Here is a 62617-nt window from a genome sequence, read left to right as displayed (position 1 = left end):
ACACTGCATGTAATTAGCCAATTAAGGGTGCGGTTAGAAACTGCAATAAGAGGAAGCAGGAGAAAGCTTGCTGCCGACTGCCTACTGTTTTACTGTTTACCGTTTGCTGTTTACTGTTGTTTACTGCTGGATACAACTGTTTATTATTGTTTTACTGCGACTGTCTACTGTTTGATCGTTCTACTGAATATCCAGCGTTATCCTCTGGAGAAAGGCATCGGAGGAGGAGAAGATATCTTTATCGGCTGATAAAGATATAGTAAGGACTATTATCTGGACTGAGTTAGTGAGTCTTACTGAATGGATATATTGTGAATGACATACAGACTGATTGACAATGCTTAAACTCTAACTGGATTAAAAACTATTTAAACTACAAACAGTGTTTGTGTTCAGTGTGTGTATACTCTAAAACCCTTCCTCTCTCATTTGGCTGCCTGGCTTGACTGCTGCTGCATACTCTGCTAGGGGTTTATCCCCAAACACTAACACTGGTTATGGGCCCAGCTGCACAATCTAACTAACCAGGATATAGCAGTGAGAGTTGGTGTGAGTTGCACATTACTGTAAAAACAAACTGTTTTTATTAGTTTAAAATAGTCATATATCTGAAGAGTAATGGCACAAGTAAATCTACCACATCTGTCCCTTATATCCAGGCTGGATGGAACAAACTATGTTTCATGGTCAATGAAATGTAGTTTACTTCTACGTAAAGAAGGTTTGTGGGACATAATAACAAACCCACCAGATGTGAGTAGCTGGGATCCTGATGATGAAGAGGATAACCAAATGTTACAAGACTATAAACGGAAGAATGAGCAGGCTTTATGCATCATAGGACTGACTCTCTGTGACCAGCAGCTTGTCCATATTCGTGGAGAAGAAAATGCTGCAAACTGCTGGGAGAACCTCAGGAAGATATATGTTCGGGACAGTGTAGGAGCACATATAAATCTTACACGGAAGCTGTTTCGAACACATCTTCAAAGGAATGGAGATATGTTAGCTCATTTAAACTGTATGAAGAGCATTTTTCAAGAATTACAAGAAAAAGAGCTTATCTTTAATGAGCTGCAACAAGTATACATTATATTATCTTCATTAGATCAAAGCTATGATGACTATGTGACTTCGTTGGAAGTATTGCCCTAAGGATAGCCTCTCATTAACCGAGATTACAGGCAGGCTACTAGAAGAAGCCAGAAGAAGGTGTGAACGTAACCAGCTGAGAGAAGATAAATCTAAGAAAGAAGAGAAATTATCTTCAAAGCTTGATAGAAACCAGCTTAGTAAAGGAAAGCACCCGGAAGAAGAGAATTTATCTTCGACGGCATACACAATTAAAAAGTGTTTTAATTGTGGAGGAAGAGGACATTTGGCAAGTTTTTGCAAAAAGGGAAAAAGCCAGAATGTAAAAAAGCCCAAGAAAGCCTTTGAACTAACCATGTTTAGCAACTGTGATGTGAAGAATGATTTATGGGTGGTGGACAGTGGTGCATCCCACTGCATCACGAGAGATAAGACAAAATTTGTAAAAATGTCTACAAGCTCTCAACATATATCACTTGCTAATGGCTGGAACCTGAAAGCGAAAGGAGAAGGTACTGCACATTGTCCGTGCATAAATCAGGATATAAAAATGTTGTATGTACCACAACTAAAGTTCAACTTGCTTTCTGTAAGGGTATTAGTCAAACTAGGTTATGTAATTACATTTAAAAATAATAATTGCATAATTGAGAAGGATAAAAAAAGGGTAACTGCAGCTTTAAATGGAACGTTATACGTCTTAGATCAGGGATCCCCAACCTTTTCGACGCCGCGGCCCGGTTCCGGCGTCAGCTGGGCGCCGCGGCCCGGTTCCGGCGTCAGCTGGGCGCCGCCATCTTTTTGACGAAAAATCACTTCCGGTGGCGTCACGGAAGTGATTTTTCGTCAAAATAGGCGCAGCGCTCGGTGAGCTTTTCGGGTAGAAATGGCTTTCTACCCGGAAAAGCTCACCGAACGCTGGCGCCGCCATCTTTTTGATGAAAAATTGCTTTTTTTACCAAAAAAAGATGGCGGCGCCCAGCAACCAGCGGCCCGGTAAGGCTTGTTCCGCGGCCCGGTACCGGTCCGTGGACCGGCGGTTGGGGACCCCTGTCTTAGATGATAGTAAGAAAGGGGAGGCACAGACTGTATTTAACAATATAAAGCCTCATAATGAATGTATCCATTTATTGCATAGGCGTTTGGGGCATGTAAATTTTAAAATGCTAAAACGTACAGTAGAGTTATCTGATGGAATAAGGTTAAAACCTTGTGATAAATATTTGCGTTGTAATGTTTGCTGTGAAGATAAGAGCAAAGTATTGCCTGCAAATAAGTTAAATGGTTTCAAAACCAAAGAACCTTTAGAAGTGATATTTGCAGACATCATAGGTCCAAAGAAACCCAGTATGGGGGGTGCTCGATATATACTGAGCATTATGGACCACCATTCTAGATATGGGTTTTGCTACTTAATGAAGAGCAAAACTGAAACATATAAACATTTTTTCAACTGGCTTAAATTTGCAGAAAGAAAGACTAAACGGCAACTGATAACCCTGGTGACAGATAATGGTACGAATTTGTTAACAACAAATTCCAGAACAGACTAAAGGTAGCTGGAATAGAGCACAAAAAGTCTGCACCATACAGGCCAGAACACAACGCATTCATAGAGAGAAGAGGCCAAACACTACAGGCAATGGTTAGAACAATGTTAACTGATTCTGGATTACCTGATTCTTTGTGGGGGGAGGCTACAATGTGTGCTAATAACATATTGAACAACGTTGTTAACACAACGACTGGTGAAATACCATTCACCAAGTGGCACGGCAGGAAACCTGACCTAAGTTACCTGCACACATTTGGTGCACCAGCATGGGTGCATATCCCTACACAACTCAGGCATAAAGGGCAACACAGAGCTAAACGATTTTTCTTCGTTGGTTACCAGGCAAACCATAGGGCATATAGATTTTGGGAGAAAGGCACATCTAAGGTGTTATGTAGTGCTAGTGCCCAATTTCTAGAGCACGTAGGATGGGAGAAGTTAGAACAGGATACCAATAAAGAAGTAATTATTGAATCCTATAGAAATCCCATTAGTTATCCCTGTAACTTTAAGAATAAAGTAAAGAGAGAAATACAGGAAGAAATAGAGCCCATAAAGGAAGAAATAGATCCAATAGCTGAGCAGGATGAGGAAGATGAACAGGTAGTAGTTAAAAAAAGTCCTCCTGCAAGCCCTGTAATTCCCAGAAGAACTACACGAATATCTAGACCGCCTGATAGGTACCAGGCTAACACAGTGTGCCAGATTAATAGAGTTCCATGTACTGTAGATGAAATAAAAATGTATCCTACTAAGGATAAGGAAAGTTGGTATGCAGCAATGAATAAGGAACTGAACTCATTAAAGAATATGAAAGTATATGAGAATGCGAGATTACCTGTAGATATGAAGTCCATTGGCTGCAAATGGATCTTTAAGGTAAAATCTGATAAAGATGGAAATATAATCCATAAGGCACGATTAGTAGCCCAAGGTTTTAGACAGAATGCCAATGACTATGATGAGGTGTTTGCACCTAGTCTTAAGGCAGCAACCTTGAGGGCAGCTTTAGTGTGGGCAGCTAGCAAAAAATATATAATTAACCACCTAGATGTGGAAACCACTTACTTGCACGCCCCATTAAGACACACTATATATATGAAAAACCTGTTGGAATTAAAAGTGAAATAATAGATAATAATGATTGTTGGTTGTTAAAAAAAAGCCTCTATGGTCTTAAACAATCAGGCTATGAATGGAACCAGTATATTGTAAAGGAATTAAACAATATAGGATTCAGAGCTGGGTTAGCCGATCCATGTCTATTTAAGAGGGAGACAAATGGGAAAATATCATTATTATTGTTGTTCACTGATGATATTGCATTGATTACTGAAACTAATGATGAGGCCAATAAAATAATAGCATCATTAGGAAAGAAAATAAAGATTAAGCAATTAGGGGAGATAAAAAAAATATCTCGGTTTAAATATACAGAAAACACAGAAGGGCTTTAAGAAATCTCAGGAAGATAAGATATGCAAATTGCTAATAGATTATAAAATGGAGCTTTGTAAGCCGGCTAAGACTCCAATGAGTCAGGAGTTTAGCAACACTGATGCACAAAGCCCGGGGTTTGATAAGGTAATTTATCAATCATTAATTGGTAGTTTGTCTTATATTAGCAATTGGTCTAGACCAGACATATCGTACAGTGTGAATCAGTTAGCTCTTTTCAATTCTGCACCAAGTGAAAGACACTGGATTGCAGCTAAAAGAATATTAAGATATCTTAAAAAGACAATGAATTATTCATTGTATCTAGAGCCAAAAGGTGATCTCATTCTGAGTGCTTATGCTGATGCTAGTTTTGCATCAGAAAGAGACACAAGAAAGTCGACTTCAGGAACAGCCATAATGCTGGGTAAGACATTAATAGGTTGGAAGTCAATAAGACAACAGCATATAAGTTTGTCAACTATGGAGGCAGAATTCTCCTGTTTATCGCTATTATGTACAGAATTGATTATGTATAAGCAAATGATGAATGATATAGGCATAACTGTGAATTATCCTATAATTATACATGAAGATAATCAGGCAGCAATTCAAATGGCCACAAATATTGCAGTCAAAAGTAGGAGCAAGCATACAGATTTAAGGTACCTAAACGTTAGACAATCTGTGAGAAGTAAAATGATACAGCTGGAGTACTGCATGTCGGAGGACAATGTAGCTGATAATTTTACAAAAGCCCAAGGTGCCAGGAAGCACCAGGAGTGTTGTGAAAACTATGGGGTTAGATTGTAAAGGTATTATATATTTATATCACCCAAAAGGGGAGAATGTTAGGTATAACATTGATACCCAACAAGGTTTGGGTGGATAAATATATAAACTAAGGTATCATAGTTTAAGTGTTTGTAACTTTAAGCACCCCACTGCATGTAATTAGCCAATTAAGGGTGCGGTTAGAAACTGCAATAAGAGGAAGCAGGAGAAAGCTTGCTGCCGACTGCCTACTGTTTTACTGTTTACCGTTTGCTGTTTACTGCTGTTTACTGCTGGATACAACTGTTTACTACTGTTTTACTGAGACTGTCTACTGTTTGATCGTTCTACTGAATATCCAGCGTTATCCTCTGGAGAAAGGCATCGGAGGAGGAGAAGATATCTTTATCGGCTGATAAAGATATAGTAAGGACTATTATCTGGACTGTTAGTGAGTCTTACTGAATGGATATATTGTGAATGACATACGGACTGATTGACAATGCTTAAACTCTAACTGGATTAAAAACTATTTAAACTACAAACAGTGTTTGTGTTCAGTGTGTGTATACTCTAAAACCCTTCCTCTCTCATTTGGCTGCCTGGCTTGACTGCTGCTGCATACTCTGCTAGGGGTTTATCCCCAAACACTAACAAAGTCCTTTGCTTTACCAGTATCATAAACAAAGTTCAGTAAACGGAGTTTGCGAATAGTTGCAAGACTCACAGCAATTCAAGCAGAATGACGATCAGGCAAAAGGCAAAAGGAAAGCAAAGGAAATGCAAAAAAGAACAAACCAGGTTTCTGGCTCCATCTTATGGCCGTTGGAGGAACCTCAGCCAATCACAATTACAACATTCTCTTCAAGATACAACAGTATTAAATGACTATCCTGGTTTATATATTGCCAACCCAACTGTTAGGTGACTATCATTCCTAACAGTACCCAAATACAGAAAAATGGATTCCATTCACTGCTGGAAGATAGAATGTGCTGGTGGTGCAGGACAACTGCTGGTGGCTAATAGCATTCTACGTGGCACAGTCTTGCCCCCCCTCCCCACATCCTATTATTGTCCAAAGGAAGTAAACTCTGCAAAGGATACTTCCTTCTCTGTGTGATTACATTAGGTTGTATTCTAGTAGAAAGGCAATTGTGATAGATTACTAAAACATCATGAATGTTTATCTTAACAAGAAAAAAGTTCTTTTAGAATGCAAATAATTTTATTCAAAATATTTCCTATTAGTTTTGCAAGTTGGAATTGGATTAAAAGAATATTTCCAGTTTGGACTGATCAACCCACATTACTTTTCCAAAAATAGGCCTTTCTAAATTCATTCATGCTTTAGTTATCTCCAGATTGTAAATTGTACTATGTTCAATATAAAGATGGCTACCCAAAGACCCAGAAATTGCAACTGGAACTGGAACCAAATGCAGCAGCTTTTCCCCAGGTTGCACCAGGTTATTTGAATACTAAATGCAATGGCTGCCACCATATCTCTAATAATCTACATCAGGGGTGTCAAACTCACGTTGTCATGGCAATGTTACGTGATGTATCAGAGTCCCCCCCCCCTTTGCTAAACCAGGCGTGGGCATGGCCAGAATGTGACACATCTGGCTGGCTGGCCCGGAGTTTGACAGCCCTGATCTGCATGGTGCTTATTCTGCATTCCCCAATTCCATGAAGTTTGACCCATAAAGTCTAATTCTTCAGTCATTTTTGCCACTATGTAGAATAGTCTACTAACTAATAATTAATATTCTATTGTATTTAGACAGTATACATAAATCTGGCACTTCAAGAAACTGGTTCAAATTGAATAGTCTTACTTTTAATCTATATTAATCTGTTATGATCAAGATTGTTTGTCTAGACTAGGAGTGTCAAACTGGCAGCCCGCAGGCCGGATTCATCACGCAAAGTCCATGCCCACCCCAGCTCCGCAAAGGCAAGAAATGTTACCATATGTAATGTGATACGAATGAGTTTGACACCCATGGTCTCTCTAGACTATTAAAGACTGTCACAATATTTTACTTACTGTGTGAGTTTAAATATATTTAAATATTGGTAGTCCCCTCTAGGAACAGAGGCATACATTTTAAAATAAATAAATATTTATGCATAGAAGAAAACATCATGCCACCGAAATATGTAAAAAATGGGTTTTATTATGTTTATTATCAAGCTTCAATTTGACTATAATATGCAAAAACAACCTGTCACAGATTATAACTTTAAGAAATGCACATTCTACTGGGAAAGCCAAAAAGAAATAATATCCTTTATTATGTAAATTGAATTAGAGTTGAAATAATATCTCAAATGAAATGCGTTTCAAGTTTTGTCTGCAGAAAAAATGACATCTATATTTGCATATTAAAATAGATATATTTGGTTTTTTTTAAAAAAAGCATTCGTTTCATTCAAGCAGACTGAAGCATACATATTGTTATGAAACATATAAAGAATTCAGATAATAATGAAATATTTAACAATATGGTTTTAAATCACGAGCATCTATTTCTTCATGAAAAATTGGCACTCAAATATGGTATCAAAGTACCGTACATATGAAAGTGATCATGATAATTCTTCTAAGGATCCTATAGGGTTATTATTGTTAGTTGTATCCATCCCGCAAGATGGGTCATTCATTATAACACCAGCTATCTGCGATGTTCCATTGTAATGTAATTTCTTGTAACTATACTGATTGTTATTTCTTCATCTGTTTGCTATTTCCAAGGCTCATTTTTTAAAAGAGCTTTGGCACAAAAGTACTGCTCCTCTAGCTTCCAGCTATTTTTTTTTTAACAGGAGGATCTTCAGGCATGCTATTTAATTAGCATTTTAACATTGGACTTAAGTAGATTTTGATTTTTCTGCTACTGGTTGCACACTCATTATTAATACAGAAGGTAAAAAATGTAAGTCAGCCCCAAGTTAAAAAAAAATCAGAATATGACATCTTAGATAAAGTCATACTTGGAAAAATAAAAAAGAACTTTTCAAATAAACCTGTATTTACTGAATAGTTTTACAAAATTTTATAGGATATGGTTGAAAAGAAAGAAGTCTGATTTACGAGGTCTTATCAGCGGCAGAAGAAAACTTAACAGTGGCAGAAGAAAACCTTTTAAAATCAGACTTTCTTTTAAATCATTCCAATGCAAATAATTTAAGAAGACAAAGATATGAAATCCAATTAGGAATGCTCATTCAAAATTACTATGATGTAAAAAGAATTTACATAGTATATAAAACTGACATGCATCAAATCCACAGTAGTTGAAATATTGTGCTTGGTTTCCTGTAGTTACTGCGGATGATCTTGAATGCTTCTGTTTCATTAGTCAGGTTTTTCTCTGTTTATATAAAAGTATGGTAGGCTGCTTTGGAACCCAACTTAAATATTCCCTTTTATTTATCTTGCCAAGGAAAGCAAGTTTTTAAACATCACAAAGGAAATGCATTTTACAAGCTTAAAAACAAATTAAAATATACTTATAATTTAAATAGCATTAACCCGTATATAGAGGCTTAAAATAAATACATTTTTACTATTTACAAGCACCATTTACAATTTAGTAGCTGCAACTAATGGTGCCAAGCTCATTGATTGATACTGAGACTGAATTGATAAGCTATTTGCATGGCTGTTTGCAACTTTGAAAACATTTGCTTAAAGGAATCTTTCCAAATCTTCACCTAGAATGCCTATTTAAGGGGGGAAAGCCCTTATTTTTGATTCATTGATAAAGCTACCTGAATTGTTTACATCCAGTCCATTTAGTATTTCTGAATGCACCATATGATGTCTTTAATAGCCTTATAAAACCCACAGGTAAATCATATAGTCATTTTCTGTGCTTAATTTTCAAACTATTCAACTTTTATCTTCATTATCTCCTGCTTGATCTATGGCAAGAAGGCTATATTTGTTCATCATAACCATAAATCAAGCAGCTTAGTGCGGTCATGACATTCTTTGCAAGTATTTTTTGATTAGCAATTAATTGAGCAAATGAGATGTGCATATTTTAAAAATCTCTTGCTTGGGTTATCCAAGTATAAAAGAAAAATCTGAGCCACTTGTGCCTTTTCTCCTTCCTGTTTCTGCTTCACATTCACAACTATCCCACTGTGCTCATTTTGTGAAACACAAAATTCTGCCATTCCAAAATTGCTTCAGAAACATTAAGCTTGGAATTTATCTTAGACTTAATTATGAATGGCAATTCTTTGTCTACTGCAGCTTCAATAGCTGTCATTCTGTTTCACATTAATACAATTAGCTGTGCCTATTATTTTGTAAATATCACGAAGTTTCTCCCTGAAAGCTGGCCCTTAGCTTTCCAAGAATCAGAAAATTGTCAGTTTTATAATGTATTTTAAAGAGATAATTTTTATTAACTACTGATTGTGTTTCAAATGTATGGAATTTTCTCCAAGATTATTCCAACATTAATATGCCAAACATCTTCCAAATACAGCTACAAATAGAATAACAAATACTTTCTTGCTTGCCAAATATATCCTTCCCAAATGTATATAGAACTTCCACAAAGCACATAAACTTGACCCCTTTTTTAAATGTTGAGGTTTTTGTTTGTGCAACATAGTACATAGTAATTTTGCACTCCTAGATTTCTCCTAATGTGTAAGATTGCTTAAGTAAAAGAATATTTCACCTGATCTTTCTACATTACAATAAATCTGATTTCACCTCTATAAACAGATTGCACCTGTTATTTGAAGAATGTACTTCCTTACAATCATATATAATTTTAGATGGTCTATTTTTGCATACAGATCTCTTGGATGACATCCAATAAAACATTTTAAAATAAAGTTGCATAGACATTTGCTTGTTCTTTTAATATCAATGATAGAAAATATCTTTGTTTGCATTATTTCCTTTTAATAATGACAAAGTTTTTTTCAATCGTCTCAAGACTGAATTTTATTTTCTCTATTTTTTTTGCTTTCTTAATTTTTACGATTTCTTATGCTGAGCCTCTCACATCCCATTTAGCACATACCTTTATCATCCGACAACCTTGTATTTAATGCTTCCATTTTTATTATCTTTCCATTTCAAAGCCTTTGTTTCCCAACTAAGAGTGTCTGGTGCTAAATAGCTTAATCTTCTTTCAAGACCCCCATTGTTGTGGAGGATGTGCTGACTGGTCCTGCAAGTGCTCCAATCAAGACCGGAAGACTATGGTTTCTTCTCAAGCCCCCCATCAAATTGCTGCCTGCACTAACATACACTCCCGAGCCTTGTCTTTGGAGACAGCCACTTTCCCTTTGACTTTTTCTATCACCCACTGCCTCAGGCTGTTTGACAGCTCTAGCAATCCCCAGTTTTTTTAGCCTCTCTACTAGATTCATCTTCAGCTGTCCTGCATCAGAAGGATTTGAGGGTTTTTGTCCATACAGCTCATGTAATAATGTTTCAGCTGGTCGAGAGGCCAAGAAATTTTCAGACACACATGCTCGAGACTCAAAAGGGTGAGGAGAAGAACAAGGGGAATGCAAAGGAGAATTTGGAGGTGTTGAGGGTACAGCAGGTATCTTGGAATGATGAAACGGTGGTGCTTCAAGTTGGACTGGACTATTGTAAACTGTGGCTGAGATGCCTCGTTCTTGCAAAAGCTTTGCTAAACTTCTAGTACTGCTGAAGGTGGTAGTTGAATCTCTTCTGGTAGTAAGGAATTCTCCAGTACTAAGCTTATACAACATGGGTGGAGAGCTTATAATTACACTGCTTGTACTGCTACAACTTCCCGAGCACAAGGGAGAATACAAAGTACTGGAAAACAAAGCAAGAAGATAAAACACATTAAATACGGTTATTAATAACTTCTGTAGTAAGTGCAAAGTAAGAAGAGAAGGAGATATTCAGGATTTAAGATCAGAACCTCTGTGTCATGCCAATTTTAGTTCTGCATTACATTGTACACATTCTTACTTTAGCTCCTTTTCTTTATTTTCATTATTTTCTAAAAATTGAAATGGAAATGCTGCTAATTTAATTAGTACATCAGGTAGATAATCAGAGTTGGAAGGGACCTTGTAGGTCATCTAGTCCAACCCCCCGCCCAAGCATGAGACCCTACACCATTTCTGACAAATGGCAGTCCAATCTCTTCCTGAAAGTCTCAACTGATGGCGCTCCCACAACTTCCGAGGGCAAGCTGTTCCATTGGTTGATTGTTCTCACTGTCAGAAAGTTTCTCCTTGTTTCCAGGTTAAATCTCTCCGTGTTCAGTTTCCATCCATTATTCCTTGTCTGGCCTATAGGAACTTTAGAAAATAGCTTGACCCCTTCCTCCCTGTGGCAGCCCCTCAAATATTGGAAGACCTCTATCATGTCTCCCCTGGTCCTTCTCTTTACTAGACTAGCTAAGCCCAGTTCCTGCAACCGTTCGTTGTATGTTTTAGCCTCTAGTCCCCTAACCATCCTGGATGCTCTTCTCTGTACTATTTCTAGAGTCTCAACATCTTTTTTATAATGTGGTGACCAAAACTGGATGCAGTACTCTAGGTGTGGTCTTACTAAGGCTTTATAGAGTGGTATTAGTACTTCCCTTGATCTTGACTGTATCCCTCTGTTAATACAACTTAGGATATCAAGTGTATCAAGTAGATGTTCAATTCCATATTGCCTGAATATAACCAATTTTTAAGAGTAATGGTAAACCTCCTTACCTGGGTGTAACTTGTGTAATATCAGATGGGTGAAGTATTCTACAAGTAGTAAAAGTAAATGTAGAGTTTGTAGATGAAAGACATTTTCCTGGATTGGAAGCTACAATGCAAATGATAACATATATGATGAAAAGGAGATGGGAAACTTACTAGAAGGCTAATGAAAATCTGAATTAATGCGTAATTAAGGTAGTAATTCAATGCAAATAGATGAAGGAAAACATGATCTGCATTGCTTTAAGTCATCTTTCTAAGATAATGCCTAAGGCAGATAAATTATGACTTTTAAACACATTTTGCACATTTTAGAATGGGCTACTGTGAATATGGCAACTAGGAAACAGTTGAAATATTCTTCCCCATTTGTTAATCATAGTTAAAAATGTGGCACATGTTCAAGCATTCTACAGCTCTTCTTTGATCCAAAGTCCACTTTTGCAATTAATAGTATTTAAGGATTCTATTCAAATTAACATCAAGAATTAGATTAATTCTATTTGTTAATGTTAAACGATGGGTAAGTACCATGCCAAGATAAGCCCTAGCTGTAATTAAATCAAGTACAGCCTATGACAGTAGAGCCCCAAAATTTATGTTGCAAGACAGTTGTTAAGTGAGTATTGCCCCATTTTATGACCTTTGTGGCCAGTTAAATGAATCACTGCAGTAACATGTTTGTTAAGTGAATCTGGCTTCCCATTGATTTTGCTTATCAGAGGATCGCAAAAGGAGGTCACATAACCCCGGGACACTGCAATAGTTATAAATATGAGACAATTGCCAAGCTCCTGAATTTTGATCACACAACCACAGGGGTACTGTAATGGTTGCAAGTGTGAAAAATGATCGTAAGTCACCTAAACAAATATTTATAAGTCGATAACTACTGTACTTGAGTGGTGTGATGGGCTAGAGGTGGAGTTCTCACCTCACAGTCAGTAGGCTGTGAGTTCGATTCTAGGTAAAGGCAGATATTTCTCTCTCTGGGCACGATGAGAATTTATCTGCTGAATATAACTCCGCATTGGCAACAGGAAGGGCATCTGGTCAGTAAACATTCAATTGCCCGGACTCCACCCCGCAAGAGATTATGGGGTCATTCAAAGATGATGAATAACTACTGTACTTGTAGAAAGAAATCAAGGGAGGAAGTAGTCAATCCCATGGCCACACTATACAATTACTATTATTTGAGCACTAGCTCAAAAATGTCTTTGTCAACATCTACTTTACTGTATTAGTCATTATCCTTGACTGAATATAATTTAATCTTTTACTGTTTCTACGAAAGTATATATAAAATCACTTTTTCAATAAAATAGTGAATAAAACATGATTCAAACTTTAAAACTATCAAGTGTAATTATACATAAGCCTTGTTATATTAATGGAAGAGAGTTACTACAATAAGCTTGTTCATTGATAGTATCTGCCTAATTTGGAAGGAATCCTTCCAAGCTCCTCCTCACACAACAGTGTATCCTGAATTTTCTGAATTTTCTCTCTCTCTCTCCCTCCCTCTCTGTATCTTAAGAGAGTGGGAAGTATGTTTCTAGAGCCACCCTTTTGCAAGTGGGATAGAATTCTACAGATTTCTCAAGAATATATAGCTTCCTGTGAGAACTGAACTGCTTTAATAGGTCTGATCACACACCATAATAGAATGAGTAAACAATTGATCTTCAGCAGATCTATAACAGGTGGTACTTAGAATATTCAACAAAAATTGTAATGGTCATGCCACAAATCCTTACCTGTATGAGGAACTGTCACTAATTTAACAGGTGGGAGGAAAATTCCTGGCACTGACTTTGGCACTGCCTGTTTACTTTCCTCCTGTGAAAAGGGCTGTGCTTGGAAGGTTATACCTTCATCCCTTTCTTCTTCATCTTCTTCCAAATCGGAAAGGTAATAAACATCCTCCTGAGACAGTGGTGCAAAATCTTTTGTGAGAACACCAGGGCGAGGGTCAAGAATTGTACCTAGGTTGGGCTGAGCCAGCTGTTGCCAATGAAATAGGGTCTGAGAACCTGGAGAAGTACAAATCACAAAAGGCCTTCAAACACTGCATACACCTTAATACTTAGCAGCCAACTAAAGAAGTATTAACTGAAAGCTTGAGGCTGCTGCATATAATGCAAATTGATAGGATTTTGTAAAATAGTAGTAAATTTAGAAATGATTTTTCCACTTGTGGTTCCTTCAAATTTTAAATTCAAGAAGTTTTACTTTGAAGCAGAAAATTATGATTTGGGTTAAACAAACACTCATTTATTTTCCTTCAGTGAATATTTAGATAACATTTTCATGGACTAAACAAGAAGCCTAGTAGTGGTGAAAACCTTCGTCTCTGACTCAGTAGGTTGAAAGTTCAATTCTAGGTAGCAGCACATGTTTCTTTCTCAAGATACAAAGAAAAAATATATGTTGCAAACTCCATGTAGGTGTCAGGAAGAACATCCAGCCAGTAAACACTCAACTCCATTCAGTCACCCTGATTCTATCCCAAATTAGAGGATTACAGGGTCATATAAAGAAAAAAATGGACTAAGAAGCAGGAATTTATTTGCTTCCAAACAGTTTTTGTTCCATTGTAAAAACTTGCTTGGATATGGATTATTTTCAGTAATATAGAGTTGGGGTGTGAGACACAGAGATCTGTAAGAAGGCTTAATAGCTGAGGTAAGTCAGGCAGAGAAACCAAAATGTGTACAATTGCATTCAATGGTTTTCCTCTAATATATAATTTGGTTGCAAAATAACAAGAAACAGAACCAAACACCCCTTTGTGGGACAACACAAACATATCTGAAAGTAATCTGTGAGATAATGATCAGGCAACTGATCCTGAGGCCAGATCATTGACTGGATATAAAATAGCCAATGAAAGACAACCTTATTAGGTTCACAGTGAACTGTAATTGAAAACAGAACTTCAATCACCTTACCTTCAAGGGGTTTGACAATTTGCAATTTATCTGGGAGAAGAGACCGCATGCTGCCAGAAGATCCAGAGAAATCAACACGTTCTGAACTGCTATTCAATGAAAGACAGTTCTCTAACGGTGTGGCGCAGCCAGTGAGTTCTTCCTTTTGGTCAGCCAGCAAAAGTATCTTACGCTTCCATTCTTCTTCGAAAAACCATTTTTCACTTAGGTAATTCTGACAACGGAGATTAAGTTTATGTAATGCAGTAGCTACATCATCTTCTGAAGAGATATCTGGATGGCTCACCTTCTGAATTTCCCTATCAAAACAGAATTAAATATTGCATCAATAGGATATATACATTACTCCCTTTCCCAAAGGCGGTTGCAGCGGTGGTCAGAAATGGCCACCTCAAAGAAGAACCCGACCGGAAAAGATTGTGCAGGAGGAAGATGAGAAAGTTTTGACTGACCGGGTTGAAGTGAAAAAGCAACAACATAAGGTACCCTGGAATTTGAACTATAAAGAATAACTTGTTCCCAAAGAAGATTTTTGAAGCAGCGAAGGAGAGAGGGAAGGGGAAAGATTTGGGTTTGTTTTTTTCTTCCCCATATTGACAGCTAAGAGACTTAAGTAAGAAATTGATAAAAACTCACTTTGACATTAATAGGGATTTAAGCTGAAAATAAAACGTCAAAGAGATAATAAAGATTTTTGGATATTTAAAAACTTTTAAAAGAAAAAATAAAAGGGTGGAAAAATGGAGGAGACCACCTGGAAGTGAAAGGAATTAACAGTGAAACTTTAACTAGATTCCTAAAAGATACATTCTAACTGAAACTTTGTAACAAGATAAATAGAACCCCAGGAAGAGAAAGTGGAAAAAAGAAGCAAGAAGAAACAGCTTTGGATTATTTGGATTATTTGGTGATTTTTGGATTTTTGGTTATTGGATTTAAATGACTAAAATCTATCGGGTGGTTGTTTAAAAGTGTTTAAAATGGCATCACTCTTGGAAGAATTGAAAATGGAACTTAAAAAACAGAAAGAAGATGCACAAGAAGGAAGAGGTTTTTTTGGCTTTGTATTTCAATTCTTAGAAATGGAGATCTTCAACTATGAGAAACAACAAGAAATGCTTCCAAGAAGAAATGCTTCCAAGAAGGGCGTGACAAAGAAGAAGCCATCTTTAATGACCAAGTAATTCTATGGGGGGGGGGGGAAGGAAAGTGGGGAAAGAGAGTGAAAAATTTAAGATCTGAAAAAACAACTAAAAAAAAGAATAGTTTGAAAAGCAATTACAATATTAGGGAGAAACAGAAGACAGGATTACAAAAGAGAGAATTAGAATTAAAGAGATAAGGGGTCAAAAAGTGGAGGGAGAAAAGAGGGGGAAGAAGGAAAGGAAAAGAAGTTATAAAGGACAAAAACAAAATATAGAGAAACGGAAAACGTACAAGGATTAAAGGTATAAGCCTATTTAGAAGACATAGAGACAATGGGTGAAAATTTAATTGAAAGAGAGGATTCTGCAAAGATACATAAGATAACATTATTATATCAGAAATAGAAATGAATATAGAAAATATGAAACAAGTGTGATTAAAGTGATAGATAAAATACTTATTGTAATGTAATGGAATGTTTGTTAATAAATGAATGAAATAAAGAGAATGAGAGAATGAAATTAGGAAAGGATGGGAACATTTTAATTATTAATGATTTATAAAAAATTAAGTGAAGAGAAACATGAAAGAAATATGAAAAAAATATGGAAATATTATAAGTGTTCCTAAGGAAGTATATTTAATTGAAAAGAAATGTTAAAGATGTTAATTAATATTAATGGAAGATTGTAATTAACAATGGTTGAGCTGAATTGGAATAGAATAAGTATTTTATGTACTATTGTTATACATATATTTCTCTTTAAGAACTTAATGCCTATTTCAAGAATGTACCAAGCAGAATTCGATTGGCAAAAGTTATGTGTTATAAAATAGAGGTTAGATATTGAATGTTATAATTGTAAAGGCATAAATTGAAGTTTTAAATAAGATTTGAATGGACAAAAATTAAAAGATACAAAGGTGTCATACTCCAATCAGTAACTACAGGGGAAAACTTGTTTATTGAGAAAAGAAAATATGAAATTGAAACAGGACAGACAAAAATATAAATATAATGATTTGAAAGATATTGAAACTTAGAAAAAGATATATAATTGAATTTAGAAAGGAATGAGATAACTAAAAACAAGGTTGAGAAAACTAAGGGAAGGGAAAAATCACTGAGAAAATGCTAAAATAGTAATAAGATATGGAATAGAATACAAAGATGAATATGAAATTGAGTTTGTGTCTGTATGGGCAAATGAAAGAAGGGAGAGGGATGAGCAACCGGGCTCATTCTCTGCTCTCAGCCCTGCTCCAACAGATATTTTATTTGTATTATGCTTCAGAAGAAACCTCCAAGCGCCCGCTTTGTTACAACAAATGGACTATACTGGCATTGCCTACTTTTTATGGTTAATGAACTTTCCCTTAGTAAAGGAATCAGAACGGTTATGTCAGCGGGGCTGGGGGGGGGGGGGGGGGGGGGGGGGGGGGGGGAACCGCGGGGGGGGGGGGGGGGGGGGAACGCGCACAAGCCCCCCCCCCTCCTGGCTTTGTGAACCGGGCCCTGTAAAAAAAGGTGGGGACCACGAATAAAGAGGGGGGGGGGGGGGGGGGGGGGGGGGGGGGGTGGGGGGGGGGGGGGGGGGGGATTTTTTAAAAAAAAATATTTTATTTGTATTATGGTTTGTACTAAGAATCCATTTTTACAAAAAATGGAACATATACTGGCATTGTCTAATTTTTAGCACAATTTTTATTTTTATAAATGATTCAGAATCATTTATAATGTTACATGTTACTGGAGGCAATAACAAGAACAAGAAACAAAAACAACAATGTACTCCTCTGGTAGTTACTGTAAATGATTTGTACTAAGCTCCATTCTGTTACAGTTGTCGCCTAATTGTTTGTGTTGTCTCTACCCACAGTGAACAGAGTTGGGTGAAAACTCCATGAAGGAAATCTATACAACAGAAGTAAAGCTACCTTTTCTTTATTGCTTGTTCATATTCTAAATTGATGTTACTATACTACTTGAATGATACAAAAAAGTTTTCCGTGGCATGTGTAACATTAAGTTACTGATAGGAATAATGGTTATATGCAGCTTTCTATTTGATATTACTCAACCTATATGTTGAATAAAGCCTACAAGAAAAATGCAGAATTTGGCTTAAAAACTGCTGTCAATCCCCACTCCCCCCCATGGAAAGGCAGTTGTACAGAATATAACATAGCCAATTAAGGCTCAAACACTGCTGTTTCCTTACTTGGAAACATCCTCTGTGCTAGCCTTTAGAGCTTGAGGTCCTTTTCCTTCCACATATTGCAAGCCAGAATGAAAAGGCTTTGCTGTCATGACAACACTTGAACGATTGGATCCTGGAATGGACAGTGAAACAGGACACGAAGCAGAACGGCCACGCATATCATTAGCAAGTTTGACAGTATCAAATATACGTTTCTGTTGAACCCTAGGAGGAAAAAAGGGAAAGGGACAATGTATACATAAAGGTTTTGCAAACCTCTTCTGCATGATAAAAACCTCTCCCCAGTTGCTAAAACAACACCCATATCAGAAGAGATGGATGAGTAACTGACTGGGTGGTGCCAAATATCCTGCATGCTTTTGAAAGCAGAACAGGAGCAATGCATACAAAATAATGCATGTATTTCTCCTTTCACTGTTTCATTTTGATAGACAGGCTTTATATCACCCGTTTGTTTACACTAGGGGAGTTACAGAAACAAGTTCACTTTGTGCACTGAGAGATAAAGGGTTCTATGTGGAAGGGATTTATGTTGGAGCTCCTTCCACTTGACCTTTTTAACCTGTGAACTGAGAAGTTATTGGGTAATATATAATATAATATAATAAAATAATATAACTAGTAATATAACTAGACACAAGAACAGTTTTCCCCCTGAAAGCCATCACTCTGCTAAACAAATAATTCCCTCAACCCTGTTCAACTATTACAAAGTCTGCACTACTATTACTGTTAAATCTTGTCATGACTCCTTACCACCCATCCCTTCCCACTTGTGACTGTATGACTGTAACTTTGTCACTTGTATACTTACGATTTATATTGACTGTTTCCTAGTATGATTGATTGCTTATTGTATCCTATGACTATCATTAAGCGTCGAACCTTATGATTCTCGACTCCTGACGAATGTATCTTTTCTTTTATGTATACTTAAAGTATTTACACCAAGACAAATTCCTTGTGTGTCCAATCACACTTGGCCAATAAAGTATTCTATTCTATTCTATTCTATTCTATTCTATTCTATTCTATTCTATTCTATTCTACTCTATTCTATTCTATGCTATGCTATGCTATCCAAATGCCAAGAAAGCTTAAGAACATTATTACAAATGTTTTCCTAATATGCAGTAAAATATACCAAAAATGACTTCACAATTTTCTAATGGGATTCATATAGAAGGCAATTATCTTATATGATTGAAAAAAGTTGTGAAAATAAAAATGTAGCTGGTAGCTTTTCTAATAAAAGAAAACTAGCCTTGTGATTATTGGAAATGTATATGTTCTTAGAATATTATGGAATAATCTTTCAGAGTTTAGCATGAATTAAACATAAAAGTCCTGAAGGGTTTTTCAAGGATTTAATTTTAGCTTTCATTCAGCAAGTTATACATTAGAGAGTGTAATTAATAAATTGTGTAATAGCTTTAAAATACTTGAATATGTCTACAAAATTATCTATATGGAACTACATAAACTTCTCTTAATATTATATTGATAGCAGGGAAGAAGCCCCACAGAACCACCCGCAAAGCCGGTTAAGGGGGAAAAAAACAAGAACTGCACTTACTTCTGTTTACACAGTGATTCCTCATCCAGACTTAGCACTTTCCGCATTGTTCCCTCAATTTCTGCTGCCAGAGATTCCTTCAAATTTAAGAGGGTGAAAATTAATACGTTTCTTAAGCTCGGTTTACAAAATAATTAAGGAGCTACCACAATTATTACTTCTTTTGAGGAATTTCCAATTAGGACAAAACAAGTACCTAATTTGGAATAATTAGGAAAATCAATACATTCATATCTAAAAGTTTCCTCATCTTCCATTATCCTATTAATGTGGTAGGTGCATGTCTAAAATTGCTAGAGGACTCCTTGAAAAGTTACAAGCAAAATATGTTAACAAAATGTAAAGGGTGCCAAAGAAATTGACAATTATAATTCAGAACAAAGACATTTTCTAAAGGGGTATTTAAAAAATGAAGTACAATAGAAACTCTGTTTCTTTTGCAAGCCTCGTCTTGAGTTTCACTATTTTTTGGCATCTTAAGTGACTCGAGGAAACTGCTGGGACCTTACAATAGGAACCAATAAGTTATTAAAAACCATTCAGAAGTTATTTTGACAGCCTGTCTGCAGCACTACTTTGACAATTCATTGCTTAATTTCTATAGTGCAGTCATACTGAGATTTTTTTCTACAGTAATGAAAGAACGAGGTAATTCTAAGTATCCACAAGAACTGATTGTTCATTAGGATGGCATTCTTGACATAAGCCTATCCCTGCTAGGTAGGTGTGGAATGTCACAACACGCTGAGAAAAGGGGCAGGGCTTTTGCCACTGCAATGCTACTGGTATTACTTTGACTGTCCTGCTTAAGAGTAAATTTGCTGTTTAATCTATTTATGTAGGAAGAAAATGTTTCATGCAATATTTCTTTAAAATAAATGCTTGAAGTATTTAATTCTAAGCCAAAAGAAATTAGCTGGTATTACAAGCAGACAACTACACAGAAAAATTGCAAGTAATGTTATAAGGATGAGGAAGTGTCATTTGTATAATTCTTTTTAAAGAGTTATATCAAAATTTACATGTCCTAATGTCATGGCAAACCATATGTTCAAATAAAACATAGCTTCCAAAGACTAGTGTGTTCCCAATATTGTTTTTTTCTTAAAATAAGAGGAAAAACCAGCAACTATTATAGACATTGTTAACAAGCAGATAATTAAAGATCTGTCCAAAGAATCTGTTCCTTTCTTTCCCCTCAATATTCAAAAACTGAAACACAACAGAAAAAAAATGCTTGAGAAGGTTATAGAAGAGTCTGTTATAATGAGAGTAAAGTCAGAAAGAGGTGGTGGACACAAATCTTAGTTGCAACTCTAGCACATGCAGCATAATGTTTCTTCCACTACTCACAAATTTATAACAATAAAATTAAGAGAGAAAGTAGCATCAAACAAGAAGAGTGTCAGTCCTTGTTTTAAATATTGTCTGTTCTCCAAATGAAACAAGTTACTCAGCCAATATGGAATAAAATGGGATGTAGATAAAGAAGCTAAATTTAGAAAGGATCATTGGTGCCAACTTTCTCTTCTGAAGATCAGTTTGAGTTTGACCTTGAAATTTTATTGGCAGGATGAAAGAGCTTAACTAATGAAATCTGCTATAGTTAGAAAGCTTATATTACCACAGGAAATGCTCCACACAACTGGGGTCGACAGAGAAGCACAGCTTGGCTAGTTTTACTGCGCAATCCTTTCACTTCTTCTTGGGACTCATGCAGCATCCCCAGACATTCCACATTCCGCTCTTGGACCTCATGTAGCTTAAAACAATATAAAAGGTAAATCATTTACTCAGCCTTGAGAACAAAAGGTACTGAAGAAGCTATTTACATGTAATTCAAAGAAATTATCACTGGGACTTTTCTGAAGTCACACATTAATCAATTGCTGATACAGGTCGTTCTTGACTTACAACAGTTCATTTAATGATCGTTCAAAGTTACAACGGCACTGAAAAATATGACTTAAAACCATTTTTCACTGTTACAACCTTCACAGCATCCGCATGGTCATGTGTTCAAAATTCAGAGGTTCGGCAACTGGTTCATATTTATGTCCATTGCTGTGTCCCAAGGACATACAATCAACTTTGGGACCTTCTGACAAGTAAAATCAATGGCGAAGCGAGATTCACTTAACAACCAGGTTACTAACTTATCAACTGCAGTGATTCATTTAACAACTGTGGCAAGGAAGGTCATAAAATGGGGCAAAATTCACTTAAAAACAGAAATGTTGGGATCAATTGTGATCGTAAGTTAAAGACTACCTGTATAATAAACGGAAGACAGACAATGAGTCATAGTAGTGCAGCGGTTAGAATGCAGTACTGCAGGCTACTTCTGCTGACTGCCAGCTGCTGGCAGTTTGGCAGTTCGAATCTCACTGGTTCAAGGCTGACTCAGCCTTCCATCCTTCCGAGGTGGGTAAAATGAGGACCCAGACTGTTGGGGGCAATATGCTGACTCTGTAAACCGCTTAGAGAGGGCTGTAAAGTGGTATATAAGTCTAAGTGCTGTTGCTATTGGTACAATTACAAAATGACAATTCTACTAATCAAATACTTATTTTGCCGGAATATGTTTACAGCTGCTAAAAATTTAATAAAATAAATGCTATGTAAATTATTATAGAAACCCCCTCCCCTCAAAAAACCCCAACACCCAGCACTGCACAGGGGCTTTCTTTTCTCAAGTGCATTTCTTTTCTGCTTGAATAGATTTTAGAGGAGCATAAGAAGCTGCCAGAGAGAAGAGGAATCTGTTTTAGTAAAACCAGGACTGATAACATTAGATGCAATCTTACTTTTTAAGTAATGCTTTAAATTTATTTGCGTGTAATATATAAGCCCAGAAACCTATAACTACTATAGTAAAGATTAGGTCTAGGTGCCAGATTCATGGCGTCAAGTACAGTTTAGCCACAGTCTCCTGAAGGCTTAATGCTGCCTTAAGACCCCCTCAAGGTCTTCTGACCATACTTCAGGGACAACCAAAAGCTTTTCCAGGAAGAGAGAAAAGGAGACATGTTGAGCCCTTTAGCAACGGAGGAGCAACACATCAGTTTTGCAGAAGTCTGGTGTTCTGTCTCAACACAAACATATACAAAATTGTATCATGAACCATTTGATATATGTTTTATGGCTTCTTTCTCCTTCCAATATTTCGGCCACAATATTCTGGCAGAGGGAAACATTTAAACAATGAATAAAAACGAATGTGGATTCTTTTTTAAAGATTCTGTTTTTTCTTCATTTGTTAAACCAAAACAAAGTGAATGGAATCCGAATCAAAGTGGTGCACCAGAAATCCTCCATCAATATTCAGGAAGAATATAAATGTTTACATTTTATTCTTTTCCATATTAGTTCTCTACATCAAAAACTGGAAAGTAGGTGGCATAAATACCTCTGCTGTCAACTGTTTCTGGGCATCTTTAGAAGCTTGCAGATGCAGCTTCAATTCTTCTTTTTCGATTACATGCTGAGGATATACAAAATATAGTTATTTAATCCTGTATGAGCTCTGTTAGAAGTACTAACTTCTTAGTACAGGTAACAATTTGACTTTCAACATTTCCCTTCTCTGAACTTTCTGCACACCTACCTCTTTGATCTTATGCTGAAGATCAACAATCTGAGACAAGAGGGATGAGATTTCCTCCTGGTAGTGAATCAGCTCTTCATCCTTCCTCATCAGTTCTTCACTCATTCTTGCAATCTGAGCATTTGTTTCCTCTAAGATACACAGCAGGATACATGCTTTGTTAAGAAACCAGCAGTATATCATCCTTTCTGAAAAACAAACTTCTTAAAGCCTTTCATATAATAGTTATTTTAAGCAAAATCCAAGAAAATGCAAACCAAATAACTGTGCCTGCTTGAATCGTAGGTCTCTACAACAAGGATTCTCCATTAATCAAGTTTTTAAAGCCAGTTCAACAATCTCAATTTTAATACCCTGCTTAATAGCAAGGTTTCTTAATACTTAATTTGAAGGCTAGTGGATTCACAATACCAATATTTAAAGATTGACAAATAAAAGGTTAGAGGAATTGGGGGACTTCCGGTTTGCAGGGCTTCGGCGGCAGGCAGGAATCCACGATCGTGCACAGTTTCTGCCTGGGCTCGCCGCTGGAGCGTCCCGAGCCAGCTGGCTTTGGGGCTAAGCCACCCCGTAGAGGTGGTGAAGAGGGGGGAGATTCCAGCAGGGTCGAGGAAAGCTGCATCTTTCCTCCTCAGCTGGCTAAACTCCCTTTCCCGAAGGCGGTAAGAGCGGCGGTCAGAAATGGCCGCCTCAAAGAAGCACTCATCCGGAAAAGAAAGTGCAGGAGGAAGTTAAGAAGTGAAAGTTTTGGCTGACCGGGATAAGAAGCAACAACTAAGGTATCCTGGAATTAAAATTTTATAAAAGATACATCGCTCCCAAAGAAGATTCGGGAGCAGCGAATGAAAGTGAAAAGGGAAAGTTGTTTTTTTTTTACTCTCCTTCCTTACGTTGACAGTGAAGAGAGATGAATGAGAAATCGGAAAAATCCGCGTTGGCACCAATAGGTAATTAAATTGGAAAATTAAATGCCAAGGGGACAATAAAGATTTCTGAACACTAAAAAAAAATTTTTTTTGCTGTAAGTGGGAAGGGAGAGGAAAAGAATAAGAGCAGGATTTGGAAGGAGGAGGCTGCCTGGAATCCAAAAGAATCTAAAGTTAAATCTTAATAAGACTTCTAAAAGATACATTTTAACTGGAACTTTGTAACTTAATAGTAACCCCAGGAAGAGAAAGTGAAAAAAGAAGAAAGTGTTAAAAGAAACAGCTTGTGTGTATTTGGATTGCTTGGTGACTTTGGGACTTCTGGAAATTATATTTGAATGATTAAAAACAATTGGGTGGTTGTTTAATTTTTTTTTTACAATGGCATCACTTGTGGATGAATTGAAAATGGAATTTAAAAAATATAAAGAAGAGGAACAAGAAGGGAAGGGCTCTTTTGGCTCCGTTTTTCAATTCTTAGAAATGGCAATCTGTACCTACGAGAAACTACAAGAAAAGACTGCGCAACAAGAAGATTGGGACAAAGAAGAAGCCATCTTTAATGAACAAGTAACTTTATCTGGGGAAGAAAGGGGAAAGGGGGGAAAGAGAATGGAGAACTTAAGACCTAAAAAAACAACCAAAAAAGGGAAAAATAAGATGAAAAGTGAATATAATGTTAGAAAGCAACAGAAAAGGGGAACACAGAAGAGGGAAATGGAGGTGGAGAGACAAAGGGGTAAAAAGGGTAGAGAGAAGAAGCAAGGGAGGAAGGAAGGGAAGAGAAGCTACAAAGGTTTGGAGCAAGATGTAAAGAAACAGGACTTATTCAGAGATAATGGGTAAAAATTTAACTGAAAAAGCGATTCTGCAAAGGTACATAAGATTGTATTGTTATATTTGTATTAGAAATAATGTTAGAAAATTGGAAACAACATATGATTAAAAAGTGGGATAAAATACTCAGTGTAATTCAGTGAAATTTTTGTGAACAAAATAAATGAAATGAAATAAATGAGAGAATTGAATTAGGAAGGAATGGGAACATTTTAATTACACAATGTTTTAAAATATAAGTGAAGTGGGGGGGAAGTAACTATGGAAAGTTTATAAGTGTTCCCATAGAAGCATGATACCTATTTGAAAAGTAATGTGTAAAATGTTTAAGATTTAAATGAATATTAATATTAACCATAGAATTGAATTGGTATGGATTGTTGTTTTAATTATATTATATATTTATAATTTTTTCTGTTTTTAAAATATAGTGTGTAGCTTTAGAATGTACTAAGCAGAATCCGAATGGAAGTTATGTATTATATTAAGTGTTATAAATTTAGGGGAAAGATATAAAGGCGTCATACTCCAATCAGTGATTACAGGAGAAATTTTGTTTAATGAGAAAAGATAATAGACAGCTGAAACAGGACAAAGAATATAAGTATAATGATCTGAAATAAATAAAATAAAATTAAGAAAGTTAAAAGAGGGGAGAAGCTATATAGAAAATGTAGAATGGTAATAAGATATGCAATGGTATATAAAAATGAGCATGAACTTGAATTTGTGTCTGTACGAAGAGATGTAACCCGGGATCAAGCTGCTTTCAAAAAAGATGTTTTATGTTTTTATGTTTTATGTTTTTATGTTTTGTTTGTTTTTAAAAATCAATAAAAAAAATTTTTTAAAGGTTAGAGGAATTGAACTTGATAGGAAAAATGTAATTAAAATATTTACACATTTCTATTCAAGTATAAAGTTTTAATTTGGGGGATTTATTATCTGCTAATTATTTGAATTACAGCCCATTGCACTCAAACAAGTATGGCCAATTATGGGGGGTTGATATAAATTGCAATTCAATTATAGCTGGACGGACCCTGAAATACTGCCTTTTAAAGGACCAAATTAAGTTAAGAATAGTACAGAGCTCAAACATGGAGGAATGAAGATGAACTGAATTTGTATCTAAAGGCCTATTCTCTGTGGAAGACATGATCAGAATACTCACTTATTTCTTTAACACAGTCAGTGACTAGCTGATGCTCCTTATCTTCATATGTCATAGTTTCAGTCTTCAAATGGCATGCCTTCAAAAATTTAAGTGTTTCATTAATTTAAGAGGAAAGCTATCTGTAAATATATTCTTTTTTCCCATTGTCTTTATAACAAAATGTTCATTCTGGAATATATTCAATGTTAGGGGAGTATTTATAATCCAACTCCAATAGAAGGTTCTTCAGAAGGATCTGAAGAAACATTCTGAGAAAGAAAGAATATTTCCACTAATGGATGTCATTGGATCTACACCATTGGATGTAGCCCTATGTTAGAATTACAAATAGAATTCATTATGACACTTGTTTCACTTAAACCCAATTACAATATTGCTAATTTTATTTTCAATTTGTAATGAATGACCCAAGTAAGAGAGTTCACCTTTTTTATAGCAGTCACACTGTAGAAAATTTTCCACTGAAGCATCCAATGTCGGCTTACATTTCTGTTCTGATCAGTCACTTGTCATCTCAGATCTCATAGCCTCCATGTGAAGTTAAAATTGTATTTGGGTCATTTGCATCCTTTTTTGGTTGAACAATCCTACTTATCACTTCTTCTATAAGCATGACCGTAGCCATGTTAATATATCCTTTTTTAATGCTTGGATTTATATTAAATTAATAATACTCAAAAGGAATAAGAATGTAAGTTACCTTTGTTCGAAGTAATAGGTTTTCCTCTTCCAGTTCCCTGAGTTTATCTTGTAAGATATCCAACTGTAAGAAACCTTGTGACAAGTTGAAGGACTCATTGAAGCGAAGTGGTGTGGAGCAGCTAGAGTCAGTCTCACTTTCTTCAGAAGCAGTGGATACCACACGAAGCAGTTCATCTTTTTTTGTTAGTTCATGTTGTAGCTGATGAATCTGATTTTACAGCATTTTTGTTTACTAAACATAACCATTTACTCAAAACAATGCAATTTACGCTAGTGAATCAACAGACAAGTTAAAAAACAATTGTACTGCCATCTCCATTACCACTTCTTCAGAATATGCTAATCTCCCCCACTTTAAAAAAAAAGTATTAAATATGGATTTCCTCCAAATTACACTTTTATAAGAAGGCTTAGAAATATTAATGGAAGATATCTTTGCTCATTCCATGTTCCAATTATCATATTTTCTTTCCTAGACTGTCATTATCCAAAATTCAATAATGTGAAAATACATTATTTTCCTTGGCAGAAGTCCCTTTTTTAAAGCCAACAGTCTAAAGGCTAAATAAATATTTATCAGTCCATCATTCAGTGTTTTTTTTTTAATTCTAGGAAAATAAAGAGCTATTTTCTATATTCAACAAACAGCAGAGTTCTTTACTCATGGTGTAATATATCTATACATGGTACAGCTGCTTCCTGTATCTAGTGAGATTAAAATGCATTACAATCATAGGTAAATTTTATTTATTTCAATTATATCTCAATGCTCTTCCCTGGGACCTAAATTAAATGACCAGCAGTCTAAACATTATATAGACCTAGACTTCAGTAAAGTTGCTGAATCAAATGGTTTCAAATATGTTCTGGGATTCTTTGTTCTTTTTAACCTTTTTCTATTTTAAAAGGTTAAAATAGAAGAATCCTGAGAATTGGGAATATTGTACATATATTCTACATACAAGCAAATATTAGACTCAAATTTTATGTATATGGAATGTAATTCCTATTTATACTCATTAAAGATGCAGCACACATAAACAATAGTTTGAAACAGTACAAAAATTTAAGTACATAAAGCAAGAGTTCAGCTCTGCGTAATAATATAATATATGCTTCCACATTTGAAATAAATAAAATAGCCTTCAAAATTCTTGCATCTTTTTTCATTAAACAAAGACTAACTTGAAACTTTGTGGAAAAGAAAGCTTCTAACTTCAATAGATTAAAAGTTTTCATCTGATATATAGTAATATAACTTCACCAGATGCTTACACAATACATTAACCTCTTAAAATCCCCAAAGCTAAAATTTGTTCACTTACTTTGTCAAAGGCTTGACCCAACTGATCTTCCAGAACGTCATTTTGCTCTGTTAGGCTATGGTTTCGTCTAAGAAGGGCTTGTCCAATCCGTGCTGCTAGTTCTAGATCTCGATCTTTCTGCTCAGAAAACCATTAAAAATTGTATTATTTTTCCCTCAAGAAGTTATTCAAATGTTAGCATTTTTTTCATTTGTGCATAAAATTGAAGAAAAGAGACAGAGTTTTGAGTTTGATAAAGTAGCGACGTTCAGGAAAACCCAGGATCTTTTTCAAATATTTGGCATTGAAAAACAGACAGAAATCAAAAGCAACATAAAAGCTATTAAAACCTCTGAACCAGCCCTTTGGGGGGGGGGGAAATCTAGAATCAGCTGCACCAGAAACACAAGTCATTTCTTTTCCTGAGATCTCTAATCTTCAACTTACAAACTCTTTTGAGTTCTGTACCTTGGTTATACCTGTTCCCCAAATAATAAAGTTCCACCCAAATCTGGAGTTAAGCTATCACCCTGTTACTGAATGGCAAGACATCCTTCTCCACTTTACTTAGAATCTGAATCAAACATAAACTGACAACTAAACTTTTAAATAAACAGCTTCAGTTTTCTTTTGTAAATGTTTTTTTTTAATCAATGTCTAAGTTATTTTTGAGTATGTGGCCATGGTTCTCATATAAATCTGACACTGGAATTTCAAAGAATTAATAATTTAAAACTTCCTTTTTATGACCCTGTAATCCCTTAATTCGGAGGAGAGTCAGTGTGATTGGATGGAGCTGAGCATTTACTGGCTGGATGCCCTTCCTGATGCCAGGCGAAATTTGCAGCAGATATTTTTCTTTTTACCCTAGAAGAGAAACATCTTTCGCTACATATGATTAAACTCTCAACCTTCCAAGTGGAAGGCAAGTTCCTTCACCACTAGGCCACCTAATGTCTTATCAAAGAATAAATAACTGTAATCAAGAAAACGAAGTCTTGGAAAATAGGATAACTATGCCAATCACAAAAAGCCCAGATATACATACCAATGCTGGCAATCATTAACACAGCAAAGAAAGAGGCAATGGAGAAATGGAGGATAGAAGCACAAACTACTAAGCACGTAACTCTGAAAAAGGATAACTGTCACCCTTACAAAATAATCCAGGCAAATACACCCAGGAGCATTACACTCTATCTTTATTTGAAGGTTACATTAACAGAATCTTGCAAATCTAAAAGTATATCTCCCCTCCCCCCTTGCCTTTACAATCCAAGAAACCAGAAAGAATCCTTTCTGAGGCATTTGCCAGGTCCCCATTCCTTCTGTGGACTCCGCTGTCTCTTATTTGATTGCTGTCCAGTCTGAACTCTTACTCCTGTCTCTCAAAGTCATTTCCAATAATTCTGGTCGTTCAGGCAATACTTTTCTGCTGATTTCATCTTACCAGTTCCTATTCTCCTAGGGTAGTTCCTATCCTCCTCCATTGGTTATTGTTTCAGTTTTAAAATCAGACTGAAATTTGGACTGTAAAAGAACAGTGTTGACCAGCAATGGCTTTACTATTTATTCTACCAGTAACATTTTGTATGAGATTCTACCATATTTTATGCGAAGTTTGAACCACACGAATCAGTGAAAGATTGTGGTGTTGGAATTTGAGCACCCTAACACCACCACTATTAAAATGTCTATTTTTAAAATTATCTGTTTCTTTCTCAAATTTAAAATATTTATTTCAATTTGTAAAACTATGTTTAGTTATAAAACAACAATAGTTTTACCTCAGCCAACAGATGAGTGATTACTTCAATATCATTGCAATTTTTTGGTACATGCTCTCCTCTGCCTGTGCCAGCAACTGAAAAACAAAACAATTCCTTAACACAATTTAAACAAATGAAAATATAATATACTCTAAGAATAACATGCTTGAGAATGTAAAAAAATGTGAAGATCAGTAATTAAAGAACAAGAACAGGAAAAAAAGACATTTAGACTTTGTTGCATTATATTTTTGTGGAATAAATGCTAATTAAAGAAAATTAAGGAAAAAAGGTTTCACAGAAAAAATAAATTTTGGTATATAATTTTGGTATATATTGAACGTGCAGTTCAAGTCATGAAGTATTATATCTATTATGGATAGCAATGGCAGTCTGTTTCTGTGTTATTTCAAAGAAAAATTACAGATTGGGGTACAGTAATCACCAGAAGTTTTGGAGCTTCTTCGGCGACAGACCGAAATCCACGATCGTGCATGGTTTCGATCTGTGCTCGCTGCTGGAGCGCCCCGAACTGGCTGGTTTCGGGGCTAAGCCACCCCATAGAGGTGGTGAAGAGGGGGGAGACTGCCAGCAGGGTCAAGGAGAGTCGCATCTCTCCTTCCCAGCTGGCCATTACTCCCTTTCCCGAAGGCAGTTGCAGCAGTGGTCAGAAATGGCCACCTCAAAGAAGAACACGACTGGAAAAGAATGTGCAGGAGGAAGATAAGAAGAGAAAGTTTTGGCTGTCCGGGTCGAACTGAAAAAGCAACAATATAAGGTACCTTGGAACTTGAATTATAAAAAATAACATTGCTCCCAAAGAAGACTTTGAAGCGGCGAATGAGAGAGGGAAGGGAAAGGATTTGGTTTTTTTTCTTTTCTTCTCTATATTGACAATTAAGAGATCTAAGCAAGAAACCAGCAAAAATCCACTTGGACATTAAAAGGTATTTAAGCTGAAAATAAAATGTCAAAGGGATAATAAAGATTTCTGGATTCTCAAAAACTTTTAAAAGAAGGAGAAAAAGGGTGGGATCTGGAAAAAAGGGCATTGGTCCTACCTGAACGCTTCTTCTCGGGGAGCTGAAAGGAGAATCCAGGATGGGTAGTCTCTAGTCTCATAGCTCTGCAGACCGAGTTGAAAAACTGAGGACACACCCCCTGGTAACAGTCCCCAATTCTGAACGACGTCGAAGCAAATCCAGCTGCTCCTCGTCCTCTAACAGATAGCCTATTTGATACTGCAAGAAAAAAACATTTCCTCCCTACTCCGACCAGACAGAATACAGGATGGGACTGGATTCTCCCTTAGGCTCCCCGAGAAGAAGCGTTCAGGTAGGACCAACGCCCCTTCTCCACTGAGCCGAAGGGAGAATCCAGGATGGGACATACCAAAGCTGGCTGATGGCTGTCCTATGGGAGGGAACTGGATTGATTGGAGGTCCCTACTTCTACATGAACGCCCTGCAGGACTCGTCTTCCAAAGGACGCCTCTGCTGAGGCAAAGGAGTCAATGTTATAATGTCTTATGAATGGGGTCACAGATGACCAAGTCTTAGTTCTACAAAAGTCCAGAACCGAAGCCTGTATTGCCCAGGCTGCAGTGGTCACTGCACTCCTGGTTGAGTGCGCAGTGATTCTCCCGGGCACAGGAAGAGCCAGTAACTCATAGGCCTTCGCAATACAGGCTCTAAGCCAGTGACCCACAGTAGATGGTGTCATCCTGCGACCCAAAGTTGACGGCTGAAAGGAAACGAACAGGGCTTCAGTCCTCCTAAAAGAGGAGGTCCTTTTGATGTATATACGGAGGGCCCTCCTAACGTCCAAGGTGTGCCATTTTCTCTCCAATGCATGGTAGGCCCTGGACAGAAGTCAGGCAAAATCAACTCCTGTGAGTGATGGAATAAGGAGTTCACCCTGGGCAGAAAGGTAGGGTCCAACCGCAGAACCACCCTGTCTGCATGGAAAACGCACAGGTCCTTTCTGATGGATGAGGCTGTCAACTCCGAGATACGCCTGGCCGAAATAATGGCCACTAAGAATGACACTTTGCACGTGAGTAGGCAAAGACTGACTTCACGCAAGGGTTCAAATGGGGGAGAAGTCAGTGCCTGCAGGACCCTAGGCAAATCCCAGGTGGGGAAACGGTGGACCACCAGTGGCTTCAAATTAGTGGCTCCCCTAAGGAAGGCTTTCACCCTGGGGTGTTGGGCCAAAGTGGTTGAGTCCTTGACCGAAAAAACGAGGCCAAGGCAGCCACCTGTCTCTTCAAGGTACTGGGGGGCGAGACCTCTGTCCAACCCATCCTGCAGGAACTCTAACACATTTGCCACAGACACAGAAGTATGTTCCAATAGATGACTGGCATACCAGCCGTAGAAAATCCTCCATGATGCGTCGTATATCCTGGTCGTGGAAGGTCTGGCCGCCTGGATGGTCTGAATGACCCTTCTGGAAAACTACTCCTATTTCAGGAGCACCTGCTCAAGCGCCAGATGGTCAACCGAAACCAGGCTGGATCTGGGTGCTCAATCGGACCCTGGCTGAGGGAGATCCTGTGCAGGGGAATTCTCCAGGGTCTGGTGAACCATGGGCGCCTGGGCCAGTAAGGGGCTACCAACAGAACTTCTGCCCTCTCTGTCAGTACCTTTCTGATTGTTCCCGGAATCAGGGGAAGGGAGGAAGGCATACAATAGCCCTTGGGGCCATCTGCACCGGAGACTGTTGACCCCTTCTGCTCCCGGTGCTGGGAACCATGCAAAGAACCTTGGGAGCTGCGAGTTCTAAGGAGATGCAAAGAGATCCAGAATCGGATGGCTGAATCATTTCATCATCTCCTGGAACAGACATTCCGACTGGTCGACTGTGGGCCTGCTCAACCAGTCTGCTTGCACATTGGAAACTCCCAAGATGTTTTCTGCTCGCAGGGACAACAGGTGTCTCTCCGCCCACCTGCACAACTGAGTCGCCTCCTGCATTAGAGATCTGGAGCGAGTGCCCCCCTGCCGGTTTATGTGGGTCTTGGTGGCCCCATTGTCTATGAGGAGAAAAACCTGTCTCCCCATCACCTCCTACCTTAGATCCTTGAGAGTTAAGCGGGTAGCCCTGAGCTCTAGCCAATTTATGTTGTGGGCGAGCTCCTCCCGTGACCACCTAACCTGGACTCCCAGGTGGGCTCCCCAACCATACAGACTTGCGTCGGTGGTAATGGTAATGCTCTGGGGCTCCCTGTACAAGTAACCCTGATCCATGGCTCGGGACTGCCACCAATGGAGAGAATGAAGAACCAGCAAGGGGACGTGAACCCTCCTTGGAGAGTTGCCCCTGCCCGCCTTCTGGTAGGGGAGCAGGAACCACTGCCGGGTTCGGGCAGGAAGCAGGCCCTTGGCTGATCCCGATGCACGATATCATCTTGCCGAGAAGTTGAGACAGCAAGATGATAGGCGCCTCTCTGTCAGACAGGATCTGTGATGTGATGTCCCTTATACTGTCTCGAAGCTCCTGTGAGAGAAAGACCTGGCCAGTTAAGATGTCTATGATAGTCCCCAAATGCAAGAGATGGTTAGATAGTACTAGGTGGCATTTGTCCAGGTTTATTGAGAACCCATGCTCTCGAAGGATCCTGATTGTCGACATCATATCCTCCTCCGCCTGGGGTCTGGAAGAGGATGCTATCAGGATGTCATTCAAATAGCATAGGATCCTTATGGGTAAGGATCTGAGGTATGCCGCTACAGCCGCCAGGAGCTTGGTAAAAGTCCGTGGGGCTGATGACAGGCCGAACGGGAGAGCCCTGTATTGAAAATGGTGGCTGCCATAGCAAAACCTCAGGAACTGACGGTGGTTGGGGTCTATGGGCACATGGAGGTAGGCCTTTGTCAGGTCTACCGAAGCCCAAAAAATCTCCCTCCTGCAGGCCCTGTAGGATAGAGTGGAGGGAGCGCACCTTGAATCTTCGGTAGATTAGATGCCTGTTGAGCCCTTTCAAGTTGAGGATTGCTCGCCACCTCCCCGGCCTTGGAATCACAAACCAAATTGAATAGAACCTCTGTCTCTCCTGGTCTCCAGGAACCGGCTGGATGGCCCGAACGTCCAGCAGATGGTGGATTGCCGATTTCATGAGATCCCTCTTTGAGAGGTCCCTTGAGATGGGGCAGCACACAAAGGCACTGGGGGGGAGGAAATAAACTCCCGAGAGAGACCTGACCATAAAGTTGTCAGGATCCAAGCATCCGTCGTGATCTGTTCCCACCTCTGCCAGAACAGTCCCAGACAGCCCCCTATGGGAGGGGAGGCTTGGGTGTCACTTGTTGCATCTAAAAGGTCTGTTGGAACCCCGAAAGGACCTTCTGTCATCTTGCCTCTGATGGCCTCTGGCCTGAAATGAGGATCTTTGGAAGAAGGGCCTACTTTGATGGGGAAAGCTTGCCCCAGCTTCCCCCTGTTTAAAGAGGGCTTTCTGTAGTAGGGTGGAGACCTGTAATCAAAACGCCTCCCCTGGAAGGGCAGGATCTTTCACTTGTCCCTGGTTTCCATAAAAAAAAAGGGATCCAGGGCCTTTCCAAAAAGCCTCTCTCCCTTGAAGGTAGCAAACACCAGCTTCCATTTGTTTCTGGCATCCGTCTGCCAATTTCTTAGCCAGATGAGCCTACGTGCTGTTACATATGAGGCCATGCCTCTGGAAGAAGTTTTGGCTGACGTGAGGGAGGCATTAGCTGTCGATTAAGCTGCGGCTATTATCTTATTTAAGTCCTGATGCACCCTGAGGTCCTCAGGTGGTATTCTACCCTGCAGCTGCCGCAGCCACCCATTAAATAAGGTAGACTCAGACCCACTGGGGCGAGTGTACTCCCCAGGGGACTCCCACTGCTTTTTAATCACATTCATAAATGTCTGGGGCACAGGTACAGCGTCCACCATAGATGCTTTCTCAGTGAATAGGTAATCTTCCTGATCCTCCCCCTCTGGGGGAAGATCCTGGGTGACCTTGTCCCTTTTTTTAAAATGAGCCGTGCTCTTAGCCTTAACAAGCAGAGTCTTGAAGAGAGCCAGCTGGAAAGGGTCCTTAAAGGAGGGGGGACCTGCTACCTCCGACTCCCCGTCTGAAAAGCCCTCTCTGGAAGGAGGTCCCTCTCGGAAACATAAGACTGGCTTCTTTCCGAAGGGGATGCAGAACTATTTCTGAAGTAGATCGGCTGTTCTGCAGAAGCCTGCCCCTGCCCCTGAGGAATGCCTCTGTTGGTGTCCAAACCAGGCAGCTGGCGCAGCTGATTGACATAAGCCTGAAATTCTTGTCTAATTGTTTGGGAGATCCAGGCTCTCATGAAGGATGGCATCTCTTGCCTGTGGGTCTCCTCAGGCCGCAACCCAGCCACTATAGGGTAAAGGTGGCTTTTTCATTTTCAGGCACAGGTCTGGTTCTGCTGGAGGCTTGGCTTCCAGGTGCAGCAATCAAAACTCCTTGTGGTGGCTCAGAATTATTATGAGTGGCTTTTGCCTTGATTTGGAGGATTCCCTGCAAATCCTGAGTACTTGAGCCACCAGGATATCAGGCAGTCAAATATTGTCTGTCTGCCAATTGGTTTTACTGCTTGTCATCTTGTGGGAGCAGAGGAGAGATGGCCCTGTTTTCAGTCTCTCACCGCTTTATCAAACTCCTTATCTAGGGCTTTTTGTCTATGCCTGGCCTGCCTATCCTCTGCCCTAGAGGGTCTTTTAGGGGCTAGGGTCCTAGCTCTGATCCTAGCTGCTTCCTCCAGCCCAGTAGACTAGGACTTAGTTGATCCCCTTGCAGCTCTCTCCCGACTCTGCTGAGGAGCTGATAATTCTTGGCCAGCTCTCCTGGTGGCCATTTTGAGCCCGCCAAAAATAATTGTCACTAATGGAGAGAGAAAAGAAAAAAAAAGGGGCAAAATAAAAATAAAAACAAAATTTATTTGATCTAAAGCTGTCTGCTTTGGTCACAGCAACCCAGAAGTGGTGAGCTCAGCACAGCTCCGCAATTTAAGGCAAGAGTCAAAGCAAAAAGGAAAAAAATATGGCTGAATCTTTAAAATTGCTACAAGCCCTGACAGATCAGAGGCTTGCAAGCCAGTGCTGGCTGCACCACAATCAATTTGGCAGTTTCAAGCGTCTCACAGCTGCCACAGTGCTCTGGTGACTGGACAGGGGGGGATCAGGATTCAATCCAGATGGCCAGTACCCCCGCAAGGGACAATCTTGGAGATGAACTTCAAAATTGTCCTGAAACATCTGAAATGTCCACTGACGCCAGAAAGGGGCAGAAGCGCCTCGCGGTTTTCGCGGCTAGCACAGATCAATAAGTACGGACTGGGAGAAAGTGAGTTGAATAAGACACTGACTCCCGCCCCCCCAGCCCAGGCCACACGGGCTCTCGGGGGCACCTCCAACCAAATTTACAATCACAATTCCAAAAACCAGTCTACCAGCAAATAATTTTTTTAAAAAGGCAGTCAAAAAACGTGAAAAACAAAAGTGCTAACTGGCAAGCCAGCTAGCTATCAAACCTGCTCTAAGCCTCTCGAAGAAAAAAACACCTCAATCCAGGGGGTGAAGATTCTTCTACAACCTGAACTATTCAGAGCCCCCAAAGGGTGGTCTGAACTCGTTGAGACCGAGTGAAGAACTGGGGACTGTTACCAGGGGGTGTGTCCTCAGTTTTTCAGCTCGGTCTGCAGAGCTATGAGACTAGAGACTACCCATCCTGGATTCTCCCTTCGGCTCAATGGAGAATGAAGTATTATATTTATTATAAAAATCCACTTTGACATTAACAGGTATTTGAGCTGAAAATAAAATGTCAAAGGGATAATAAAGATTTCTGGATTCTCAAAAACTTTTCAAAGAAGGAAAAAAAAGGGTGAGATCTGGAAAAATGGAGGAGACCACCTGGAAGTGAAAGGAATTAACAGTGAAACTTTAACAAGATTCCTAAAAGATACATTTTAATTGAAACTTTGTAACAAGATAATAGAACCCCAGGAAGAGAAAGTGGAAAAAAGAAGCAAGAAGAAACAGCTTTGGATTATTTGGATTACTTGGTGATTTTTGGATTTTTGGCTATTGGATCTAAAGGACTAAAATTAATCGGGTGGTTGTTTAAAAGTTTTTAAAATGGCATCACTTTTGGAAGAATTGAGAATGGAACTTAAAAAACAGAAAGATGCACAAGAAGGAAGAGGTTCTTTTGGCCTTGTATTTCAATTTTTAGAAATGGAGATCCTGAACTATGAGAAAAAACAAGAAATGCCTGTAGAACAAGTAGGGCGGGACAAAGAAGACACCATCTTCAATGACCATCTTCAATGATTTCTATGCGGGGAAAAGGAAAGGGGGGAAGAGAATGAAAAATTTAAGATTTGAAAAAACAACCCAAAAAAAGAATAGTCTGAAAAGTAATTACAATATTAGGAAGAAACAGAAGACAGGATTACAGAAGAGAGAATCAGAATTAGAGAGAGAAGGGGTCAAAAAGGGAAGGGAGAAGAAGAGGGGGAAGAGGGAGAGGAAAAGAAATTATGAAGGACAGAAACAGGACATAGAGAAACAGGGAAAATGTACAAGGATTAAGGGTATAAGCCTATTTAGAAGACAAAGAGATAATGGGTAAAATCTTAATTGAAAAGGGGATTCTGCAAGGGTACATAAGATTATATTGTTATATTAGAAATAGAAATGAACTTTGAAAATATGAAACAAGTGTGATGAAAATGATAGATAAAATACTCATTGTAATGTAATGGAATGTTTAATAAAATAAATGAAATAAAGAAAATGAGAGAATGAAATTAGGAAAGGAGGGAACATTTTAATTATTATTAATGTATTATGAAAATTTAAGTGAAGAGGAATATGAAAGAAATATGAAAAAAATATGGAAATATTATAAGTGTTCCTAGGAGTATGATATTCTATTGAAAAGAAATGTTAAAGATTATAATTAACATTAATGATAGAGCTGAATTGGAATAAAATAAGTATTTTATTTTATTTTATATATATATATATATATATATATATATATATATATATATATATATATATATATATATATTCTTTTTAAGAACTTAGTGTGTATTTTAAGAATGTACCAAGCAGAATTCGATTGGAAGTTATATGTTATATTAAATGTTATAATTGTAAAGGCATAAATTGAAGTTTAAATAAGAGTTGAATGGATAAAAATTAAAAGATGCAAAGGTGTCATGGTCCAATCAGTAACTACAGGGGAAAATTTTGTTTAATGAGAAAAGAAAATATGAAATTGAAACAGGACAGACAAAAGTATAAATATAATGATTAGAAAGATATTGAAAGATATATATAATTGAATTTAGAAAGGAATGAGATAATTAAAAGTAAGATTGAGAAACTTAAGGGAAGGGAAAAATTATTGAGAAAATGTTAAAATAGTAATAAGATATGGAATAGAACACAAGATGAATATGAAATTGAATTTGTGTCTGTATGGAGAAGTGATAACCCGGGACCATGCTATTCTCAAAAAAAGAAATTTACTCGTATCATGTTTTGTGAAAACCCAAATAAAAATTTTATTTAAAAAAAAAAGTATTCACCAGTTTTTATTTTTTAACTTAGAACTATTGTTAAAATTTTAGAGAAGAAAAACATGCAGAGAATGGCTTTTGGATTTTTCTTCTCTAAATTTTTAGTAATAGTTCTGTTTTGAGTCAGGTGACTAAGAAGAAGAGGAGAGGATAGAGTAGAGAAGTCAGCAAAATTCTGAATCATAGAGCACTAGTCTTTTGCTCATTTCCAACCTACAAGATCAAATTTAGTTAAACAGAATTCTCTTTAAAAGTTGGTGCTATCTAGCTGAAGGGCAAATAGTCAAGACAGGCAGATAGACACAATCCCAATCTTCTTTACTATACTTTTTTTATTCTTCTTTGGGTTGGAAAGAAAAAAAAATAGCCGAGACACAATTTATTATTCTGTGCAGCAATACCCTCTGTATCACACAAACAGGAAGTAGACATATGACAAATCTTTAACTATTTATATCCTAACAATTTATAATTTATTAGAGGAAGACAGACCCAGTTATCAAAGTACCCATTTTTATTAAAAGGAAAAGTCAAAAGCCTGCTCAGCTTAACCAGTAAGTCAAAGATAAGAAATATAACTTCGGTTTTCTTAAATAGTACACAACAATGTCAAAAATCTACTAACAAAAATATCCAAAATCAAATTGCACAGGTATAAATACATGGGTTCCTTCTACTTTCAGAAGTAACGTACAAATCATTCTTCTGTCCATAAGAAAGGAGGAGCCATTTTAATATATATTCTTCCTCATTGCAGCAATCTGCGATCCAAATGATCTCCCAAGCCCTTGGGAGGGTTTTTTAGTGACAATAGATGGAAACAAATAATAGAAAAATGGGCAATCAGTGAAAATACTCTCTTTCTTACAATCTTTTGCCTATCTGAAGTTTACAGTATTTTACTTTACACAACTGTGTATTCAGTTGTGGATTGTATTCAGTTTGTCCAAGACAGAAAGACCTTATTAAAATTGCTTAGCTTTTAAAGAAGTTGAATCTCAAGACTTTCTGATTTGTAATCAGGTAACAAACATCAAAAATCCAAACGTTAATTATAAACTTTATAAAAATTCATTTTTATAAGCTCTCAGATTTTCTGGAAAATGTGTGTGTGTGTGTGTGTGTTTATGTGTGTGTACACACACACACACACACACACACTAATGTTTATGTGTACACTTACCTTGTACAGTAAAACCCATGAGTAGCTCTTCATTTTGGTTCACATTCTTTTTGTTTAGGGCCATATCTAACAGACAACTTATATACTGGGAATAGTTAGAAGAACTGGATCCAAGCTGAAGTCATGGATAGCCTTTATATTCTGCAGTATATATGCTGTTGAACCTGCAAGCAACACTCCCTAGTATTTACTCAGCTATCAAATAAACATCAAGCAGAGGTATCATAAAATAGGAGGAGCTATATTGCAATATTGGCTATTGCAGTTTTGAATACAGAAGTCAACTAGCTTTCTAGTTTTGGAATTATAAAGGGTATTCAATGAGGAATATCACAATCATAGTTTTGGAATTATAAAGGGTATTCAATGAGGAATATCACAATCATAGTTTTGGAATTATAAAGGGTATTCAATGAGGAATATCACAATCATAGTTTTGGAATTATAAAGGGTATTCAATGAGGAATATCACAATCATAGTTTTGGAATTATAAAGGGTATTCAATGAGGAATATCACAATCATAATTTTGGAATTATAAAGGGTATTCAATGAGGAATATCACAATCATAGTTTTGGAATTATAAAGGGTATTCAATGAGGAATATCACAATCATAGTTTTGGAATTATAAAGGGTATTCAATGGGGAATATCACAATCATAGTTTTGGAATTATAAAGGGTATTCAATGAGGAATATCACAATCATAATTTTGGAATTATAAAGGGTATTCAATGAGGAATATCACAATCATAGTTTTGGAATTATAAAGGGCATAAAATGCGGATTATCACAATCATATCACAATCATATCATTGGTTCAGCTTTGCTGACCAATCTATTTCTCTACCATAAGGATTAGCGCACTAATATAAGATTAGAGGAATCCAATATTTCAATCTGAAGTGGAAAAGTGTTTTGGATCTAGCAGAAGCATAATTGCTACAGTGTATATTTGCCAGCAGCTCCTTAAAGAAACTGCACTAATTTGTTTAGTCAATATTGAATTTCACTTTACTTTACAGGGTGGACTGAAAGTTCAATCCTAAAGATCAAAAAGTGAAACACACCCACACTGCATATAAGATGATCAAAAATACAGGTAATAAAAAATAGTATAAGCTAATATTTAACCAACAGGTACATTGTTTTTGATAGTAGGAAGAGATTTTAACAGGCTTGTTTTGTAGGGCTTGACATAGGCTGATGTTATTGCCTTATGCATAATCTGCAATCAGTGCCATTTTAACAACTCTGTTCACTGTTGTTTATTCCCATGTTCAACAGCGCATTTAACAAGAGCAATGTTCATAGGACATTCCACTATTTTTTTTAAAAAAAGGACAATCTATGACCCCTTGGGTCCCTACTAGATTCTTTAATGCCTTCAACAATGGCAGAACTTCTAATGTGCTGGAAAAGTTCTTAAAAATTTAGAGAAATAGTAAGGGATATATCTGCCTTGAAAGTAACACATGTTGAACCATGTAGCACAGTCAAATATTAGCAGTTGACTACAGGAAATGATTTATGGCATTTTGTATTTTGTCAAAAATGTTTTATAATAACTTTTATGTCATAAAATGTTTATAAAATTTGCTAAATTTTAATTCCATGGGCATGATGGCTCCTGGATTTTGGACACATTCTGTAAATTAGCCTACTTGAGGTATTGGTTCAAAACATATTGCTCTATGATGGACTGTTTAACACAGATAAATGTTACAGACTCTCAAGTATATATATGTAGGACTAGGTGTGTTCGGGTCTTTTCCCGTGTAAGATTAAGAGTATCTTGGTGACGTTTCGGCGAGGTCCCACTCGCCAACCTCAGGCTGGTGCTTTCGGCTTCGTGCCAGTGCAAGCAGTGTGTGATCGGAGCTGCCGTCTCTCTATAAATACTGGTGGTGGGGGCTGGTGTGTTGGGCTGGTTGGCAGCGCTGCTGCCTCTTGATTGGTTGATAGAGTTGATGTTGGTATAATGGGCTGTGTGATGGCCTTGTGAGTTTTGTTGTGGAGATATCCTGGATCTTGTGCTGTAATCTCCTGGGTCGTTTGTTTTGTAGTGATCTTTTTTCCATTAGCCTCTCGTGTTTTAACGGCTTGGGTAATGGGTTGTGTGATGGGCTTGCGAGTTCTTTTATTGTGGTATCCTGGGTCCTGCGTTGTAATCTCCTGGGTCGTTTGTGTTTTGATCTATTTTCCATTAGCCTCCTGTGTAGTAACAGCTTGGGTAATGGGTTGTGTGATGACCTTGTGACATTTATTGTTGTGGTATCCTTGGTCTTGTGCTGTGATATCCTGGATCATTTGCTGTGTTGCAACTTCTTGAGTTCTTGTGGTGTAATTTCCTGAGTTTTCTGATGTGATATCCTGAGCGGGTGGCTGTAATGTAGCATTCTGGGTTTTAGTCTGGCTCCGAGTTTGGGGTCTGGGTCTGTGTTCTTGGCGTGTGTCAGCTTGTTTGGTTTTGAGGTTGGGGGGTGCGACAGCTGGCGAAGCAGCCGTGGTCGGGTATTTTCCCACATCGTTATAGTTGTGCTTTTAAAGTTGTAGCAACGTTTCGGCCATCATCAGGCTTCTGTATAGTGTTTGTCTGTGAGTCAGACTTTCACAGCCGTTTCTGTTTTAAATTTGGTGCTAGCCTACTGATGTGCCAGAATGGTTTTTCTTCATCCTGATTGGTTGGGAGTCTTGGTCTGTGTTTATTGGTCTTGGAGTTTGCTGTGTTCTGCTTGATTGGTGTTTCTAATATCTTCTGTCTGTTTTGTAGCTTTTTTTGTCTTGATTGGCTGGCAACATTGTGTTTCCTGTATTGGAGGCTTTTAGTGCGGCTTTGCTCCGAGTAAACAGACGGCTATCATTTATTAGGAAGCTAGGTTTCATCTGGGTGCCTGGTTGGGGTGTATTTGAACTGGAGGTATGAGGGGGGGGTCTGTTTGTGCCTGAAAATATCCGAACAAAGCTGAATACCATACATATAAATACCCGTGAAAACTTAAGAAAACAAGTATCAGACCTCTACGGGGAGGAAATAAACAGCCAGACCAAAACTTACGAGTAGCTGGAAGTTAAAAGAGCAGGAATACTATGTGACCTCAAATTCCTACGCAGTTGCAGAGACAACAATGCAACACCGACCTGCTTCAAATTAACATTTCATCACAGCACAGCAGCTACTAAACGTATCCTGAAAAGAACTGAAATGGCTCTACTCAGGAATGAGCTCCACAGAAAGAGATTCCAACTCGATCAGTTAAACAAAGATCTCCTAATTCTACACCTGGAATTGAGCAACAAAATCCACCCTCTACTTTGGGACAAGATAAAACAACTTACAACTTGGAGAGCTGAACCTGAAACCACTTACAAAAATGACAAACTCCTGAAGAAACTACAGAAATTAGAACATGACAAGAAGGCCCCCAACAACTCACAACAATACCTGAAACAATTAGTATACAATGTTTCCAACAGAGAACTCACCAAAACAGAAACAGATGTCCTAACCAAAGGATTCAATTATGCTTATAGCACCCAAAAAAATCCCCACAGAATCCATCATATGTGGAGTGGAATCCAGCCTAACTAAATTAAATACAGATGAAGCTGATAGAATAAGACACCAAGTCACTAACATCCTATGCACAAGCAAACCACCCAAAAGCAACTTGCACAAAGAGGAACTAAAAGCCCTGCAAGCCCTAAGGAACAACAGCAGCATAATCATACTTCCAGCAGATAAGGGTAATGCCCCAGTAGTAATGGATAGAAAAGACTACGAAACAAAATTGACAGACCTACTCCAAGACTCCACATACAAACCCATAAACACGGACCCAACCACATATCTGGAAAAAATAACCAAGAAGAAAATTATAACCAGCCACATGAGCAAAGAGATCCAACAGACGATCATCCCAAGAGAAAAATCTTCCAGATGCCCCAAACTATACAGCCTCCCAAAAATACACAAAGAAGGCATACCTCTCAGACCCATAGTCAGCTCCAGAGGAGCACCACTACAAAACCTAGCCAAATACCTAGCAAAGCAGCTACAGCCCCATGCTGAAGCAGCAGCTTCACATATACAAAACTCATACCACCTCTTGGAAATGATTAAAGATCTACACGTGGAACAAGAAGATCTTCTCGTAAGTTTTGACATGGTTTCACTATTCACTCAAGTCCCGATAAAAGAAACCCTACAAATCATCAAAAATAAATACCAACCACCCAAACACCTCAAGGAACTAACAGAACACTGCTTAACCAACATATATTTCATCTACAAAGGACAAAGATAAAAGCAAATTGAAGGAGCCCCTATGGGATCACCACTGTCACCCATCATTGCAAACCTGTTCATGGAAGAATTCAAATCCAGAGCCCTAGTCAATGCCACCCACAAACCCAAACTATGGTTAAGATACATTGATGACACATTTGTTATTTGGCCCCATGGAAAAGAAAACCTAAACAATTTCCTAACACACCTAAACAGCACACACCCCAAAATCAAATTCACCATGGAAACGGAAACAAACAAACAACTACCATTCCTAGATGTACTAATCTACAAAAAAACAGATGGCACACTAGGACACACCATATACCAGAAGAAAACACACACCAACCGCTACCTCAACGCCCAATCCCACCACCACCCAGCACAGATAAACTCCGTGGCCAAAACACTAATTGCCAGAACCAAACGCCTGGCAGACAAGACACACATAAAGACTGAACTATGCACCCTGACTAAAGTACTGACAGCCAATGGCTTCCACAAAAGCAAAATCACTGGCTTGATCCACAAAAACACACTGAGACATAATGGAGATCTAGAAGATGAACAGACCTATGGAACAGCTGTCCTGCCCTACATAAGAGGTACTACAGACAAAATCAGTAAGATACTACACAGGCATCACATCAAGACTGCCTTCAAAACAGACAGAAAAATAGCAGCCAACCTAAGAAACCCCAAAGATAAAATTGACCTGGAAAACCACGGCATATATGAAGTCCCCTGTGCAATCATGCCCTGCCACATACATTGGACAGACCAATAGAAGAATAAGTACCCGCCTGGATGAACACAAAAATGCAGTAAAAAAGCTGGAACACACTTCCTCACTAGTCCAACACATGAAAGCCACAGGTCATAGCATCGACTTCAATGGCACCAAAACCCTAGCCACTATAGAAAACCCCAGCTATAGAATTATCAGAGAAGCCACAGAGATTGAAAAAAGACCTGAAAGCATGAATAGAAGAGATGACTCCACCAGACTGTCAATTATCTGGAAGCCTGCACTCTCAAACAAAAAAATCTCCACACCACAAGCCAGGCAAACACCTGGGCACAAACAGACCCCCCCAATACCTCCAGCTCAAACACACCCCAACCAGGCACCCAGATGAAACCTGGCTTCCTAATAAATGATAGCCGTCTGTTTACTCGGAGCCAAGCCGCACTAAAAGCCTCCAATACAGGAAACACAATGTTGCCAGCCAATCAAGACAAAAAAAGCTACAAAACAGACAGAAGATATTAGAAACACCAATCAAGCAGAACACAGTAAACTCCAAGACCAATAAACACAGACCAAGACTCCCAACCAATCAGGATGAAGAAAAACCGGGGGTCCGGGACATTTTGCTAATTCCTGCCAACGGAGAGGGACTCGCAGACCCGTGCCTGAAACCACTCCTGGCCCGTCGGGAAACGGGGTAGGCCCGACCTCGGGGGAAACCCTAGGTCGGGCACGTTCTACACCCCCACCCCAAATTGATGAAGTGAATCCTGGCCCTCCTCGGCATTTACGTTGGTGGACTCAGAGGCTACAACCAGTTTTATGGACAGGGCTTTTGCTACGCACTTTTGGATCCCATTGGTTGCTGTGGATCCACCCATTAAGGTGGAAACAGTGGATGGGCGTGAGCTCAAGTCTGGGCCCATTCGTTTCGCCACCCAACCAGTGCGCATGGTTATTGGGGATCATGAGGAAGCGATAAACTTCTACATCACTTCGGACCTTCATCTTCCCTTGGTACTCGGTGTGTCCTGGTTGCGTTTGCGTGATCCGTTGGTGGCTTGGGCACAGAACGCCATTTCCTTTCCAAGTCTCCAATGTGTGGATCATTTGAGACATATCTGCGCTGGTCAGGATATCGCCGCTTCTGCTGTTCCCATACCTTCGGAGCTATCGGACTTCTCCGACGTGTTCAGCGAGAAGGAGGCGGACCAGTTACCACCGCATCGTGCTTATGATTGTCCCGTGGACCTGATACCGGATGCTCCACTGCCCAAGGGTCGGTTATACTCCATGTCAGAGCCCGAGTTGGTTGCACTTCGAGAGTTTTTAGATAAAAACTTGGCTCGGGGATTTATTCGACCCTCGTCGTCCCCTCTTTCGGCTCCCATTCTTTTTGTTAAAAAGAAGTCGGGAGAGCTCCGTTTATGCTGTGATTACCGCCGGTTGAACGCCATCACAGTGAGGAATAGTTATCCTTTGCCGCTCATTCCGGAATTGATGGAGCGGTTGCGGGAGGCTACTATCTTCACTAAACTCGATCTGCGTGGGGCCTACAACCTGGTTCGGATGCGCAAGGGGGACGAGTGGAAGACAGCGTTTGGCACTCGTTATGGCCATTTCGAGTACACCGTCATGCCATTTGGTCTGACCAACGCTCCCGCGGTATTCCAGCATTTGATGAACGACATTTTTCGGGACATGCTGGATAGGTTTGTTGTGATGTATCTGGATGACATTTTGATATACTCTCAGTCCAGGGATCACCACCTTCATCAGGTCCGTCAAGTGCTTCAGCGTCTTCGGGAGCATAAACTCTATGCGAAACTGGAGAAGTGTTTCTTTTTTCAGTCGTCAATAGAGTTTTTAGGGCATATCATCTCTCCCGAGGGCATTGCTATGGACCCTAAAAAAGTTGAGGCCTTGTGTAGTTGGGAAGCCCCTCGTCGAGTAAAGGACGTGCAACGTCTCCTGGGGTTCGCCAATTACTATAGGACCTTCATTCCAGATTTTGCTAAGCTAATGGATCCCATCACTCAGCTCCTTCGCAAGAAGGTCCCGTTTCAGTGGGGGCCCCCACAACAACAGGCTTTTGAAACTTTAAAGAAAGCATTTGTGGCCGAGCCGATATTGAGGCATCCTGATCCGAATCGTCCATTTGTGGTCGAGACAGATGCCTCTAATGTAGCTATCGGAGTGGTGTTGTTGCAAGCTTCGAAGGATGGTGCACCTTTTTTCCCATGCGCATATTATTCTAGGAAGCTCACAGCTTCCGAGCGCAATTATACTATCTGGGAAAAGGAGTTGTTGGCTATCAAGGCTGCATTTGAGATCTGGCAACATCACCTAGAGGGGGCTTGGCACAAGGTGGAGGTTCGGACGGATCACCGAAACTTGGAACATTTGTCTACCGCCAAGAAGTTGAACCAACGCCAGATCCGGTGGTCGTTGTTTTTCGCAAGGTTCAATTTTTCCGTCACTTATGTTCCAAGTGGACAGAATCGGAGAGCAGACGTGTTGTCTAGAAAACCCGAATATATCGGTCCCGAGGATCCTCTTCCTCCACGAACGATGTTGCCATCCGGAATCCTTGGCCGTACTTCAAGATCCGGTAGATTTACGGGCTCGAATACGGGAGGCGCAGCGGTTAGACGCGTGGACGCAGCAGAGAAGGGGGGAAGTTGGACCTGATTTCCCATGGTCTTTTGAAGAGGGCTTGCTAAGACATCGGGATTTATTGTACGTACCCACCAGGACGCTTAGAGCCCTCATCATGACGCAATGTCATGACAACCCTGCTGCTAGTCATTTTGGTTTTCAGAAAACTCTGCACTTGGTCACCCGGACTTTTTGGTGGCCTCGGGTTCGACACGATGTGTTTTCCTACGTCGCTTCTTGCGTACAATGTCGACAAGCGAAAGCGGCGTCAAGTGCGCCTCCTGGACTTCTTCAACCACTGCCGACTCCGGGCAGACCATGGGGAGCGATCTCCATGGACTTTCTAACGCACTTGCCCCCTTCGTCGGATTATACGACGGTGCTCGTGGTGGTTGACATGCTCACTAAGATGGCCCATTTCATCCCGTGTAGGAGATTACCCTCGGCTCGTGTTACTGCCCGGCTTTTCATACAACACGTGTTCCGTTTACATGGCTTACCGGACAGTTGTTTCAGATCGCGGTGTTCAGTTCACCGCTCAATTCTGGAAAAGTCTAATGAACGCACTAAGAGTACAAGTATGTTTAGCGTTGGCGCACCATCCGGAAACCGATGGCAGGACTGAGAAGGTAATTGGCATCCTCGCCCAATACCTCAGATGTTTTGTAAATCAACGACAAAACGACTGGGTGACCTATCTTCCATTGGCAGAGTTTGCCTTTAATAATTCTCGGCACACCTCCATCCACATGACGCCTTTTTACGCAAATGTGGATTACCATCCGAGGTTTTTCCCCCTGTCGATCGCAGATTCTCCAGTTCCAGAGGCACGAGATTTTTTGTCGGAGTTATATGCTGTGCATCAATTAATTTCCAGACAATTGGAACGAGCGAAAGCAGATTATAAGCGTTTCGCAGATTGTTCGCGTCGAGCGACGCCTCCGTTGGCTGTGGGGGACAAGATGTGGTTGTCAACGAAACATCTTCGGGTCGATCGCCCGATTAGGAAGTTGGATCATCGCTTTATTGGTCCCTTCCCTATCGAGGCAGTTATTAATCCTGTGGCTTATCGACTCACTCTACCATGGGGAAACTGACAGATCGTGGCTTGACGCTAGAACTAGGAGAAGACTGAAACGTCAATCTGAAGGGAGGCGTCAAGCCAGACATTGATTAGAGAGACTGACACGCCCATCCAGGTGATTTAAGGAGGCGTGCTGATTCTCAAACTTTGCTTGGAAGCAAAGTGTTTGATGTGTCGAAAGGATACGTGTGGAGCGGCCTTTGTAATTTATGGACATTCTGAATTACCAGACAGATTCCAGGAAGTCTGCCAAGGACTGGAATATAGTACTGTTAACCCTTTTTTAGTCTGGTTTTGTTTTGTTTGAATATTTTGAACTGTGGAACTCTGTATTCTCACTTGTGAATATAGGTGAGACATTACATACATACATACATACATACATACATACATACATACATTCAAGCTTTGTTCTTTGTATCAATTTTGGAAAACAGAATTCTCCAAATCTGGAGGTACTTCAGTTGTTTTTGCAGGTTGACTGAATCTTTTTTTTTTTTTTTTAAACAAGTTTTATTAATTTTCAAAACACACAAGTCATCATTTTCCATTACATGTTTAAACCTTTTTCCATTATAAATTTAACAAGTCAGGTAAACTATAATTCTATTTTAAACCATTTCCATATAAACATACAAAAACCTCTTATCCAATTTCCCTTTATTTCTCTTCACTCTTATTCAATTTTATTATTATTATTTCATCTACTTCTTTCTGACTTAGTTACCATTATTCTCATTCTATATTTCTACAAGGTTTTATTAATTTTCCCCCCAAAAAAACAACATAATCACACAACACACAAAACATATAAAAGATCTTTTTGGAAAGTAACTTGGACCCAGGTATCTCTCTTTTCATGGACTTCAATTATATTCAGGCTCATCTTACATATCATTACTTATTTTATTTACCATTCTAAGTCTTCTATATTAACTTCTCCACATATTTCACTCTTCTTGATTCTATCTTAATTAATCATCTTAATTTGAATCATTATATTTATATCTTTTGTCCATTCTCTATTATACCTTTGTCTCATTCCTTTTAAAAAGAAAGAAATTTCTCCTGAAATCACTAATCAGAGTATGATGCCTTTCTATCTCCCCACTAAATTAATCAAATTAATCTTTAAGATACCCAATCCGATTTTGCTTGGTACATTCTAACTGAATAATACATTTAAAACAATTAAATACATAGTTAAGCAATAGATTTTAATATTAAAAACAAAATCCTATAATGAAAGTTTTATAATAACATCAATACCATAATCTTAATAAACTCTTTAATTAAAGTTTAATATTCTAAATCTCCCCTCATATTATATTTTCAAACCAATCATTATTAACATTCCAACATTTTAATCTCTTATCAACTCTCAAGCCATTTAAATTTTCTATTTCTGATACAATACTACAATATCATCTTATGTACCTTGCAAAATCTCTTTGAAGAAATTATACTTATCCTTTATCCCTAAAAAAATTTCTTTTTCTCATTTAATTTCAAAACTTTGTAACTTTTCTCCACCTTTTCCCTTTCTTTCTTCCCCCAACAAACCTTTCTAGCCCCCTTCTAGCCCCCTTCTTCTAGCCTCTGCCTTACTGGCTTCCCTTCTCTGTCGCATTCCTCTTCCCTTTTGTTTACCATCCTTATATTGATTTTGCACCTTGTTTTTCCCTTTCTTAAATGTTTTTTAAATCTTAAGTCCTTTATTTCTCTTCTTTTTCCTCTTCCTTCCCTCTTGGTCGAGTTCTGAGATTTATTAAAGATGGCTTCCTTTCTTTGTTCTTCTTCTGCTGTCTTCATCTGTTGCAATGTTTGTTGATAATTAATAAGCGCCATTTCTAAAAAAAAGAAGGCTTCTTTCAAACCAGCTTTACCATTTTGTTTTGCTTGCTCATAGTCTTTTCTCAGTTCCTCGATAGAAGAAGCCATTATAAATCTTTTCTTTTCTTTTCTCTTACAACAGCCAGAATATTCCAAAGGAAAAATAAGACAATCCCAAAGTTCTCAGTCAGTCCAAACCAAGACAGAGTTCCCACTCTCTCCTCCTGGGGTAGTATCAATTAAAGAAAAGGAAAGTCCAAATCTGTTTCTTAAAGTCTTATTACAATATATTTTAGTCTTTCAATCCTTAAGGCATCTCCTCCAACAAGGTCTTAGCATACAAATATTTTTTTTTAAGTCCTCTCTTTTCCCACTCACCACTTAGAGCCAGTTTTCACCTAAAAAAAATAGGTTTCTTAATGTTCACTTTTTATTCCGTAAAAAAAGAGGGTAAGCTATCCTTTCAGCACCATTAAACTGCCGCTTTTTTCCTCTTCTCGAAGGTATCATTCAGAAAGTCATACTTTTCAGGAATTTTGTTAAATATGTCTTAGAGTCCTAGGAACCAAGAAAGACTTTCTCCTCTCAAGCACTTTCTCCACTTCCTCCTGCGCATTCTTACCCGGCTGCCAGCTTCTTTGTGGCGGCCATTACGGACCACCGCTGCACCGTCCTGGGAAAAGGGGGTTCTGCCGGCCGGGAGGGGTCTGCAACACCCCAAACCCTTCTCCGGATCCCCTACCTTCAGCTGCCCCTGCAGGGCAGCCTAGCTCCGCACCCGTCTGGGTCGGAGCCCCAAAACGGCTAGCGCGGCAGGGATCGCGCAACCGCAAATCCCTGCCGCTCGCGAAGCCGACAAACCGGAAACTCTCGGTTGACTGAATCTTGAATGCTTATATTTATATTGGGATACTTACTCATATAATGGAGTGCCTCCTCAGCAAGAACAGGAGAAGAAATTTCAGGACCATGACTGTGAGAACTTCTTGACTGGATCCAGTCATCGTTTACAGGAAGATATAAAGAATCCACATGTAATTTGTACTGAGGCAGCTGTTCTTCTAGCATGCTCACTAGTTCCACTTCAGGAAGGTCTTCATTAGGGCAATCATCTAAAGATATATGCGGACAACATATCAACTTTGGAAGAAAACCATTATTTTCTTTGCTAAATAAATGCTTTTCAACATTCTGAAAAAAAATGACTAATGTTATCCATTCTGAACTAAGGACAGTGAGAAACAACACAAGTCTTAAATGTTTACCTGTTAGAAATTAATTATCACTTAAAAAAAGCAATAGTTTTTAATCTATTGCACTGATTTTAAGACAGATTTCTCTTTTACTCCAGCTTTTATTAATATTTTAATTTATCCTCCATTCAAAAAGGCAGCATTCCTTTTTAAAGGAGCTGGTTTAGATGCTTTTCTTTCTTTCCCTCCCCAAACTTTTTTTCTAATTTTTATATGATCTGCCTGCTTAAGCATTTTGGAAAAAATTACATGCCATTTAATCTACCTTGAGTTTGGCATAATAAAGGCATTGCTTTACTGTAAATTTGAGACAGTTCTAAAGTTCAATATAAAGTAGCCTTGAAGCAGTTATAATTTTCAAAACATCTACCAGCACCTTTTAATTTACTCATCAGCTTACCAGTGATGCTCTCTGAATTGCTGTGGTTGAAATTCATGAGGGTTGCTTCAGGCTTCAATTCTTTGAAAACCACATCCTCTTTCCATTTTATATCTTGCTCCTTCTCATTTGAGTTGAATGATTGTTTGGCAATAATTTATTGCTGGCATTCATTTCATATCAACTAGACAGACAGGAGGATAATTTAAACCAAAGGAAGATACATTTTAAGCTGCCAGGTTCACTACCTTTATATCGCAATCTTGCCCCATTCATTCACCATCTTGAGAAAAAGAAGAGGAAAACAAGGATTAAAATTCAGCATATTAACCTAAAAAGAACCATCTGCCTGGGTTTTTCTAGTGCCATTATTCAGATACTGACATTCAATGATAGGTTTATTGTTACCCGAATATAACTATTTTGAAAACATGTGAACATTAAACCTTTTTGAAAATCTAAATGATGGAAAATTAAAAGATTACAGTTATAAAAAAAATTTAAGTTAATTTTATTTTATCTACTGCCTATAAAATCAACTGTACAATAATGCTATTTTTCTAGCAATTCTGTTTTCAGATAGTTTGTGAAATCACAGATGATCCTGCCATTTCATCCTATTAGGAAATTTTGAATATTTTAATTTGGGGAGTTTCATTGAACTGTATGTTAATGCAAACTTTTGAAAGTAAAAAAATAAGAAATAATTAAGCATTTTTATTCACAATGAATTCCTCCCAAGGACCTAAGATAGGCAAATGTTGTTATTTGATGATGCTAAAAGTATCATTACAGGATGTAAGTTGTCCTAAGTAAAGTTAACTTTTGCAAGTGACTGGTAATTTTGTCAATGCCAATGATGTTCATGTGGTGCTTCATGTTTTGGGACTGTACCCAAGGCTCTCATTACTATTGATAGTATTTTTGCTTTCTTTTGACAGAGTTGTGCTACTTCTACTTGCAGCTCTTTGTATTTTGTGATTTTTTCTAATTCTTTCTCTTCTCTTCTGCTGCTTCCATTATCATTATTATTTTATAAATAACTCAAAGTGACAAAGATATCTAATACTCCTTCTTTCTTCTATTTCTCCATAACAACCCTTTGAAGTGAGTTGGGCTAAGAAAGAACGACTAGCCCAAAGTCACTCAACCAGCTTTCATGCCTAAGGTGAGACTCAACAGTCTCAGGACTAGAACTTATGGTCTTCTGGTTTCTAGCCTGATGCCTTAACCACCATACCACAAACTGGCTTTCTGTTAAAAGAAGGCCTGTCTGGAAATGTATTAAAAAGAAATAGGCATAACAAACTATTCCAATATCATTTTAAAACAAAATGAATATATGGAATCCTAGGGCTCTGTAGCACTTTGGATGAGCTCTCCAAACGTTCCACTGAAGCATATGGGAGATGACTGCACAGTAGCACCATTTAGAGAAGGTGTTTCCCAGCCCTGTTGTATGACATTATTTAAAATAATCTAATTTGGCAAAATACCAGCCAAAATATATCCTGCTTTAAGAGCAATATTTAGGTTGGTTCACATTAAACCATGACCTGCTGAAGCATCTTTAATGAATAAAACACAATTGGTTGGATCATACAACACACTACATCAAACAAACAAAAACAATGCTTGTACCACAATGAGTGAAGCCAATCAGTTTAAATTGCAATATTTACTGTCTTAAATGAGCTCACAAGGAATCGAATTCCACTTTGAATTTACCTAGTTTGACTTACATTATACTAAATATAGGGAAGGTTTTCTCATCATTTATTATTATTGCCTTTATTGTCAGAGTACAACATGTATACAATGAGATTGGCTGAGCCTCCTTTCGTGCAACACCCCCCCCCCAACACAACTCACAGTGAGGACAGAAGTTCCTAACCCAGTCCCAATCTTTTTATACTATGTGACCTTGTTCCACAATGCGCCGGCCCCGCAAGTCTATCATACTATGTTGACATGAAGTTATTTTCTGTTCAGAAGTCTTACAGCCCAGATAGAAACTGTTCTTCAGCCTGTTGGCGCAGCTGGCTATGCTTCTATATCTCCTACCCAATGATAGGAGAGTGAAGAAGTGCTGACTGGGTGTGAGTTGTCCCTGATAATTTTCCTCACTCTTCTAAGGCAGCAAGCCCTAGTGATGTCATGTAGTGATATCAGGGAACAGCCCACGATGTTTTGTGCTGTGCTCACTACCCTCTGTAATGTCTTTCTATCTGTGGCTGTCAAGCCAGCATACCATACCATAATGCACTATGAGAGGACACTTTCTATTGTGGACTGGTAAAAGGAGGTCATTAGTCATGGTTCCATTTTATTCTTTCGCAAGATCCTAAGAAAATGGAGTCTCTGTTGGGCCTTTCTGGCCACCTGGGTTGTGTTGATTTCCAGGAAAGATCTTCGCTGAGGTAGACTCCCAGAAATTTAAAGGAGAAAACTCTCTCCACACAGCCCCCCTTGATGTAAAATGGGGCGGGTTCCTTTCTCTTCTTCCGGAAGTCTAACACCATCTCCTTTGTCTTGCTGATGTTCACTGTATGCTGTTTCGTCTCCACCTGTAATGAGACTCAATACGGTAGTATCATCTGCGAACTTAATGATCACAGTGGATGAGTCAGACGATACACAATCTTGTGTGTACAGTGAGTACAGGTAGGGACTGAGCACACAGCCCTGTGGGGAACCAGTGCTAAGCTTCAGGGAGGTGGATGTGACAGACCCAGCTCTTACTGTTTGTGGTCAGTCCCTCAGAAAGTAAAACAAGCACATGTAGCACACTGACAAATAATGAGTGTAAATGCTTCACTGTATCTCACCAAATGCTTGATGAATATTGTGCACCATTGTTATTTTAAAGCCCAATTTTAGTCACTCCCAAGTTCCTCAGTATGTGCCAGTCTAAGGAAGTAAAGAAACCATTTTGTATATAATTTAAAAATTTGTCAATATTGAAATATAAAATTATGTTTTACAGAGGATTTTATAGCATTTTATAGAAGTCAAAATGACTTACTTTTTTTTTAGAATTAGAATTCTTTATTGGCCAAGTGTGATTGGACACACAAAGAATTTATCTTGGTGCAAATGCTCTCAGTATACATAAAAGAAAAGATACATTCGTCAAGAATCATAAAGTACAACCCTTAATAATAGTCATAGGGTACAATAAGCAATCAAATCATACTAGGAAACAGTCAATATAGATCGTAAGGATACCAGTGACAAAGTTACAGTCATACAGTCACAAGTGGGAGGGGAGGGGTGATAAGGAGTAATGAGAAGTATTTGGGGAAGTTTCTGTGAGTTTTTATTTAAAATAACAAAAATATGAGAAGCCAATTGGAGGATTTTAATTGAAAAAAAATTATGATAGCCCAATTCTGGCAGTTTGGCTGTACAATTTGTGGTTATAACTGGAACTGTAGAAAAGATGCTATATTAAACATTGTTTAAGAAAAGCACTGCTTAAATTCAAAACCACATGCCAGAATATAAACACTTTCTACCAAATGAAGTGTATGCCTTCATATTAATCTATAAGATGCTAATCAGCTAAGACAAATAATAATTGAAGGAATATATGTTGTATGAAAAAACTTCTTGTTAAAGAAAAAGCACTCACCAAGCTTACTAAAATTAAACATTTACATTTTCTCTTTGATATTTGCACCATATAATTGTATTTGAAACATTCTTAAATATACTCTTTAGATGAACCTATGACCAGGGTTGGGATTCTACCAGTTCGCACCTATTCGCTAGAACTGGTTGTTAACATTCTAAGCAGTTCGGAGAAACAGTTGTTAGAAGAAATTATTGGCCTAATCTTGTAAGGAAGGAAACATTCTGGTGTTGCGTACAGAAACTGCCTCTCCGTTAACCCTTATTACATTCTTGGCAGGACTAGACTTCCTGTCTCTGGAACTTCTCTGGAGTTTTTTTCCTCTTTTGCTGGTACTTTGCTTGTGTGGAGGGACCATTCAAAGTTACAATGGCACTGAAAAAAGTGACTTATGACCCTTTTTCACACTTATGACTGTCGCAGCATCCCCACAGTCACGAGAGGCCATGCGAGGAGATGTGTGCCTCGATGTGAGTGATGTTGAGTTGGCCACGCCCAGCCAGTAACATGACCACCAAGCCATGTCCACCCAGTCACATGACCACCAAGCCACGCCCACCAACTAAGCCACGCCCACAGAACCGGTTGTTAAAAAAACTGAATCCCACCCTGCCTATGACTGACTTTCTTTATGCACCCTTCTATAGAATCAACATGATATGGGTATATTCACTAGTACTATTTTGTTAATAGTGGCATAATTATAGCACTATTATGTCTTACACTTTAAGTGTTGTCTGTATATTCACAACAGATGTAATTCTTTTCCCAAAAAGAAACAATGGTTTACTGCTTGCACTTAGGTTACTCCAAGTGATTTATATAAAATAGCTCTGGAGTAACTGGTCCTATTACATTAGACATTATTTAAATGTTACATTATGAATAATATGCCTAGCAATATATTAGGCATCTTGTTCAGGCTTGCATCTTGACCTTAATCAAGAGAACTCTTTACCCCAAGCTATATGGTTAATATTTTTGAGAACAAGAAGATATACCATAAGGGATCGAGCCTCCCACTCGCAACATCTTCACCTGAGGGCATTGTTGGCAGCCACTTCCTGCGGCTCGGAGGTCTGTGCTCTTCCCGCTGCTGCTCCGCCTCCTCAATGTACAGAGGCAGGAGGCACGGATTTGCTAGGGAGCCTGCAGGATTGCCCCATCTGGTCTTCAGCACGTGGCTCGTTGGCCTCCGAGCATCAGATTCTCATCATCCAGCACCAGTTCAGAGATTCCTTTCTCCCCACCCCTGGGGACAGAGGGAAGGGGGGAAGAGAGAGAGAGAGAGAGAGAGAGACAGAAAGAGAGAGACAAGACACAGAGAGAGACAGTGAAGAGAGAGGGAAAGAGAGAGAGACAAGACACAGAGAGAGAAAGAGAGAGAGAAGGAGGGAGGGAGGGAGAGAGAGAGGGAGGGAGGAGAGATCCCGGTGTTTTGTTTTCTGTGGGAGACAGGTCCAAATGACTCTGAGTATTGAAGGTTGCAGAAACAGGCAGCTAAGCTAAGTGCCTGAAGGACCCCATCCCATCAATGGGAGTCCAGGCACTTCAGCAAGCAGGATGCTGGATTCATATTCATGGTCCGCGGGATCTAAAATTATGAATTTGGTGGTCCCTGAGGTTCAAAAGGTTGGAGACCCCTGCTTTAACTGACTTTTCAGAAAGTCCATCTTTAGTCTAATCTAATGCTAATTTTCAAATGAAAAATTTAGCGCTTTGTTATAATTGTTTGATTCACATATAATATTAAGTCATAAAGTAGTTGGTTTTGGTGTTGTGTAGTATATGAATTAACTTCTATAATTTGTAACCTATGGATTATTTCTTGGGATGGATTTGCATGTCATACTATCTCAAAAACAAATAAACCACATTGTAAAGTCGCCTTACGCAAAACCAGGCACAAACTATCATTGAAGACTGTCATTAGAAACATAGAAAACTGACAACAGAAAAAGACCTAGTGGTCCATCAACATTTTTGTTTTCTTATTTACTTATGTATTTTTAAAAAATACTATTATTATTATTATTGTTAGTAGATTGACTCCCACTAGAATTCAGATTGGCCCGTTTTAGCTTTCATTTTTGTAGTCTTTGAAAGATGAATTAACATCACTCACTTAATCTTTACTTTTATTTTATACTTCTAAGTTTATATTATGGTAACTATATGTATTTGTATTGTAATTCATTGAATTGTTGATCAAAATATGTCTACTATTAAATGCCAAGAGACTGCAGTGAGGAGTGGTTATAAAACTAAACACTCAGTATATATGTTTTAATAAGTGCCTTGCTGATACTTAAAATCAATCTGATTATAGTAATCCACAGACATGGCTACCCTCTTTGATTGCCCATCCCAATAGGCAACGGTACCAGCTTCTGAGCTCATAATGATTTCTCTTTATTTCTTGACTACTGATTCAAGCGAGCTAATCCCGAAAAAGAGAAAGAGCCGATTGTTATAATTTCCTTAAAGAACGGTGGGAGGGAGAAACAGGCCACGGAGTAATCTCGACTGTCCTAGGCAAGACGTCAATGACAAAAAATATCAACATCAGCAGCTGCTTCGTCCTTGGGATGGATTTATATGAGGCACTCATACAAAATGTGCAAACCGCAGTTGCGCACGGAACAGCCACCTCTTTTTCCAACTTCGCTTTTGGTTCTTTAAAAAAAAACATTCCTCTTCCCCCTTCGCCTTTGAACATTTTTTGTTACGTCTACAAGAAGAAAGAGAAGAGCCTGTTCAAGAGATGGAATAGCCTTCAGGTGAAATAGGAGAGGCGCGGGGGGGGGGGATCAGGAGACCTTTTGCAAAAAGGAGGCGAGGATCTGGCAATACTGGAGGAAGGGAAGGAGGGAAGAGTGTGAGAATGCAATCGTTGTCATGCTCGGCACTCTCCAGCCCTAATAATGGACACAGGTCAGATTTTCTAATCCCTTGGAAGGAAAACATCTCGCGGTCGTTTTTGGAGTCCAGATCAAATGCTGAAAGACCCATCACAGTACTAAATTCTTGGTCCAGTCAGTGCTTCTTCTTAAGGGTATATCCATCTAACATGGAATTGGGGGAAAGGGACGAGGGAACCGACTGTACAGATGGAAGAAAAAGAGAAGGACAGAAGACAGCAATGGGCGGGTGCATAAAACCAGGGAAAACGCGGAGCCATGATCTCGGCTCCCGTCCCTTGCTCCTTACCGCTTCCCGGGTTTGACTTTTTTTCGACCTGGGCGCTTCCACCTCACTTCATTCAAGCTACGCGCTGCAGCAGCCGCTCTTACCGCAAGAGCCTCCCCGGCTCCCTCTCTCGGAGCACCGGACGGAGTGAGGCAACATGGGAGGAGTAGGGATAGAGGAGGCGGTCACGCTGGACTACAAGATGGCGGCCCCCGAAAGGAGGTCGAGTTGCCCCGCCTCCTCCCGCTTTGCGAGATAACTATCCCGTAAGGAGCTCGCCAAACTGCTTCTGCCACCCGTTGGCTTTGGAACTACGATTCCCATCGTGCAACAGTGGGGCGGGAACAGCTCCTTTCATTCCTCCTCCCCCCTTTGAACCACCCCCGATGCAAATATGAATCGCAGAGCACTATGGAGCTCGTAGTCCCTTAGGTGAGAGGCGCTTTTTCTCCGCCGGTTTGGACTTCTTCGCAGTTGTTATAGAGGGCGGGACCTGAAGTTTGAGGGGCCTGAGGACCATCGACCTCAGGAAAGAACTCAATTTATAGGAATACATAACTTTTGAATCTGACCTCGGATTTCAAAATTAAGCTCATTTTCCTGTTCTTCGGGGTGGAATACATTCAAAAAACGACATGGTTTTCGTGGGCGAGCTTTTCCTGTGGAGTTATCCCAAGGCATATCTCAAAATGGCGAAAGAACTGAATGTATAGGAAAGAACTCAATTTATAGGAATACATAACTTTTGAATCTGACCTCGGATTTCAAAATTAAGCTCATTTTCATGTTCTTCGGGTGGAATACATTCAAAAACGACATGGTTTTCGTGGGCGAGCTTTTCCTGTGGAGTTATCCCAAGGCATATCTCAAAATGGCAAAAGAACTGAATGTATAGGAAAGAACTCAATTTATAGGAATACATAACTTTTGAATCTGACCTCGGATTTCAAAATTAAGCTCATTTTCATGTTCTTCGGGTGGAATACATTCAAAAAACGACATGGTTTTCGTGGGCGAGCTTTTCCTGTGGAGTTATCCCAAGGCATATCTCAACATGGCGAAAGAACTGAATGTATAGGAAAGAACTCAATTTATAGGAATACATAACTTTTGAATCTGACCTCGGATTCCAAAATTAAGCTCATTTTCCTGTTCTTCGGGGTGGAATACATTAAAAAAGCGACATAGTTTTCGTGGGCGAGCTTTTCCTGTGGAGTTATCCCAAGGCATATCTCAAAATGGCGAAAGAACTGAATGTATAGGAAAGAACTCAATTTATAGGAATACCTAACTTTTGATTCTGACCTCGGATTTCAAAATTAAGCTCATTTTCATGTTCTTCGGGTGGAATACATTCAAAAACCACATGGTTTTCGTGGGAGCTTTTCCTGTGGAGTTATCCCAAGGCATATCTCAGAATGGCGAAAGAACTGAATGTATAGGAAAGAACTCAATTTATAGGAATACATAACTTTTGAATCTGACCTCGGATTTCAAAATTAAGCTCATTTTCATGTTCTTCGGGTGGAATACATTCAAAAACGACATGGTTTTCGTAGGCGAGCTTTTCCTGTGGAGTTATCCCAAGGCATATCTCAGAATGGCGAAAGAACTGAATGTATAGGAAAGAACTCAATCTATAGGAATACATAACTTTTGAATCTGACCTCGGATTTCAAAATTAAGCTCATTTTCATGTTCTTCGGGTGGAATACATTCAAAAAACCACATGGTTTTCGTGGGCGAGCTTTTCCTGTGGAGTTATCCCAAGGCATATCTCAAAATGGCGAAAGAACTGAATGTATAGGAAAGAACTCAATTTATAGGAATACATAACTTTTGAATCTGACCTCGGATTTCAAAATTAAGCTCATTTTCATGTTCTTCGGGGTGGAATACATTCAAAAAACCACATGGTTTTCGTGGGCGAGCTTTTCCTGTGGAGTTATCCCAAGGCATATCTCAACATGGCGAAAGAACTGAATGTATAGGAAAGAACTCAATTTATAGGAATACATAACTTTTGAATCTGACCTCGGATTTCAAAATTAAGCTCATTTTCATGTTCTTCGGGGTGGAATACATTCAAAAAAACCACATGGTTTTCGTGGGCGAGCTTTTCCTGTGGAGTTATCCCAAGGCATATCTCAAAATGGCGAAAGAACTGAATGTATAGGAAAGAACTCAATTTATAGGAATACATAACTTTTGAATCTGACCTCGGATTTCAAAATTAAGCTCATTTTCATGTTCTTCGGGGTGGAATACATTAAAAAAGCGACATGGTTTTCGTAGGTTATCGAACTTTTCCTGTGGAGTTATCCCAAGGCATATCTCAAAATGGCGAAAGAACTGAATGTATAGGAAAGAACTCAATTTATAGGAATACATAACTTTTGAATCTGACCTCGGATTTCAAAATTAAGCTCATTTTCATGTTCTTCGGGGTGGAATACATTAAAAAACCACATGGTTTTCGTGGGCGAGCTTTTCCTGTGGAGTTATCCCAAGGCATATCTCAGAATGGCGAAAGAACTGAATGTATAGGAAAGGACTCAATTTATAGGAATACATAACTTTTGAATCTGACCTCGGATTTCAAAATTAAGCTCATTTTCATGTTCTTCGGGTGGAATACATTCAAAAAACCACATGGTTTTCGTGGGCGAGCTTTTCCTCTGGAGTTATCCCAAGGCATATCTCAGAATGGCAAAAGAACTGAATATATAGGAAAGAATTCAATTTATAGGAATACATAACTTTTGAATCTGACCTCGGATTTCAAAATTAAGCTCATTTTCATGTTCTTCGGGGTGGAATACATTCAAAAAAGCGACATGGTTTTCGGTGGGCGAGCTTTTCCTGTGGAGTTATCCCAAGGCATATCTCAACATGGCAAAAGAACTGAATGTATAGAAAAGAACTAAATTTATAGGAATACATAGCTTTTGATTCTGACCTCGGATTTCAAAATTAAGCTCATTTTCATGTTCTTCGGGGTGGAATACATTCAAAAACCACATGGTTTTCGTGGGCGAGCTTTTCCTGTGGAGTTATCCCAAGGCATATCTCAGAATGGCGAAAGAACTGAATGTATAGGAAAGAACTCAATTTATAGGAATACATAACTTTTGAATCTGACCTCGGATTTAAAAATTAAGCTCATTTTCATGTTCTTCGGGTGGAATACATTCAAAAACGACATGGTTTTCGTGGGCGAGCTTTTCCTGTGGAGTTATCCCAAGGCATATCTCAACATGGCAAAAGAACTGAATGTATAGGAAAGAACTCAATTTATAGGAATACATAACTTTTGATTCTGACCTCGGATTTCAAAATTAAGCTCATCTTCATGTTCTTCGGGTGGAATACATTCAAAAAACCACATGGTTTTCGTGGGCGAGCTTTCCTGTGGAGTTATCCCAAGGCATATCTCAGAATGGCGAAAGAACTGAATGTATAGGAAAGAACTCAATTTATAGGAATACATAACTTTTGAATCTGACCTCGGATTTCAAAATTAAGCTCATTTTCATGTTCTTCGGGGTGGTATACATTCAAGAAAAGACATGGTTTTAGGTAAGCGAGCTTTTCCTGTGGAGTTATCCCAAGGCATATCTCAGAATGGCGAAAGAACTGAATGTATAGGAAAGAACTCAATCTATAGGAATACATAACTTTTGAATCTGACCTCGGATTTCAAAATTAAGCTCATTTTCATGTTCTTCGGGTGGAATACATTAAAAAACGACATGGTTTTCGTGGGCGAGCTTTTCCTGTGGAGTTATCCCAAGGCATATCTCAAAATGGCGAAAGAACTGAATGTATAGGAAAGAACTCAATTTATAGGAATACATAACTTTTGAATCTGACCTCGGATTTCAAAATTAAGCTCATTTTCATGTTCTTCGGGGTGGAATACATTCAAAAAACCACATGGTTTTTGTTGGCGAGCTTTTCCTGTGGAGTTATCCCA

General features: G+C 38.7%; 1 protein-coding gene across 3 annotated transcripts; it reads right to left on the bottom strand.

The window, feature by feature from the left end:
• Nucleotides 1–7035: 7035 nt before the first annotated feature.
• Nucleotides 7036–58871, bottom strand: TRAK2 (trafficking kinesin protein 2). 3 transcript variants are annotated; one of them, XM_087949815.1, is made up of 16 exons: nucleotides 58746–58871; nucleotides 51840–52101; nucleotides 51104–51298; nucleotides 29820–29896; nucleotides 28054–28170; nucleotides 26727–26936; nucleotides 26024–26102; nucleotides 23087–23217; nucleotides 22889–22963; nucleotides 21104–21241; nucleotides 19480–19556; nucleotides 17904–18107; nucleotides 14536–14834; nucleotides 13342–13617; nucleotides 11588–11687; nucleotides 7036–10688 (listed from the first exon to the last, which is right to left on the bottom strand). In XM_087949815.1, exons 2-16 carry the CDS (start codon nucleotides 51874–51876, stop codon nucleotides 10016–10018), a joined length of 2688 nt encoding a protein of 895 aa, XP_087805941.1. In that variant the 5' UTR covers nucleotides 51877–52101; nucleotides 58746–58871; the 3' UTR covers nucleotides 7036–10015. The 3 variants fall into 3 exon arrangements, with proteins under 3 accessions (XP_087805941.1, XP_087805933.1, XP_026546213.1); XM_087949807.1 differs by having other exon boundaries at nucleotides 58663–58862; XM_026690428.2 differs by lacking the exons at nucleotides 51104–51298; nucleotides 51840–52101; nucleotides 58746–58871 and adding an exon at nucleotides 39573–39763.
• Between the last annotated feature and the right edge of the window lie 3746 nt (nucleotides 58872–62617).

This window comes from Notechis scutatus, chromosome 1 (assembly GCF_049901735.1).
Source record: "Notechis scutatus isolate UNSWTSFEM ecotype Mainland chromosome 1, rNotScu1.2, whole genome shotgun sequence".
NCBI lineage: Eukaryota > Metazoa > Chordata > Lepidosauria > Squamata > Elapidae > Notechis > Notechis scutatus.
The sequence above is the reverse complement of the archived record's forward strand: the minus strand, read 5'-3'. Positions and strand labels throughout refer to the sequence as shown.

Coding starts and splice junctions, on each gene's coding strand:
- TRAK2 (XM_087949815.1), bottom strand. CDS start 51,876: ATGAATTTCAACCACAGCAATTCAGAGAGCATCACTG. Junction 51,299..51,839: donor CAATTCAGAGAGCATCACTG/GTAAGCTGATGA, acceptor ATATATCTTTAG/ATGATTGCCCTAATGAAGAC. Junction 26,103..26,726: donor ACCTATTACTTCGAACAAAG/GTAACTTACATT, acceptor AAATTTTTGAAG/GCATGCCATTTGAAGACTGA.